Genomic DNA, 53,125 nt, shown 5'->3' with positions numbered 1-53,125 from the left:
AAGTGCAATGCTCAGAATAGAATGTTGATGAGATGGAAGTTGATAAAACTTCCAAGAGACAAACAGGTACAAATAAAGTCCTTAAAAAATAGATTTCCTAGGGCTTCCCTGGTGGCGCAGTGGTTGAGAGTCTGCCTGCCGATGCAGGGGACGCGGGTTCGTGCCCCGGTCCGGGAGGGTCCCACGTGCCGCGGAGCGGCTGGGCCCGTGAGCCATGGCCGCTGAGCCTGCGCGTCCGGAGCCTGTGCTCCGCAACGGGAGAGGCCACAACAGTGAGAGGCCCGCATACCACAAAAAAAAAAAAAAAAAAAAAGATTTCCTAGATTGAAAGATTCAAAATTTATATAGTAATTGGATCACATTTTATTATAGATAATAATAAAAACATATTGGGGAAAAGTATTTCAAAGCATGTGGTTCTAACTCCAATTTAATAATTATGCCCCAAAATAAAGTCAGAAAAGTATGCTCAGTCCTCCACTGTTATTGCCTAGAAAATACATTTAGATAATTAAAAATAATGGAAAAGTGAAAATTATATTTTATGTAGATGAAATGGTTATATAGCTAGAAATCTCAAGAAGATCATCTGGAAAGCTCTTACAAACAACAGGAGAATTCAGTAAAGTGACGGGTTAAAAATTTTATATACAAAAGTCATTGCTTCTCTATATACACTTGACAATGATTTTGAAAGTATAGTGGAAATAAAGATCTATTTTATTTTTTCAGCAAAATGATTAAATATCTAGGAATAATATTACAAAAACTGTGTAAGAGCTGTTGAAGGAAAGTTGAGGATGCAAAATAAGACGAATAAATCTACACACATGCTCATAAAGAGAAAGACAATATTTTAAGATACAAAGTTGTTCTAAATTGATTAATAAATGTAATATAATCCCAAGGGGAAAAAATCATGAGTATTGAGGGGAAATAGACATGCAAACTCTCAAGTGCACATGGGGGCAGGGGGTATATTCTAGGGGTTATGAGAAAATTAGATAAAGAGAGACAGTGAGGAAGGTGTGGCCTTGCCAGATAACCACTATATATAACATAGTAATTAAAGCCACTGGATACTTGTATTAAAAAAAAGTTCAGGGCTTCCCTGGTGGCGCAGTGGTTGAGAGTCCGCCTGCTGATGCAGGGGACACGGGTTCGTGCCCCGGTCTGGGAAGATCCCACATGCCGCGGAGCAGCTGGGCCCGTGAGCCATGGCCGCTGAGCCTGCGCGTCCGGAGCCTGTGCTCTGCAACGGGAGAGGCCACGGCAGTGAGAAGCCCGCGTACCGCAAAAAAAAAAAAAAAAAAAAAAAAAAAAAGTTCAGTGGAACATATATGTATATATATAAATGTTAATGTATGATAAAGAGGGTATTATTTCAGGTCAGTAAGGGAAAGCTGGATTGATAAAGGAGGTATTTCAGGTTAGTGAGGAAAGCTTGCTTTTTTAATAATGTTGGACATTTGGTCAGTAACCTAGGAAGAAAAAGTTAGATCTCTTAGAACAAGTTCAAGGTTGATCCAAGTTTTAAATATAAGTTCATAAAAGAAAAGCCATAAAAGAAAAAAAAACATAAATTTCACCATATAAAATTAAGTGTGTGCACAAAACCCAAAATACTCTAAACAAAGGTAAAGTCAAATGGGAATAATGTGTAACGAGGGTTAGTAACCACTATTCCAGTAAAGGGGACTTAAGTTGTCTTAGTTCAACCATCCTCCCACCTATGTAGATGTTGTGAGGAGGGCTCTCCTATGTGATTGGCCTTCAGAACTCCACGCTGTTTTCTTGGGCTTACAGGTGTTTTGAGAGGGAGATGTACCCAGCTAGGGACCAAGCAAAGCCTTGGGGTCAGTACTAGCATCATCACCCTTGCTTGACCATCACTCTTTCACTGTGGGATATGATGCTGTGAGTCAGGTGCCACAGGAAGCACAGGGCACCTGGTAGAGAGGATGTGAGGTGCTGGGTAGTGAGTCTGCAGGCACTGACAGGGAGTTCAGGCAGCTTCTGAGCACTGATACATTATTCCTTAATGTGGTACTTAAGGAACCACAGGCCCAACTTGACTCTTTCCTTCCCAGGAAGCAGGTCCTCTCCCTTCTTTGGAAACTTCTGGGGATCAATTCTCAGCTCCTGTGGCCCACGTGCAGCTCATACTGTCTCTTCCCCACTTCCCCCAATGCCCAAAACCTTTTAAGTTTTCTGAAAAACCTCTTTCCCTCTTGCTCTTTTGATATAACACGACATTAGACCAAAAGTAATGGAGAAATGAGGTCCACTTTCCTAAAGGCACCCTTATTGGAGGTAGGGAAAATATTTGCTCTTTATCTTTCCAGTGCAGGAAAAAGGGGCAGAAAGAATAATAATTTATTCTTTCTTTTTAATCTGTAAACTATTATTATGCATAATAATAGTTTACAGATTAAAGCAATCTGAATCCTAGTATCCTGCCACAAATATTTACATACATTTGATATACCAAGGGAGATTTTCCCTAACCTACAAATCAGAAAATAGATTTCCTTAACCTATTAAATATAGGAAAAGATATGCAACACATTCAAAATTAGGTAAATGCATGTGAAAACAAGAAGATACCTTTTTTCACCTATCATTAACAAAAACAAAAAAATGATAATATCTTGTGTTGTTGAGAGTGTAAAGGAAATGTCACTATCGTACATATGCTTTTTGTAGAAGTGTAAACTTGTACAAGCTATTTGGAAAGCAATTTGGCCATTCCTACCCAAATTTAGAATTCACACACCCTTGGATGAGCAATGTCATTTCTAGGAATGTAGCCTACACTTATTTTCATATTTGTGCAAAAGCACAAGTCTGGACACTGCCAAAATATCCATCAGTGAAATACTAGTTAAGTGATTTATGGAACGTGTACAGGATGATAAACCATGGAGCCATTAAAAGGAATACATGCTATGATATCGTATGCTATTGCTTATATGTGGAATCTAAAAAAAAATGATACAAATGAACTTATTTACAGAGCAGAAATAGACTCACAGATATAGAAAACAAACTTATGGTACCAAAGGGGAAGTGGGGGAGGGATAAATTAGGAGTTTGGGATTAACAATAGATATTAACACACTACAATATAAAATAAAGAACAAGGACTTACTGTTTGGCACAGGGAACTATATTCAGTATCTTGTAATAACCTATAATGGAAAAGAATCTGAATATATATATATATATGTATAACTGAATCTCTTTGCTGTACACCTGAAACTAATACAACATTGTAAATCAACTATATTTCAATAAAAAAATTTTTTTAATTTTTTTAATTAAAAAAGAAGCAGAATACCTGAGCTCAACATGTACTGAAGAGGAAGGACCTCCCAGATAAGTTCTAAATGAAAGTATGCTCCCATCATGCGTGTGTAGAATATTTCTGGGAGGAATGCTTCCCTCTTATGAAAGGAAGACAAGTGATTGAAAGTATGGTGTAGAAGGAAGACTTCATTTTCTCTGATACCTTTCTTAGTGTCTAAATGTGTTAATATGGGTAGTTACTACTTTTTCAATGAAATAAAAAATTTTTAATTTTTATAATTTTAAAATTTATATCAAGATTTCTGATTGCAAGAGGGAAAATCAGATTTCATGAGTTTCCTGTTGTGATACAGAATGAGAAACACTATATCAGCAATGATGTACCAGCCAAAGGTGCCTGAGTGGAATCTGATCAAGCCTTTGGATTTCACTTCCAATTTAGAGGAAATACAGGTGATCTAGGAACAAGGTAAATAATTCCACAAGGAAACAATCAGGTGAATCATATATGCTATAGGATAGCTGGCCTGGTCCATTCCACAGATCCGTGTATTGGGAGTGCTCACGTGTATAAAACAAACCAATGCAACTCATGGTCTCGTATTGGATCCTAGTTTTGACAAACCTACTATAAAAGGCCTCTTGGGTACAAATTATGAAAAATTTAATATGGACTTGGTATTAATGAATCAGAATTAATTTTTTCCTTACTTTTTAGAGATAAGAATTTCTAATGCATACTAAAATGTTAAATTACTATTTATAATTCACTTTAACTATTTTAACATATAAAAATGAGGGTTTTCTTAAAAAGCAAATTCCTATAGGTTCTGATTTGGTATAGAGAAATTAAGAAAAAGGTCATTGTAAAAAGTCAAAAATGATCAGTGAAACTAAGAAAAGCTGGTTTGAACTAGCTCTTTCCAGTTCCATAGCAGATGTTTACTGTACCAGGGAGTTACCGGGAACAGTAGATGGCCCTCTGATAAACCCTGTAGTGCTGTGTGTAGAAACAGCAATGCAGACCGGCAAATTGCTGGCATGGAAACCATCACAAGGGATCGAAGAGATGTGCTGAAACTAAGAGGTGAAGTTCAGTTGGAAAAACAATTCCTGCTTCACAATGGACACAGCCACGATTTGACACCCTTAAGCAAAATTGTAAGCAAAGTTAAGCAACCCGTTTTGGCTGTACAACCAGCTGCCTTGAAGTCGAGCAGATATTTTGTCTAATCAATAATGAAAATGCTGAAGAGTTTCAGAAGGGTGCAATTTTGCCTGACATCAGAGTTATTTTCTTAGAGTGTTGAGCAAAGTAGATGGGGCATGCTGACTATGGCACTGCTGGCCCTCACATTTCATTTCATTCCTGCTATTTGGTCAGAAGAGAAAGGAGAAGAGGAGAAAGGAGGAAGTAAAAGTTATATTTTTCATCACAGGGATTCATATGAGCTGGGCTCTTCAAAACAGTGAAGCTGGAGAAACATCTTTCCATGTGATGGTGACTACATACCATGAAGATGCTGTGCTCTCATACCAATTATATTCACTCATTCATTCATTTATTCACTCAGCCACTCACTCGTCCATTTGTTATTCAAATAACATTTTCCTAGTGCTTGACCTCTGGTAGTTACTGCACCCCTCCCATGTGCTTCCAAAATACCCTACATTTATCATGAATAAGTACAATGCAGTTTTAATACTCCCTTTATCATTCCTGTTTATTTGCCTGTCCCCTACTAGAGGGGTCAGAGAAAATATCTGGTTAATTGATGTATTCCCATTACCTGGCACATTACAGAACTCAAAAAAGATGTGTTGGTTGAGTGAATGAATGTACCAACCAAGCTAGGGTCAAGGGAATGCAAAGACGAATAAGCCACTGACTTATGCTGCTTTGTTGAATTCTCTTGCCAAAGATATTTTGAAGAACAAGTACCTGACATATGACAGACCGGCATCAGATTGTGTTCGTTTGAAAAAGCTGAAGTTGGGGAGACTGGTGTGAGAAAATAGGGGGCATCAGGAATTGGAAGGGCATGCTATGCAAGCAGAATGGCTCGGGGCAACCCCAGGAAGGTCCTGGCTGGAGTAGATGGAGGAAGCGTTAAGGTAGAGGAGGGAGTTGGCACTCAGAATCATTAGCAATGGAAAAAAACACACCTTTAAAAATGCATCATTGCCGTTTAAAATATGGAAACCACTTTGAAGTCTAAGAAAATGTAAAGCCAACATGGCCATTCTAACTGTTTCTTGAGAAGATGAGTGTGGGACACACTATTCCAAACTACTTTTAGCAACAGCAAAATGATAAATCATACTTTTCTGATTAGGAGATTAAGAAATATTGGTTCCCTATTCATGAAAGTTGGGCTTTATTCCATGCTGAAGAAGCCTTACAAGTTGCTATGATGAACAGATATACCTATATGTTCTGATTGCAGGGGCAATAAACACCCGCCTACACTCCCCTCTAAGAGTGCTTATTTCTCTTACCTATTTGTTCGTTCATTCATGCGTTCTCTTCCAGAAATATTTATTAAGGCTGTTATGAGCCAGGCACTGTTCTGGGACTACACAGGGTGATCAAGTGGACTGATTGGTCCGGGACAAACCCAGTTTTAGCACTGAAAGTCCTGTGTCCTGGGAAATCCCTCTCTCCTAGGCCAAAGTTGGTCATCCTAGAACCTACTTCAGTGAGGTGAAGTTGAAATATTAGGTAGAGAGGGCCCCTACTAAAAAGGTTATTTTCAAGAAAAAACTTGGAGGAGGTAAGGACAGTAACACATGGATATCTTGGAGAAGAGAAGTCCAGAAAGGTCAAAGCCTGAGGTAGCCAGCTTGCCCCACGTTTTCGAGGAACAGCCAAGGAGTCAGGGTTGCTGGGGACACAGTGAGAGAGGAGAGAGTGACAGGAGCTGAGATCTGGAAAGTAGGGAAGTCACATTATGTCAGGACTTGGCAACCTTAACAAGGATTTTGGCTTTGATTCATATGAGAGGACACTGGAGGGTTTTGAACCAAGAGAGGACAGGATTACTTTGGCTGTTGTGTTGAGAATAAGCCACAAAGAGGTCAGAGCAAGGAAAGAGAGGTGTAGGATTTAAATTGTCTTTTTGAAAGTTCTGGTCTCTCTCAGCTGTGCCCAGGGAAACTGAGGGAAATGTTATGGTCCATTTGGGGGCTCAGTTTTATCTTAAAAAAAAAAAAAGGCCAGAGGGAGGAATCTTTACTCTTTCCTTATCCAATTGTGACTGCTGATTCTCAATTTTATAATGAGAGGGAAACAGTTTCAAACATGATGTTATCTAAATTGAAACTCAGAGCAGTGCAAACTTACTGCCATGGAGTGGTGTTAAGAATGTGTGGTCTGGGGCCAGACCACCTGAGTCTGAATCTCAGCTCTGCTGCTTACTAGCTATGTGGCCTTGAACAAGTGGCTTAGCATGGGGAAGCTCCTTGTTTTCCTCATCTGTAGGAATAAGGACTATACCTACTCTTAGAGTTGTTGGGACAATTCAATGAGTTAACACATGTGCCTGGAGCAGGGTAAGTACTCATTCATGTTAAACGTTATTATAATTATTAAGTCATCCAGCAATAGATGCTCAGCTTTGAAACAGATGTGAGCTTTCAGAGACAGGGCTGGTGACTTACTAATCACTGTATCCTTTTCAGCCCTGAGCACAAGATTTGCTGAATAAATAAATAACTGTTACTAAAGCATCTGTCATATTATTTTATGGACTAACAAAAATTGAGTTTAAGAACAGATAACTTGAAGATTATTTTTTGTCTTGGAAAGTAAATACTTAGGTCCTGGACACATAAGAGATCACTTTGAAAATAAATTCTATCAGTCAATGTTCTTGTTTGCCAGCAACAGAAACCACTCTACCAAGTTTAAGCAGGAAAGGGTTTACTAAAGATTATGCAGAAGTTCAAAGAAACTCCAGGAGGGCCAGAGTCAGCCTGATCTGGTTAAACAACGTTCAAAGTAGTCCATGGTGACACCACTGCTGACACCAGATACAAAGACCGCCCCTTCCATCACTGCTGCCGTGGCCACACCCATTCCAGAATAGGGGTCCACTTGATGCCTGCTTCATCATACCCACTGCGTCTCACTCAGACTCTCAAGTTGCTGTATGTGATTAGGAGGGCCTCAGTCACAGGCCTGCTGCATCCTAGCTGTCAGGAAAGCTGGGAAAGTGAATTTTGGGAATTCTACCTTGGGAAGGCAAGACTCCTAAAATGGGAAAATCCCCCTGAACATAGGAAGGATATTCAAAGATTGGTAGGCAGCCAAACAACAGGACCACATTAACCAAGAGAAATCAAATATTCAGTTGACTAGAAATATTCTTATGATACTCTCACATTAGAATCTAATCATATGTATGAGATATATATCATATTGAATATGTAATTGAGGTTATAAACTGAAATTACAAGTTAGAGATAATGACTGAAATAAAAACCAGAACGAGGGGGAAATTCTGTTTAAGTTTTCCATAAACTTTAACGACTGTGAGGACCTGATTTAAAATAGAGTATTTACATATAACTCTTGGACTTGCTCAGTTTATTTTTCCAGATTTTCTTTCACATGGAATACTAAAATAGAAATATAGCATTTTAGAGCCCAAGGAGAATAGCCCTTCTGGTTCGACTCTATTGTTGTTTGATGAGAGGAAGCTGAGGCCCAGGAAAGTTCAGTGATTTACTCAAGCGTCATTGTTGAAATGATATTAGGTTGAAAAGCCAAATAGTTTTATTGTTTCTTGAAGGACCCTTTTTCATAGCCTCCCATAATACAGTGAGGAAGCAAGTTGCTTTGATCAAAAGGGCCCAAATCTTGGCTCTCTTCAACATCCAGAGAGAAAGGCTGCTAGCGCTTGCTGTGTTCTTCTGAAGAGATTTATTCCTGCTTCCTCCCAAGGATGCTGTGTCCCAAAGCCTCAGACATGAAGAATGAGACCAATAAAATCAATTTCCACAGAGGCTATAATGTGGAAAATACTGCTCCTCTTTCCCTGCTAAATCAAACAATTGAACCGGCTTTCCCTACAAATCCTCTCCTTTCGCTGTAGCACTGCAACATTTATTTGACAAATATTTATTGGAGGCCTACTTTGTATCAAGCACCATACTAGACGGTGGCCTGAATCTATTAGCATCAGTGCTTTGGGATTAATTTGGAGAGCATGGGAGCCTGCTCCATATAATTAGTCTCTTCTTTAAAATGCGGTAGAAAAACCCACCAGTTGTCAGTTGTTAAAGTAAGTAAATAGCCTTTGGAAAACGTTCTGATTCTTAAAAACATTTTAAGGAACAGAAAAGAACATTTTAAGCAGGATATGATGGTGAAAATAAATTTAATTAATTAATTAGCTAATGAATGTAACTAAAGGCACCCAGGTATGTTCTGTATCTCTATAAGCATCCCCGCTGGATAGTGGGAGAGGAGGACTGACAGGGGATGGCAGCAAGAGGCTGGGTCATCCAAAGAACCAGTTAACATTTTGTTGCTTGGTTCTTTGCCTACACAGTATCAATTGCCATAGGACAAAATACTGTTTACGTTGATGTGACCAAATGTTAGAGAATGGGGTGAGATAGTGAAACAAGGAGATTAGGTAAAGAGTAGAGACACATGTTCAAGTCCAATAAAGGCTCCAGTAAAGATATGTATGATCTTCACAGGTCACCAAATCCCTCTCAGCCCCAATATCTTAAAAACAAACAAACAAAAAGAGTCAGGAAAAAAGACAAACTAAGGAATGAGAAAAAAACATTCTGCAAATCATATACCTCAGTAGGGTTAATATCCAGAATATATAAAGAACTCCTACAACTCAACAGTTTTTAAAAACCTAATTAAAAAATGGGCAAACACTTGAACAGACATTTCTCCAAAGAAGATAGAAAAATGGCCAAAAAGCATATGAAAAGATGCTCAACATCACTAACCTTTAAGGAAAAGCAAATCAAAGCTACGATGAGGTATCAACTCATTAGAAATAGCAAGTGTCAGTGAGGATGTGGTGAAAATGGAACCCTTGTGCACTCTTGGCAGGAATGTAAAATGGTATAGCCACTATGGAAAAGAGTATGGTGGCTCCTTACAAAATTAAAAATAGAATTGATGGAATCAAATTTATGTTTTAAGGCAGGACAAGAAAATTTAGCATAACATACTCCCTGCCTGTACTGGGTCCTCCCTTACGTGCGATGTGCACCTGCATTATACATTAACCAGACCTCCTCAAAGGCAGGAATGCCTGTTGACCATAAAGATCAATGGCTTTTTTTTTTCTTCTTCTGATGACAGCAATGTAACTCCTTAGAAGATTAATTTTTCCTTTCCTAATCCTGTAAAGGGTTATGGTGGCCTGTTGCTTGCTTAGTACAAGCTTATCTGGATTATGCATCTTTGGTAAACTTTATGTAAAAATGTCAGTGTGCCATTTTGATGTATAATCCTTTTTCTCCAAAATGTGTAAGACTGTGCCTTCAACTTCTAACAAAAGGAACAGTCCTCAGAGTTTTCTGAAGACTGTCTCCTGGGTTACAATCCTCAGAATGGCTTAAATAAAATTCTCTAATTCGCCTTTAGATTGACTATTAATTTTTTTGTTAACAGAATTATCATATGATTCCACTTCTGGGTGTATGCCCCAAAATTGAAAGCAGAACCCAAACAGATTTTTGTATACTTATGTTCATAGCAGCATTATACACAATAGCCAAAAAGTAGAAGTAACCCAGGTGTAAATCAACAGATGGATGGATGAACAAAATGTAGTATATACATACAATGGAATATTATTTAGCCTTAAAAAGGAAAAAAATCAGACATATGCTACAATGTGAATGAACCTTGAAGACATTATGCTAAGTGAAATAAGCCAGTCATAAAAGGAAAAATGTTATATGATCCCACTTATATGGGGTTCCCAGAGTAGCCAGATTCATAGAGGCAGAAAATAGAATGGTGGTCGCCAGGAAATGAGGGAAGGTCAAAATGGGGAGTCATTGTTTAATGGGTACTGAGTTTCAGTTTGGGAAGATTTTTTAAAAGTTCTAGAAATGGATGGAGATGGTGGTTACACAATACTGGGAATGTGTTTAATGCCACTGAACTGTACACATGGCAATAGTTAAAATGGCAAATTTTGTGGTATCTATGTCTTACCATAATTTTTTTTAAAAAAGAGTCAAGAGAATAATATCTGCCTGGAGTAACTCACAGAGTGTCATGCAATCAAATTTGGGGCCTTGTACAAATAAGCAATAAGCACCCAGAACTAGTTCTCCTAATTTGACACCGTGGAGAGCTCCAGACCAGAATTTCAAGCCACTGCAGTGTCTACCATTTCGTATCCTCAATCCATCAGGTAACTCTAGCAGATGGCTCTGATGCCCTGGCTCCCATTCCCTCCACACCTCTGACTGAAATTCACCTGTGGCTGCCGAGGCCAGTTACCTGTGGCTCAGGCTCACCTGGCCAGGACAGCGTCCTCCTTTAGCACCGCTCGAGTCATCCTGCTTTGCTGGCCCAAAGCCCTCTCCCATGCAGGCTGCAGACCTCTCTTCCCACAGGCAAACCAAAAGGGTGAGGGTGTTAACAGCCTCAGGGCAGCCCTCAATCAAGGGGAAAAAAATCCTGTGGGTTAATGCTCCAGCATCCTGTCCTTCCAAGTAGACAATGCACATAGACATTCTGGTTAATTCTCAGGAGGTTCCACAGCAGAGGCAATGCAACCCCATTGCCTATAGCCAGCAACCTCCTTAGGGCACCACACCTGGGCTTTACCCCATCCCTGTCTTACTCCCCTCCTCTTCACTCTGACTTCCCAGAGTCACATCCCAGATAAACTACCTGAAGCCAAATCCAGATCTCAGGAAACCCAGTTAAAAACCTTATGAGGGCTTCCCTGGTGGCGCAATGGTTGAGAGTCCGCCTGCCGATGCAGGGGACACGGGTTCGTGCCCCGGTCCGGGAAGATCCCATATGCTGTGGAGTGGCTGGGCCTGTGAGCCATGGCCGCTGAGCCTGCGCGTCCAGAGCCTGTGCTCTGCAACGGGAGAGGCCACAACAGTGAGAGGCCCGCGTACCACAAAAAAAACAAAAACAAAAACCTTATGATCCTTAATATTTTTTTATGATCCTTAATTTTATATTAATTTCTTTAACATTTTATAGCTTAACTTTTTTAGCAGTTCTTTGTTCTAGAGTATGTTAACAAATTTATAAATGTTTTGAGACTTGAAACACGTCTTCCTACTTTGGAAGGTGATTGGGTTCCCAAGCCAGCACGAAGTTCCTACTCTAAAGTTAAATAGGAAGGCGTGGTCAGGGAAGGATTTTCCAGGCAAAACTTTGACTTGAATCTTACAGAATAACCAAGAACACAAGGACAAGCACTGTACATGGAAGAGCTGAAGAAGAGAATACAGTCTCAGCTTCTCACCCAACTGTATAGGCACATGGTTCCTTATGACTTTATGGGGATTTCTAAAAGCAGGCTGGCTGGGATCAAAAGACCAACTCTTCTGTCACCCCCAGGGGTGCTAAAGGCAGATTGTTGGACACTCAAAGCAGAAAAGCAAGAGAGGTAGTATTCATTTTATTTCAGAAGAAAATAAGACTGGATGGGTGAAGCTCTTGGAGATGGAACTTCTCTAGGGCCTTTTGCTTTCCGTGGTCTGACAGACTAACTCCAGAGCAAGCTGACCCGGTGTGAGATGAAGGTAAAGGGAAGGGATGGTCCTGGAAAGCAACTATCTGAAGGAGAAAGAGAAGGAAGAGGGGAAATTCCAAGGGATGGTCACGAGAGAGATCAAAGAGGAGCTCTTGTGAGCTGGCTGTGGTCACTGGGTGGGACCCATTCCTTTGTCAATCACTTGCTACCTAATTGCTTCTGGCTAATTCAATAAGTATTTATGAGAGCCAGGCACTATGCTATGTTTTCATCTAACAATTATTATTTACTTAATAATAGAAAATAGACTCTCACCTATTATTAGGTAATAGATAATAGACTCTTAATTTGTTGAACAGCAATGAAAAATCATAATACAAAAAGTAACATGTATTTAGAACTTCTATATCTCTACACTTTATACAGAATATCTAATTTGGTGAGTAAACCAAACTTCTTCCACCTACAGCAAAAACTGTCCTCAGGTAACTTACAAAGAGAAGGAAATAAAACCCCAAGCCCAGCCCTGAGGGGCAAGAATGAAGTGATTTCAGGGTGGTCTATTGCTACATTCATATTTATCCTCACAGAATTGGCTCTGGGCTCCCTAGTTCTGAAGTTTTGAAGTGGAAGCCAGGCATTTCTTTTCGCCACCTATGTGGCTACAGTGGTTTCAGCCTCCATCAACTCTACCTGGAATACAGCTTTTGCCCTTGTGCTTCTACAACTTCTCACCCTAGCATCCAGAACAGGGTTTCTAAAATGTAAGTCAGTTGAGTGTGGGCTGGCCTTAGTGACTGGCTTCCAAAGAATAGAAACTGGAAAGGGGAAAATATTAACTTTATAGCGGAGAAAACTGGCAGATCCACTTGAAACAAGTGATCAGGTTAATATCACCTTATCAGGTAGATATCATGTGGCCCAGATATGATGGAATGAAAAGGGAACATCACGCCTATAGTATTCTTTCCAAAATCCATCACTCCATTCTAATCATAAGGAAAACATCAAACAAATCTGGACTGATAGATATTCTACAAAATACCTGATCAGTAATCCTCAAGACGGTCAAGGTCATGAAAAACAAGGAAATCATGAGAAACCGTCCAGACTAGAGGAGGCCAGGAGTCATGACAACTAAATGCCATGTAGTAGCCCCGACTGGATTCTGGAACAGAAAAAGGACATTAATGGAAAATCTGGTAAAAACTTTTTAAAGTCTGGAGTTAACGTAATAGGAGGAAACCAATGTTGGTTTCTTAGTTTTGAGAAATATACCACAGTCGTGTAAGATGATAACATCAAGGGAACAAAGTGGGCGAGCCAGCCTACCTGCAGAAATCCTCAGAACTGGGCTATAAACAGCTGTGGGCTGATACTGGAGCCTATACTGGGGTAAGAAGCTGAACTACCCGTGCTATCTTTGCAACTTTTTTAAACCTAAAACTAGTTTAAAATAAAAATGTTACTTAGGGCTTCCCTGGTGGCGCAGTGGTTGAGAGTCCGCCTGCCGATGCGGGGGACACGGGTTCGTGCCCCGGTCTGGGAGGATCCCACATGCCGCGGAGCAACTGGGCCCGCGAGCCACAACTACTGAGCCTGCGCATCTGGAGCCTGTGCTCCACAACAAGAGAGGCCGCAATAGTGAGAGGCCCGCGCACCGCGATGAAGAGTGGCCCCCACTTGCCACAACTAGAGAAAGCCCACACCCAGAAATGAAGACCCAACGCAGACAAGAATAAATAAATAAATTTAAAAAAAAAAAAAAAAGAAGGAAAGAAACATAATGGAGGGAAAACCCTCCAAGGGTCCCTAGCTCTTACTGATGCCAAGTCCTTACAGGGGCCTGCCACCCCTGTTTAAAGTTGCAACACCCTTCCTGGAATGATCTATCCCCCATCCCTGTTTTATTTTTCTGCAGAGCATTTAACGTTTCCTAACATATATATCATTTACTTATTTATTTGCATATTGTCTGTCTTCTCTCCCCACCTTACCCACAACATACCAGAATGTAAACACCAAGACATCAGGAAATTTTGTCTCTTTTGTTCACTGGGGAGAATAAAATAGGGCTCAATACTTATTGAAGGAATAAATGAAAGCATGCATCAGTGAATCCATTCTACCTGAAAACCCTTATGACTGTAACTCTAAAACTCACCTTCAATAGTTCTAGTTTCAAAACTAAAATGATCAAGTGGAGAAAGCAAGTAAATGTCTGATAATACAAAGTTAACTATCTTCCAGACTTGCCACAAACATGGATACCTTGGAGATACTGTGGATTTGGTTCCAGACCACTACAATAAGCAAATATCACTATAAAGCAAGTCATATGAGTTTTCTGGTTTCTCAGGGCATATGAAAGTTATGTTCACACTATACTGTAGCTTCTTAAATGTGTAATAGTATTATGTCTAAAAAAACAATGAACATACTTTAATTAAAAAATATTTTATTACTAAAAAAATGCTAACCATCATCTAAGCCTTCAATCTTTTCGCTGGTGGAGGGTCTTGCCTCAGTGTTGATGGCTGCTGACTGATCAGGCTGGTGGCTGCTGAAGGTGGGGTGGCAGTGGCCATTTCTTAAAATAAGCCAACAGTGAAGTTTGCCACACTGATTGACTCTTCCATCTACAAATGATTTCTCTGAAGCACGCAACACTGTTTGATAGCATTTTAACCACAGTAGAACTTTTTTCAGAACTGGAGTCGATCATCTCAAACCCTGGGGTTGCTTTATCAAGCAAGTTGGTAAATCCTAAATCCTAAACCCTAAATCCTTTGTCATCATTTCAACAATCTCCACATCATCTTCACCAGGAGTAGATTCCATCTCAAGAAACCACTTTCTTTGCCCATCCATAAGAAGCAACTCCTTATCAATTAAAGTTTTATCTTGAGATTGCAGCAATTCAGTCACATCTTCAGGCTCCACATCTAATTCCAGTCTCTTGCTATTCCCACCACATCTGCAGTGACTTTCTTCACTGAAGTCTTGAACCCCTCTAAGTCATCCCTGAGGGGTGGAATCAACTTCTTCCAAACTCCTGTTATGTTGACATTTTGACCTCTTCCCATGAATCACAAATATTCTTAATGGCATCTAGAATGGTGAGTCCTGGGCTTCCCTGGTGGCGCAGTGGTTGAGAGTCCGCCTGTCGATGCAGGGGACACGGGTTTGTGCCCCGGTCCGGGAAGATCCCACATACCGTGCAGCGGCTGGGCCCGTGAGCCATGGCCACTGAGCCTGTACGTCCAGAGCCTGTGCTCTGCAACGGGAGAGGCCACAACAGTGAGAGGCCCCCATACCGCCAAAAAAAAAAAAAAAAAAAATAGAATGGTGAGTCCTTTGCAGAAGGTTTTCAATTGACTTTGCCCAGATCCATCAGAGGAATCACTATCTATGACAGCTATAGCCTTACAAAATGTATTTCTTAAATAACAAGACTTGAAAGTCAAAGTGATTCCTTGATCCATGGGCTGCAGAATGGATGCTGTATTAGTAGGCAGGAAAAAAAAAAACAACATGAATCTCATTGTACATCTCCATCAGAGCTCTTCGGTGACCAGGTGCATTATCAATGAGCACTCATATTTTGAAAAAATCTTTTTTTCTGAGCACTAGATCTCAGCAGTGGGCTTAAAATATTCAATAAACCTGTTGTCATCAAATGTGCTGTCATCCAGACTTTGTTGTTCCATTTATAGAGCACAGGCAGAGCAGGTTTAGCATAATTCTTAAGCACCCTAGGATTTTCAGAATGGTAAATAAGCATTGGCTTCAACTTAAAGTCACCAGCTGCATTAGTCCCTAACAAAAGAGGCAGCCTGTCCTTTGAAGCTTTGAAGCTAAGTCATTGACCTCTTCCTCTCCAGCTATGAAAGTCCTAGATGGCATCTTCTTCCAATAGAAGGCTGTTTTGCCTACACTGAAAATTTGTTGTTTAGTGTAGCCACCTTCATTAATAACCTTAGCTAGATCTTCTGGATAACCTGCCGCAGCTTGCAGCTTCTACATTTGTGCTTGCTGCTTCATCTTGCATTTTGATGTTATGGAGACAGTTTATTTCTTTCAATTTCATGAACAAACAACTGTTATTGCAGACTTTTCTTCTGCAGCTACTTCACCTCTCTCAGCCTTCATAGACTTCAAAAGAGTTAAGGCCTTGCTCTGGATCAGACCTTGGCGTAAGGAAATGTTGTGACTGGTTTGATCTTCTAACCAGACCACCAAAACTTTCTCCATATCATAAATAAGGCTGTTTTGCTTTCTTATAATGTGTTCACTGGAGTAACAATTTTAATTTCCTTCAAGAACTTTTCCTTTGCGTTCACAACTTGGCTAACTGTTTAACGCAAGAGGTCTAGTTTTCAGCCTCTCTCTGCTTAAACTGATACCTCATTTAAACCGAGAGACGTGTGGCTCTTCCTTTCACTTGAACACTTAGAGGCTATTGTAGGATTAACTGGCCTAATTTCAATACTGCTGTGTCTTGGGGAATAGGGAGGCCCAAGGAGAGGGGGAGAGATGGGGGAATGGCCAGTCAGAACACACAACAGTTATCAAGTTTGTCATCTTATGTGGGTGAAGTTCATGGTGCCCCAAAACAATTACAATAACATCAAAGATCACTAATCACAGATCACCACAACAAATAAAGAAAATTTTGAAATATTGCAAGAATTACCAAAATGTGACACAGAGACATGAAGTGAACAAATGCTATTGGAAAAATGGTGCTGATAGACTTGTTTGACGCAGGGTTGCCACAAACCTTCAATTTGTAAAAAATGCAATATCTGTGAATCGCAATAAAGTGAAGCACAATAAAACAAGGTATGCCTGTATTTATTCAAATGTATAAAATAATGGATGTGGGATGCTATTCATTTCGGCTTTATGTGAAGTGGCAAAGCATGGAAATAATATTACTGTCCGTAAGTACAGACATGCTAAATAAATTCTGGTATATTATACAATAAAATATTATTCAGCCACTAAAAAAAGAGGAACTTCCTCATCTTAATATGAAATGATTGTGAATATATATCGTTAAGTAAAAAAAGCAAGGTGGAGATAGTGTCTATGGGGCACTACTGCTTAGTTAAATGGGGGGGCAAAGAATGTTTATACATATTTGTTGTATATGCGTAAAATATTTCTGAATGGATACAAAAGGACTGAAACATTGGTTGACTGGGGAAACTGAGTGCCTGAGGAACAGGATACCCTTTTTTTTTGAATTTTGAACTAAGTGAATGTCTTAACTGATTAATTTAAATTAACTTTCTTCTATACATTATATAGTGCTGATCTAACAGTCATTTAAAACTAAAACGAAACTGACACCCTGAAATAGTGTTTTAATTTTTCCTTTTTATAGTTTATTCTAGATCATGAGTGTATAGTTAATCTCATTAACAATTAGTGAACTTTTGAATTTAGGGTACCTTATGTATATATTAAGGACTGAATTTATTTTTCAAAATGGATTACTTTTTTTAAAAAAATTGATTAATTTTTGGCTGCTTTGGGTCATTGCTGCGCATGGGCTTTCTCTAGTTGTGGCAAGCAGGGGCTACTCTTCCCTGCGGTGCACAGGCTTCTCATTGCAGTGGCTTCTCTTGTTGTGGAGCACGGCTCTAGGCGCATGGGCTTCAGTAGTTGTGGCACGTGGGTTCAGTAGTTGTGGCTCACTGGCTTAGTTGCTCTGCGGCATGTGGGATCTTCCCGGACCAGGGCTCGAACCCGTGTCCCCTGCATTGGCAGGATTCTTAAGCACTGAGCCACCAGGGAAGCCCAAAATGGATTACTTTTATAGCAAGGAAACTATTAGAGTTAATACTGTCTGCCTAAATCATTTCCTACCAGCAGTGAAATGACTGTATTCAAAATCTAGACAGGCTTATTTTCATTTTTTTAGTTTATTTAGTTTACTGAGCATTTTGTGGAATGCACAAAAGGCCAAGAAAATGTTTTATGTCATTTTAATTCTCGTTTTTAATTTTTTCATTGGAGTATAAGATCTATAAAAAAAAACGTATTTGCTGTAAACGCACAGCTTGGTGAGTATTCATAAACCAAACATACTCCATGTACACAGCACTAAGATTAAAGAACTAGGACATTACCAGCAACTCAAAAGCACTCCATGCCTTTCTTGTCACTACCCCTTCCCCTAGGGTAATCAATATTGTGACTCCTAAGAGCATAACTTAGTTTTGCCTGTTTCTGTACATTATATAAATGTAAACTTAAGGTATTGCCCTTTTGTGTCTGGCTTCTTTTACTCAACAGTGTAGGATTCATTAATATTGTTGCATGTAATTATAAGTGAATCATTCACATTACATATAGAATTCCATATAGTATAAGTGTATCACAATTCATTTTCCCATTCTGTTGTCAATAGGCAGTTTCCAGTTTGGGCCATTTATGAATAGGCTGCTATGAACATTCTCGTACATTTCTTTTGAGGAACAGTTATACACGTTTCCACCCAGGAGTGAAACTGCTTGATACAGATATGTGCAGCTCTAAAAGATACCACCAAACATTTTTTTTCCTAAAGAGTTGTACCAATTTATACTCCTACCAGCAGCAACGAGAGTTCCAGTTGTTCCCCATCTTCCCTGATATATATATATATATATATTTTTTTGTGTGTGTGTGGTACGCGGGCCTCTCACTTTTGTGGCCTCTCCCATTGCAGAGCACAGGCTCCGGACGCGCAGGCCCAGCGGCCATGGCTCACGGGCCCAGCCGCTCCGTGGCATGTGGGATCTTCCTGGACCGGGGCACGAACCCGTGTCCCCTGCATCAGCAGGCGGACCCTCAACCACTGCGCCACCAGGGAAGCCCTATTTTGTATTTTTCATTTTAGTTATTCTGGCTGATTTGTAGTGGTATCACTGGAAGCTGGTTTCTGAAAGTGCCAACTTCTTTTAGAAATTCTTTCTAAATTATTTATAACCTGGGTAGGTTATAAATATCAAAAAAGCCAAAACTAGGGAAGTGGAAGTTAGAGAGAACCTCATTTTTTATGTACCCCTCATTTTACTCTTTGGGGTTCCTATTATATGCACATACTAACTTGAAAAACATATATGTTCCTATATTCCTGAGCTTCAGAAGCTGGTGGGTGATGACACTTTTACTACTCAGTTATTACTTGTGTTATCACTTTTCTAAGTTAACTGAGGGCTGTGCACTGGTAATGATCTTAAAGTAGACCAAAATCATGGGTCTTCCTTGGTGGTGCAGTGGTTAAGAATCCGCCTTCTAATGAAGGGGATGCGCGTTCGATCCCTGGTCAGGGAACTAGATCCCACATGCGTGCCACAACTAAGAGTTCGCATACCACAACTAAGACCCGGTACAACCAAAATAAACTAATTAATTAAATTAAATTAATTAATTAATTATTTTTAAAAGTAGACTAAAATCATGTACCAGCCCACCCCAAAGAAATGCTTTCTTTACATGGACAAAGATTTCTACTATCATCACCAAACGAAAAGTCCTCACCAAATTCTCTTTGGATGCAGCTCACTAGTGAAATGGTGATGTGCAGACCAATAGGAAACAGCACTTTTTTTGTGAGAAGAAAAGGGTGGGGGCATCTTTGGTTCCAGCCCAGCAGAGAGTTTCCCATCAAACGTAAGCTCCTCAGCAGGGTCCTCGTGTCTGACACTTCCTGGGCTGGACACCACATCTCACCCCACCATGACCAGATTTTCTCTGAGCCACTGGTGATAATTTCTTTATTTCTCCACCTCTTCCTTCTCACACTGCACACTCACCAACCTGGTGTGTACTTCCCCTGCAGGTTCTGGACCAAGACATGGGGTTGTCCCTGGGGTTTAACTCCTCAAATCAGGAGCTGCGTGTGGGAGCTGATGGACCACACAGACATCATGTGCCAGACCCACGGGAAAAGGGGATCTTTAGCCCCTACTCCACCTTCTCCCATTCAAAGAAGCAAACGATGTCTTATTCATCTTTCAAAGATGTACGGGCTTCCCTGGTGGCGCAGTGGTTGAGAGTCCGCCTGCCGATGCAGGGGACACGGGTTCGTGCCCCGGTCTGGGAAGACCCCACATGCCGCGGAGCGGCTAGGCCCGTGAGCCATGGCCACTGGGCCTGCGCATCCGGGAGAGGCCACAACAGTGAGAGGCCCGCGTACCGCACAAAAAAAAAAAAAAAAAAAAGAGTGGAACAACTGGGTGTTGGACAGACTGGCAAACGGGAAGGCTCCACATAAAGGAATTCACATTCAATCTTTTCAAAATACTGGACTTGCCAAAGTAAACACAGAAGTTGGCCCCATTTCCATGCTACCAGTTTGCAAACGCTGTTCTACATGACGTTAAAACATAAAACATGTTCAACAGTTTAGAGGCTAAATAAAACATTTTTAGTCTAAAAAGATCTATGAAAAGCCACTTTCATTTTAAAGATGATCCCAGTTGAAATGGAAAATGAAAAGTCCTGACATTTTTTTTCATCTGCATATTGATAATGGGGACATTTTTTTTTTTTCCCCAGCACACGGGCCTCTCACTGTTGTGGCCTCTCCCGTTGCGGAGCACAGGCTCCGGATGCACAGGCCCAGCGGCCATGGCTCACGGGTCCAGCCGCTCCGCGGCATGTGGGATCCTCCTGGACCAGGGCACGAACCTGTGTCCCCTGCATCGGCAGGTGGACTCTCAACCACTGCGCCACCAGGGAAGCCCAAAGGGGACATTTTAACTCTTACATGAGATGGAATCTATTTCCCCCTTTTGGGAAAATGGAGGAAATATCCTTTATCTCCAGCAACAAGCATGGTGCTTGAATCATTGTATGCATGGGCCTTAAATGTCTGTTGAATTAATATATAGGGCTATAAGTGGAGCAAAGCACTAGCTGGAGATGGAACCATAACCTCTCTTTTTGAGGTTATAAAACTGAGGGAGTGGACCTCCAGCTCTAACCCTCCTCTTTCCCTTCAGGATATATTTTTGACCCCAAATGTCTACATAGGAGGTCAAAGACTTCCGTGCTATATGACCTTCCTCACCTCATTGCTCTAGCAGAGAACAGAGAACATGGACAGCCTCCCAAGAACAGTTACTACAGAACTCACTCCCCAGGTGGCATCCAAGCCACCTTAGTACTTTGTACTTTGGAAATGGGGCACAGGGCCTTCAGAGATCACTCTGATAACTCTTCTATATCTCCCTGAGTTCATGGTTCTTGAGGACAAAGAGGGGGTGTCTACCTCACAGAACTGTGAGGAGTAAATAATATTGCATATGTAAAAGGCTTAATGTAGTGCCTGGCACATAGTAAGCACTCAGTGAGCTGTGGATATTATTAGCTATTACGGAAATAGTAGGTGCATGAATTTTTTAAATGGACCCCATTGGCGTGGGGAGTGGAGGTAGAACAAACTGAGAAGCTGAAGAAAAACAAAATTATTTCAACAGCTGCCTATTAACCATTTCAGAAAAGGTGGAGGTGGATAAGCGACTAAGTAAATTCCCTACATTTAAATACAAATCCTTATCTATACATGTATACACTTACACAGGCACAGAGTTCTGGAAGAATAGTTAACAGGTAACAGTGGCTATCTCCAGGGAGAACTTGACCTGGGAATAGCAGCTGGGAAAAGGCTTTAACATTTTTGCCATGTGTCTATATTATCTACTAAAAATTCGCAATTCATTTTTAAATTAAATGTTGCTAGTTTAAAATCTCTCCTGAGTTTTGCTGAAAGTGGACGAACTGTGAAATTGAGAACAGCTGCTTTCAGTTTTTACTGTCAAGCCCTGATACTGCCCCCTAGCGACTGGTACCCACCACCACAACTGCTCTCTGCAGCCCTAGCTATACTCAGCCTGAACCTGCTCGTCTCACCCATACTCACCTCGTTAATATCAATAATATATGTAGTTGACTCATTAAATAACTGAACTGTTACCTACTCATATAATCCAATGCTTTCATGGTCGAAAATCTAGGCACTGTGAAGGATGCCTACATTACCTCATGCCTCATTCTTGCCAGACAGGTGAAATAATAGATCATTTGCATTACAATATATGCATCCATCATCCTTCCCTTTTTTCCATTTAAACTTGACAATTACCTGAAGCAAAAGGACTTTTCTACTTTCTCAGTTTTATCTCAAGTGCACCTAATTTTAGCAACTAAATTTGTATTAATTCATCACTTGCTACAGTAATTTCCTTCTTTGCACTTGTTGAAATAGAGGTTATTGTTCTACATACAAAATTTCCTTGTGTGCTTTTACGTATTTGGGTAAAAGCTTCTGAACTCTACTTAAGACTTTTTAGTTGTTCTCTAGGCTATTTACTCTCACGTTGTACATTTTTCTAAAGTAATGTTTTCATTATTTTAAAGTCAATGTGTCCTGGGGGTGGTGGTGGGATGAATTGGGAGACTGGGATTGACATATATACACTAATATGTATAAAATGGATAACTAATAAGAACCTGCTGTATAAAAAATAAATATATTAAATTTAAAAAATTTAAAAAGTCAATGTGTTCTCACTGTAAAGAAAGTTTGGAAAATACAGTAAAGCATAATGAATAAAATAAAAGCAAGACCTAACTTTACCATCAACAGATAACTACTATTAACATTTCTATTTTCTCTAATGCCTATTCGTTTTTATACACAGTTTTCACGCTGAATTTTGAAGTCTCTAAAGTACATTTCCACTGTCATATATAAACGTTAAGTGTTTGTCCTTGTTAAATATTGCAAAGATATTATTAGAAACTGTAAGGCATGTTTGGATATAAGGGCAAAGTTCACTTTGAACACACACACACACACACACACACACACTAATGCAGGGTCAGTATCGGACCCTTCTGTAAATGTCATATTTTGTTTGGATACATATCCACTGGGTGTATATCACACAAGAGGTCACACTTTAGGCTGAAGTTCTTCCAAGAACTGCAAGCCTCCTCATTCAATAATCTTGTATCCTCGGCCTTTGACAAATATTTGGGCATTGGATGGAATTCTTAGGGGTCTGGCCTAGCGACTTAAGGAAGTAATGATACACGATCCCAGGCAAGGGAGAAATCAGGGTCGGGGACCCGCGAGGGGAAAAGAAGGGCCGGGCACAGGTAGGTCTGAAAACTGAGCGAGTGGCAGCATTATTATTATTATTATTATTATTATTATTTTACTTCTGGATGGTTTCACCCATTTGGGCAGAACAATCTCAATCACCTCCTCCGCACGCAGGTTCCCAAGCAGCGACAGGCCGGGACCAAGGGCTGGTGGGCGTGTTCCCCGCCCGAGGCCCGCGTTGGATCGCACCGGGGGTGGGGAAACCCACCCCGCGGGAGCAGCGGGTATAAAGAGCCCGGCTGCTGCCGCCGTGCAGCTCCGGGCTTCGCAGGGGGAAACGCTCGCCTCGCCGGTCCTTATCCGTGTTAAGTACCGTCCGTCCGGAACACCACGAAGATGACACCAGTTGGGGGCAAAAACGCCAAAAAGGTGAGTCTGCAGGGGACCCAAGGGCGCTGTCCATCCCGGCCAAAGCTCTGAGTTTCGATCCACAAACCAGCCCCGCATCGCATCTCAGCCGCGGGGAGCGCAGAGGAGCCCTTAGAGCCTGACTGTGACCAGAAGGCCCCCCAGGGCTTCTGCTGCAGGACCCCAAGGCGCCTGAGTCCCCACTCCTGCCCCCCTGACCAGAGCGCCCTCTAGAACTACGTGACCCCCAACTCCAGAGCGCCCCCAAAGCGCTGAGACTCCCAATGTCTTCTGAGTCCCGCACCCCAAGACCAGAGCACTCCCCCAAGATGCGGCTCCTAGACCCACAGGTGCGACTTCCCTCTGCCACGGCGGTGGGGCTCGGGGTCGCCCTGCTGCGTCCCCCGGGCTCCTCTGGGGTCTGTGCCCGTGCCACCGCGCTCGCCCCTTGACGCCCCGCGCATGCAGGGCAGGGAGGCGCGCGCCCGGGCTCCCACCGTTTCCCGCCCGCGCCCTCACAGGCGCCTAGGGTCTCAGCGCCCCTACCTTGCAGGGTTCCCGCCGCAGCCCTAAGGCTCTGGCGTTGTTTGGATGATGTAAGTTTTCATCCCGCAGTTTGGTTTCAGCGATCACAGAACAGGGCACCGTGCGGGCCTGGAAAAGACAGTTTCAGAAAAATTAAGCACAATGGCCGTAAGATATTGAGGAAGGACTGTTAATAAGTTTAAAAAATAAAAACCCAGTAACAAGCCCGCCCTTCCCTGGGGACGAGTGTTTCAGTCCAGAATGTGGGCCTTCGTCTAGTTACTGGGGCGGGGGGGGGGCGGTACGGGGGGCAGAGATGGATAGATGGATGGATGGATGGATGGATGGATGCACTGAGAGTAGGACTATGGTTAGGAGTGGGAAGAGAAGGACGGAGGGAGTAGGGAATATGCTTGCCCCTTGGGTGTCAAAGCACCCAACTCCATGCCTGGCAGACAGAGGCCCAGGGAATGGCAGCGAAGGAGACAGGGCCAGGCCAACTGTACTCCTGCAGCTGTAAGGACTGTGGGGGGCAGGTCCACCTCCCAAATTCATTGCCAGCCATCCCTTTAGAAATGGGCTGTACCTAGTTTCTAAAGGGATGACCCCGCCTCAAATTAAAAAGACCTCCACACAAGGAAAAACATTAATTCAATTAAATTTTTTAAATGCCATGCAGTCCCAGGATTTAAGATGCTGAGATGGCAATCGATTATAGGCTGTCACCTGTTCAGTTAGGTGGAGAATTTTGCCAATCCATATATCTACTAAAGGAATAGCTGATGTAGGCTGGAAAGGATGATTCCCATAGAGATTAAAATTTTTTTTTTGGTTTGGCCCGATTTACGTTGCCATAAATCCTAATCCACTCCCCCAGACTCAAACTCACAAAATGAAACATTTTAAAGGATTATTTTAGCAACAGATGGACATAAGATGGGAAGAAAAAAAAAAGTTTCTTTGGTAACCTTGTTTCCATGCCTATGTCACTGTTAAAATATGGACAATAATACTTCTATACTTCTGATTAAAATTAAAACATGTTACAAAACTAACACATGTTCATTGTAAACAACTAGGAAAAACACTAAGAACAGTGTCTACTACATTTTGATGTATATTCTGCTAGTTTATTGTCTAGGCAAATATGTACTTTTTAAACAAAAAGTCTGATATTACACATACTGCTTTGCAACACTTTTTCACAAACAATATCTTGAGCATTTTCTCATAGCACATTCCATTAAAAAAAAAAGCCACTTAGCTTAGGAACAAGAAAGTCTGAAGTTCAGGTAATTTAAAAATGCAGTAGGGCCTCCCTGGTGGCGCAGTGGTTGAGAGTCCGCCTGCCGATGCAGGGGATACGGGTTCGTGCCCCGGTCTGGGAGGATCCCATATGCCGCGGAGCGGCTGGGCCCGTGAGCCATGGCCGCTGGGCCTGCGCATCCGGAGCCTGTGCTCCGCAACGGGAGAGGCCACAACAGTGAGAGGCCCGCATACCGCAAAAAGAAAAAAAAAAAAAATGCAGTAGAATCTAAGAGAGTGTTCTTCCTGATGTAATTGTTCAATAAACTAATGTACAGCATGGTAACTGAATCACCACTAGCCACTGCCACCAAATATCAGATTCTTAGCTATGCTGTGCATTTAAGTGTTGTGCTATTAAAGTTTGAAAACACACACAAGAGTCCAATGAGAGTTGCTAGGTGACTGAACAAAATATCATGAATTATTTCACCCAAATGAAAATTAGTAGCCAGTCATATCTCATTTATTTGACTGTTGTTCATGGTTTTTTTTTTTTTTGCGGTATGCGGGCCTCTCACTTTTGTGGCCTCTCCCATTGCGGAGCACAGGCTCCGGACGCTTAGTCAGCGGCCATGGCTCACGGGCCTAGTCGCTCCGCGGCATGTGGGATCTTCCCGGACCGGGGCACGAACCCGTGTCCCCTGCATCGGCAGGCGGACTCTCAACCACTGTGCCACCAGGGAAGCACTAGTACTAGCACTTTCTCTAGTACTCCTATTCTTCAATCTCATCATGACTGGCTCTACCATTTTAGTGTGTTTTAGCCATTCTCCCCCACAAGTCCACCTTCCCTCCTTAACCCACTGTAAGTTGCATGATACAGCATCAATCACCATCTTGCAGATAAGCCCTCTTCCATTATGTATCTGCCAACTAGTCAAATTCATTGTATACTAGCGCCACCCTGTTCAACTACCTACCTAACCTGCACCTGCACCCACAAACCTTATTCTCACTTTACTTTTTTTACCACAAATCTTTTATGGATAGGAGGGGAGGTAGGGTGCACCTGGAAGACCGTGTATAAATTACTCAGAGACTCTGGACCTTAATTCTTCATTTGTAAAATCAGAGTGACCTAACTTGAATTAGGGTACCTTTTATTTTTAAAGGCTATGAGTTTTTGAAATTAAAAAAAAAAGTTACACTAGAAAATTACTTTCTAAGTCACAAAGCCCTTTAAAAATATTAAGTTCAAAATTTCTCTATTAACACCAGGGTAATTATTGCATAGTACTGTAAATGGAATAGGTATGGAGGTTGGGTTAGAAATTAGTTTACAAATATTTTATTTACCTGTGTCTTTCCTGTTCTCTCACTTGTAGAGAGCGGGCTGTGCATACTCATAACTTCCTGGACAGCATAATGCAGCCACTATTATGGAAACTGAATTTTAATGCCAGAGACAGAAGTCTTTAATTGATTTGGCCATCTTTGTGGTAGTATCTCCTTCCTTCTGTCTTCACCAAACAACTTTTGAATTTTCAGTCTCAAAATGCCTTAATAGCATTGTATGCCACTTCAACTTCTTTATAAAATATAATCCTCTCTTTAGTTTATTGATAGAATAAGAAGAAAGACTAACAATCACCATTTTAAGAAGGTGTGCTTAGGTATTTATTTGAGGCTTTACAACAAAACCTTTTCATTTAATCCCCCTGAAGATATTTATTCAAACATGACGTCCTCCCACAATATTCTTCAAATACTCTTTAATGTGTTTGGAAAGACCCCATCCCTGTCACATACACATGGACACACAAACTTTCAATATATTAGCATTCTGGTGATTCTCATTGTAGTCACAAATTTCTGTATAAAATAGATATTTTCCGAGAATTCTAAAGAAATCATACTTCTCAAGAATATGATAGCAAAAGTTCTAAAGGTAGAAAATTGTCTTAAAAATTCAAGTAACAACTTTTCTTCCTCCTCTTCTGTAATTTTAGGGCATCCTAGAACGGTTAAACTCTGGAGAGGTCATGATTGGAGATGGAGGTTTTGTCTTTGCACTGGAGAAGAGGGGCTATGTGAAGGCAGGGCCCTGGACCCCAGAAGCTGCTGTGGAACACCCAGAAGCAGGTTGGTGCACAGCTATATTCTAAGCTCTCATAAAAGACCACTATGTTGACCCAAGTCTAGAAGCAGGCCATCAAACAGATACATTCATGCCATGGTATCCAAATATTTATTATTGCCTGCTGGGCACTGTGCTAGGTACATAAGTACAGGTTTGCCTGTTGGGTAAGTACCAATGGCCTGTTGCTGTCATCTATATCTACTTCTTGTTCGCTGATCCTCACTCTAGATGAGTCTAGAACCTGGCTCACTGCCTTTCTCTGCCCCTCCCTTCTTCAACACTCTAGTTGACTTCAACATCCATACATGTGATCCATCCAGCACTCTTCCTGTTAATGCCTTGACCTCCTCCTCATCTCCAGCAAACTTTTCCTCCATTCCCACCTTAGCAACCCTCTCCTAGACCTCACCATCGCCAATAGCTGTCCACCTCTGAAATCTCAAGGACAAATACCACATTCTCTGACCACCCCCTCCTATCTTTTCTGCTCACTTTCTCTAGTACTCCTATTCTTCAATCTCATCATGACTGGCTCTACCATTTTAGTGTGTTTTAGCCATTCTCCCCCACAAGTCCACCTTCCCTCCTTAACCCACTGTAAGTTGCATGATACAGCATCAATCACCATCTTGCAGATAAGCCCTCTTCCATTATGTATCTGCCAACTAGTCAAATTCATTGTATACTAGCGCCACCCTGTTCAACTACCTACCTAACCTGCACCTGCACCCACAAACCTTATTCTCACTTTACTTTTTTTTACCACAAATCTTTTATGGATAGGAGGGGAGGTAGGGTGCAATCTGAAGGGGATAAATGCTGTCTCTTAAGGCCTCTGTACGATCCTTATGTAATAGCGAAGATTTAATCTTTAAGAGGGAGGAATGGGCCACTTTTGCAGGCCCATGGACTTCTGAGGGATGTAGGTTTTCAAGGCTGATGGGTTAATCCACCCACATGTCTTTATTCCAGATCTGAGGGTCCCATTTCTTCCTAACCAGACCCTAACTTTTGGCAATAAAATGCTTTCCCAGTTGAGAACTCTGCTCCCTATGTAATTTAGTCCTGGGCCAGAGCCTCAGTTTTTCTGTTCTCTAGCAACAGGAACTGAGTCTCTTTACATACCACCCAGAAGATCCTCAGACTTTCACACATTGCCTGAAATCGGTGATGACTCACCTGTAGCCTTTCATTGTCTTTCTCCAGTACTTTGGTGGTACCCAACAATAGCCATCTAGTTCTGGAGTCCCTATAGTTACTACTTCCCCTGAACCTCTCAAACATCTGAGATAGTGTACCAGCTAGTGCATTCCCCTCCAAGGGTATCTCATCCTAATTCACTACAGGTTGAAGTTTTAATAGTTGTATCCCTAGAGCATGCTGGGAGCTCCATCACATGTGATGTGTGGGTGCTCATTACTAGCTAGTCAGAAGGAGATCTGACTCTCAAATGATGCCTTCAGAGTTCTTTCCCATGACTAGTTCTGGCTTCAACTCTTGCAGGTCAGACCACTCAGAAAACACATTATGAAGTAGAGAGTTGTGCTCAAGAGTTCTACTCTTCGGAGTGAACTAAGGGAGTGAGGGAAGCAGGACTGGGGAAAGGGAGGAACTGGAACTAAGCTGTGAAGAGTTGTAACAGAGACCCCAGCCAATCTCTCAGGGAGCTCTGGAATTGCACAGGCCCCTCAGAGTTGTCCCAAATTGAGGCAAGGTGGCTAGGTCTTTGTGTTTTCCCCCTACTAACAGACCAAGCCCTGCACACAAGCTGTCAGCCCTCCCCTCCTCCAGGAGAGGGCTTAATCCTTGGCAAAGGAGTGCCCTTTGGCCTAGGGCACTTCCTAGGAAGGGTCTCAGCCAGGAGCCATCAGTAACCAACACTTTGAAATAATTTAAATCTTTCAGAGGAAACCAGAGTTCTTGTGAATATTGTATAAGATAATAAACAGATGTTTTTTATGTTAAAGAAGAGCATATTCCAATAAACTCAGTGATGAAGGATGGAAATTAACCAAGAACATAAACTGAGAGACAGTACAGCTTTGAGATCCAGTACAGACTCTGGATCCAGACAAACTGGATCCGATCCTGACACAGCCACTAGGCTGTGTGGCCTTGGGGAAATTACTTAGCTAAGAACACCGAGATAATATTGACATCTACCTCATAAAGTTGTTATGAGGATTAAGTAAATTATATGTGCAGTGTTCAAAAGAGTGCCTGGCTCATGTTAAATACTACAACTATTCGCTATTGTTATTAACTTGAGTGAGTTGCTTCCTCTCTTGGTAATGTTCTTGGTTGTATTAATCTATTACTGCTAGAGAAGTACAGAAATGTGTTCAAATCACACTGTCCCTAAAAAGTATCCAAAGTAAAAGAGCCATAGTCACACTATGAAACCTAGCAAATGTACGCAACTTTTATATTTCTAAATAAACGTAGAAATAATACTGTGTTCTACCCTTAAAAAAAATGCAATTAGTAAGCTTTGGAAGCTAAACCAACAAGAGTTCTCAAATTTTAGTTTCACCAGCGGAGTTTGTTAAAAATAATAAATTCCGGGGCCTCCCTGGTGGCGCAGTGGTTGAGAGTCCGCCTGCCGATGCAGGGGATACGGGTTCGTGCCCCGGTCTGGGAGGATCCCATATGCCGCGGAGCGGCTGGGCCCGTGAGCCATGGCCGCTGGGCCTGCGCATCCGGAGCCTGTGCTCCGCAACGGGAGAGGCCACAACAGTGAGAGGCCCGCATACAGCAAAAAGAAAAAAAAAATAAATAAATAAAAATAAAAAAAAAATAAATTCCCAGGCCCCACTTATAGATTTGGTTTCATTAGGTTTGTGATGGGTCCAGGAACCTGCATATTTATAATACTTGTCTCCAAATGATGGCAAGGTAAACCCCACTTTCAGAAGCATTGTGTTGAAGGGATGTAACGAACACAATGGCATAATTAAGACCTGAGAGTGAGGATTTCTAATATATCTATGGTTTGTTTCTTAAGGTCTGCTTGCTGGGTTAAACTCAGAATGAAATATTTCTTGGGCCAAACTGACATTAACGATAAACTACCTTTGCCCAAACTCTGCCATGGAAACAAAATAAGACTGTTGTTTAAACTGCAAATTTCAATTTTGTTAGTCACGTTTACTTTTTTAAAGTCACACATTAGAGGAGCTCAAGAGAAACTGCTCTGATACCAATTTTCTTTGGTTTTATTAATGCAGAAACAGTACATTTGATCTCTTGGCCATTTGTGTCTTGAATAATTTGAGCTTATTTAAATGTATTGAGCACTTGCTCTACTTTTTCTTCTGGGAGCTCCTTGCTTTTCAAGAATTAATGAAAACTCCATGATACTGAGTCATTAGATTTAATCCTTTCTGCTACAGACTGATATCCCCTATATTCAACTCTGCCAGTGCCTAGTTCAAACTCTGTCAACCACAGTGGACTACAGGATGCATCAGAAAAGACAAATCTGCTCATAACTTATCTTCAAAGAACCATTTCATACGACCTTGGATGTATTTATAACCTTTTCTGGGGTGGGGGGCAGTGAAATGTGTTTAAAATATTCATGCTCTAAATGAGAGCGGTGGTCATTGTCATGCTACTTTATGCAAATGAATTTGTTTTTGCAGGTGCTTTTCTAATTTTGACTGGGTAATAACTAGAATTCATATAGACCCTGAAAAGTTTCCCTGTAGACTGGATGGCACCCAAAACACTTTTGTAGGACTGGTGCCTGGACTTGACTTTTTAGTGCTGGAGGCAGTAAGAAAGGGAAGGTTATGCTACAAGTTTGCAATTCCTTATCCAAGCCCTTTTGGGGCCAAATGCGTCTTAGAATCCAGAATTTGTGGGAATTTTAGAAAGTTAATATATTACATATGCTACATATTGCATAACTCTCTTATTAGGGTCTGAAGTGCTCCCCTACGCCCCACAAACACATTAATACTCTTTTTGCATCAAAATATATGACTACCCACACTAAATAGGATACAATTATAAATATCCTCACATTAGTTCAGGTGACATTTTGCTGCCAAATGATTTTACTGCAAATTTATTATCCCACTGAAGAAATACTGCAAATTTTTTTTGACCTTTTAGAGTTTGCTGTGGAATTTCAAAGACTTGCATTTCTCAAGTAAGTGTACAAGGTAGTATCTATATTCTGTACATATATGTCTGGGTCATATGTTTTATACATATATACACACACACACACATAAGTTGGTAATATTTAGTTTCTATGATGCTAAAATAAAACTAGTATAATGCAGAGTGTAAAGCCATAAAATGAATATAATTAATTAGCATAAGTTGTATCATTGTCATGGGAACTAGTCATACCCTGTTGTTGGTTAGAGGATGAAGACTCATAGTTTTATGATGAGAGGAAACAGAAAATAGAAATTGAAAGGATATTCAGAAATTACCAGACTAACTCTCCTACTAAAATTTATGCCAAAAGTTGTGGTTCTTGCACTCAGTGGAATCAGCTTTGAATCTGGAGATGAATTCAGTTTCTCTGGGTCTGGAGGGGTTTGAGGAATCTGAATTTTTAATTGTCCCCAAGCGAGTCTAGTAGGGTCACACTTTGAGAAGCATGGCATTTTTAAGAAGCATGATGGAATAATCAAATCTATTAAGAGTGAAAAGTTGTCTTCACCTTTCTGATTCACTGCCCTCTGAAAAAATCTGATAAAAGATTATAGACCCTCTGAGCACTATACAATGTACATACATGTAAACAATTTGCACACCATGCCAAGGTTTTTGCTTTTTTTTTACAGTCTCTGGAAATCCATCAAAGGGCCAGCTGGGTGGACTTCTTATTCATAAACCATTCTGTCCCAGATACCAAGTCTGTAGTCCCTTCTCCCTTGCTCCAACCTCGGCACTCTGTGTTTATCTGATTGACTGTATATAAGGTTTTTCAGTTGATTCTGCTGCTAATTAAAACAACTTCGAAACCCCCTAATTTAGGCATGCTTTTAAGTTCCCACTGAGAACGAAAGGTTCCATGATTTTAAAAGCAGAGATTTGGCTTCAAGCTTAGAAATCCATTCTCTGAAATTCAAAAGCTTTTTTGGCCTCACCTTTTTGTCCATTTATAAACAAAAACTGAGCTTCTTATGTTCTTGGCACTCTACTAGGCATCTGGGTTGCAAAGATGCCAGACTAATCTCCAGTCTTAGCCTCTGAAGGGCTAAGAACACCAGTGTCCTAATAATTTCCTAGTGTCTAATGTAGTTGTTCCCAGACCTGCAGATTTTATAGGTCTCTGAAATTTCAAAATAAATTTTAGGGTTCGATATACGACTGTTGATTTCTTACTCTGTCCAGTCATTTCTCCTGACAAAAACGAAACACCATCCAAGTCTCAATATCATTTTATAAAAGAAACATTCTCCTGCTCTCTTAGAATGGTAATTCTCAACAAAACTGAAAATAAGAATCAGAAAACTTTTTAAAAAATTGCTTGTGCCTTACCCCAAACCAATTAAATTAGAATATATGTGGATTTGACACTAACATTTATAATTTTTGAAAAGCTTGCAGGATACCTAATGGGCAACCAAGGTTTAGGACCACTATTTTAGAGCAAAGGATAACTCTTTAAATTGTATACATTTGATTATATGGGAAAAAAAAAAGAAACCTCCCACCATATTTCCTCCAGCCAATGAAAGCTTCGCCACGTGGTATTCACCCATGAACCTAGATTGCGAACATTTCTCCAACACTTATTCCACTCTACTACCAGAATTATCTTTCAAAAACACTGAGTTGGGCTTCCCTGGTGACGCAGTGGTTGAGAATCCACCTGCCAATGCAGGGGACACGGGTTTGATCCCTGATCCGGGAGGATCCCACGTGCCGTGGAGCAACTAAGCCCGTGCACCACAACTACTGAGCCTGTGCTCTAGAGCCTGTGAGCCATAACTACTGAGCCCACATGCCACAACTACTGAAGCCTGCGCGCCTAGAGCCCGTGCTCTGCAACAAGAGAAGCCACTGCAGTGAGAAGCCTGTGCACCACGGCGAAGAGCTGCCTGATTGCCGCAACTAGAGAAAGCCCGCGCGTGCCGCAACAAAGACCCAATGCAGCCAAAAATACATAAATAAAATAAATTAAAAAAACAAAGACACTGATACCTGTGGTCTGGCGCCTAGACTCCTTGGGATGATGTGCTAAGCTGTTTTACACTCTGACAGCCCACCTTTCCAAGTGCATCTCCCACCACTTCTCCAGCATATCCTCAACTCCGGCCACTCAGACTGCTTGTCACTCCCCCAAATGCCAAGACTTTTCTTGCCTCCTTGTCTTTGCTTGGGCTGTCCCCTCTATAGGGAATGCCCTTCCCCATCTTCTCTGCCTGGCAAAAGCACTGAGATGATTCCTCCTCTGTGGGACCTCCCTCTTCCCTTCACCCCACATCCATGGCAGAGATAATCTCTTCCTCCTGGCAAGAGACTCCAGATCCACCTCTCTTTTGCCCCCAGGATGAGCAAATGCCAGGCAACCAGGAATTTAAATAGATATTTTCATAGTTGTTTATCTGAGAGCCTTTTGAAAGCATCACAGACTAATAAACTGTTAACAATGAATACATTTCCCTCATTCAATCTCCCAGTTCGCCAACTTCATCGAGAATTCCTCAGAGCTGGATCAAATGTCATGCAGACCTTCACCTTCTACGCCAGTGAAGACAAGCTGGAGAACAGGGGAAACTATGTTGCAGAGAAAATATCCGTGAGTAACACCATACGTGGCACTCTTAGAAGGACACAGTAGACACGCGTGTCATTACCAAAGCTCTCATAGAGAAAAGTGTTGAGCCTCTTTAGAGTTCTGTTTTGTTTTAAACAATACAGAAACAAGATATGTATAAATAATATTCTTAGGTTTTAGCTAGCATCCCTCAAATTAACAGAAAGGCATTTAATGAAGCAGATCAAAGAAGTATTTAACTATTAATGATTCTCTCAGTCTCTTGATTAAGTTGCTGAATGAGTATCCTTACAAACTCTTACATCTTTTTAAAAAATAAATTTTATTTATTTATTTATTTATTTATTTAATTTTTGGCCGTGTTGGGTTTTCGTTGCTGTCCGCGGGCTTTCTCTAGTGGCGGCGAGCCTGGGCTACTCTTTGTTGCAGTGCGCGGGCTTCTCATTGCGGTGGCTTCTCTTTGTTGAGGAGCGCGGGCTCTAGGCGTGCGGACTTCAGTAGTTGTGACACGCAGGCTCAGTAGTCGTGGGTCGTGGGCTTAGTTGCTCCACGGCATGTGGTATCTTCCCGGACCAGGGCTCGAACCCGTGTCCCCTGCATTGGCAGGCAGATTCTTAACCACTGACCACCAGGGAAGTCCGAAACTCTTACATCTTTACAATTTTTTAATGTGACACAGTATAGGAGAAAGGTCATATGTGCCAGGAGTCAGTGAACCTAGAATCTTCCAGGCTCAGCTACAATCAACTGTGTGATGTTGGGCAAACCATTTACTTATCCCATCAAATCAGCAATTTCTTCATCTCTAAAATGAAAAAGGAAGTCTAAAATTACATGAGTCTGTTTGATCTATAGTACTGGGGTTTTTTGAGGACAAGCATCAATTTATGTTGTCTAAATAATTAGAAAAGACCTTACTTGTGATACATGTATCTGTTGAGAAAATATATAATGACAAAAAGTTATGAATTCTGTAGTAATTTAAATTGAATTTTATTCTTATTAATCATAAAAGCAAACCATTATCATCATCACTACTATTTGCTAGGTATTCTTCTAAGTGCAGCTTAAGCACTGGAAGATACCAGATCCTTTTATGTAAAGACTTTTACCCTCTCACAGATCTTTGATATAATGTAATATCCTAAATACTATCATTAGATTTTTTTTTTTAATCACTGTTATTGGCAGTGTTGTTACTGCAAATTGCTCAACTCCATAAAGCGTTGAACTACTCCATCACGGTCGTTTTCTGGAGTAACATCACTATTGTAACATACAACTGAGATTTGGACATTTGAATAACAATTTTGCTTCAATTTCACATGAAAATGTAGATGTATCATAAATTCATCCATTTTAGGGGCAGAAAGTCAATGAAGCTGCTTGTGATATTGCCCGGCAAGTGGCTGATGAGGGAGACGCCTTGGTGGCAGGAGGCGTAAGCCAGACACCTTCGTACCTTAGCTGCAAGAGGGAAACTGAAGTCAAAAAAGTCTTCCAGCAACAGTTAGAGGTCTTCATGAAGAAGAACGTGGACTTTTTGATCGCAGAGGTAAACATATACGATCTAAGATGAGACGAGTACACTTAGGACATTTTCTCTGCCTTTTACTCTCATGAGGACCATGTGGAGTTAGGTACCAGTCATGACAAGTAGCTGTAATATTTAGTTTTGAAATGTTTTTCCAATGTAGGGCTTCAACTAAATGTGATTCAGTTAATGTAACATAGTGTTCTTCAAACCTGTGGACTGTAAGTTGCTGAAATCACCATTCTATTCTGTTTTAAAAATGTTAATGGGTCACAACTCAGAGTCTGAAAAACACCCATCTGAGGATAATTAAGTTAATACACAGTAGGATAAGTTTTCAAATTATTTGGGAAGAAACAAGATTAAAAGTATCTTGACTTTAACTTATTTCAGTATTTTGAACACGTTGAAGAGGCTGTATGGGCAGTTGAAGCCTTGAAAGCATCTGGGAAACCAGTGGCAGCAACTATGTGCATCGGCCCAGAGGGAGATTTGCACGGCGTGGCCCCTGGCGAGTGTGCAGTGCGCCTGGTTAAAGCAGGTGATGATGCGTTCTGACCAGTTTGCAATTAGTGTGTCTTTTTTAAAATATTTATTTATTTATTTTTATATTTACTTTTGGCTGTGTTGGGTCTTCGTTTCTGTGCAAGGACTTTCTCTAGTTGCGGCGAGCAGGGGCCACTCTTCATCGCAGTGCGCGGGTCTCTCACTATTGCGGCCTCTCTTGTTGTGGAGCACAGGCTCCAGACGCACAGGCTCAGTAGTTGCGGCCCACGGGCCTAGTTGCTCCGCGGCATGTGGGATCTTCCCGGACCAGGGCTCGAACCCGTGTCCCCTGCATTGGCAGGCAGATCCTCAACCACTGCGTCACCAGGGAAGCCCCTAGTGTGTCTTTTAAATGACATACAAATGCAGGTCCATCTATGAATCACTATATACTACTTTTGTTACAGGAAAACCATTAATTTACTTTCTTAGGAATATCTATAATATCATTATTGAGTCCCAAAGAGAAAAAAATGTTAAAAAAATACGTACACACACATACCAGCCTTTTGAAATGGGCAATTAGACCTACGCTGAAGGTTTAACACCTGGAAATGAGAAGAATTTTAGTAAATCGAAAGGAACATTAGGAAAAATTATGTTTTATTTTAAATTATCTAAAGTTGAGGTCTTTAGACATTAATAAGTTTTAAGTCAGTTGCCCTCTTTGCCAAAGTTTTTCCATTCTCATAAATTACTGGTATGCTTTACTTTTTGTAATTGGTATAATAAATTTAAAAATCCTTTGATACGAGACACTGAGCACCTAATTTATCTTTTTATATAATTTCCATTCCTAATATTGGGTCTCATTTCAATTAGGGAAAATTCACAGACTGTTTTCAAAGCTGCCTCATTTTCAACCTGAGAAATAACACAGTGTCCGTGGAAGAGTCTGACTCACTCTGTGGAACAGAGATTTTGATTGGCTAATTGTTTAATTTCTTATCTTTTTTTTTTTTTCTTTGGCGGTACGCAGGCCTCTCACTGTTGTGGCCTCTCCCGTTGCGGAGCACAGGCTCCGGACGCACAGGCTCAGCGGCCATGGCTCACGGGCCCAGCCGCTCCGCGGCATGTGGGATCTTCCCGGACTGGGGCACGAACCCGTGTCCCCTGCATCAGCAGGCGGACTCTCAACCACTGTACCACCAGGGAAGCCCTAATTTCTCATCTTTATCCAACTCTTAATATTTCATGAAAGTCACTTCATACTTGTCACTAATAATAATTATTTAGGTTTAGGAATGACATTGTAGAATCCTAATTTTTTATTATACATATTAAAACTGGGGGGAGAAACCAAATTAATATGTTTCAAAAAGATCAGAGGAGGCCCTCATCATCCCAACTGTTACTTGGCAGGGATTCTTCGCCTGCATCTACTCTTTCCCCTGCCAGTCTGTTCAGAGTGAGTGGCCACAGTGCTTGACCTCACTGTACCCTGTTTATATCCTTCACAGAACTCCCCAGTTATCTCATTAGTTTATGTCTTGAATGTGTGGCTCTCTCACTTAATTGTAAAATCCCAGAGGGCAGAGACTACGTCTGCTTGGCTGAGCACTGAGTACCGTGTGCCCAGCACAGCACCCAGCACATGATAGGTCCTTAGTCAATATCCATCTCACAAATCTAGTCCATCTTCCAATGTTAGTTCAACTTCCATGTGCCCTTACATAGTCATCCCTACCCCAAATAATCACTTCCTCCTCTCAGCAGCTGTGTCGCACATTTAGCGTATCCTCAGATGACATTTTCTAATCTGTGAGACTGTTAATAGGGTTCTGGAGTTACACACAGATAGAAAATGCTGTGTTAAGCCAAGTTAAGCAGGCTCTTGGCTGCAGAACTTCTCAGAGGCCTTGACGTGTTCGTGTATACTGGCAGTCTCCAAGAAGGGACTACAGTAAATAACGACTGCCCAGTTTAATTGATCATAAAACCTTGTTTTCATAGAGCAAACCTTGGGAAGCCCTGTGCTAAATTAAAAAATCTTTGGTGTCCTTCATTTATATTTCTCTAAAACCCCTTACAAGGACCTTTATACCTAATAGACATCCAATAAATAGCCAAAATATGATTACTTCATTAATGTAATGATATCTAGCAAGGAAAGAGAAACTGTGGCTCCAGAACACCAGGAAGGACGGAAAGAAGGAAGGAAGGAAGGAAGGAAGGAAGGAAGGAAGGGAGGAAGGGAGGGAGGGAGAGAGGAAAAGAAAGGGAAAGAAAGAAAGAGAAAAAGGTAGTCAAGATCCAAGTGACCCTGTTCAGTAAGCTGTTGAATATACCAGTCTGGAACCCAGTGGAAAGGTCAGGGTTAGAGAGAGAAGCTTGGGAGAGGTCTGGATATAGATGGTATTGAGAGCCTGGGGCTGAAAAGGAAGTGTAGATGCAGAAGAGAAGATGGCTCAGTGGGATCCTGGGACACTGCAGGACTCAAAGGTTTAGCCTTGAGGAGGGGTCAGCACATAACACTCAAAAAAAAAAGCAGCCAGGGAGGTAGGGGCTACACTCAGAGAGTGGGAGAAGTTCTCAGAAGCCAAGAGAAGGGGAGTATTGATGAAGGAGAGAGTGCCACAAGGTTGAATGCGGCCGAGACGTTGAGTAAGATGAGAAGAGAGAAGCGACTACTAGATTTGGCAAGATTGAGGTCATCGGTGCCCTTAACAAAACCTGATTCAGAGGAATGACGGGGAGTGAGGCCAGACTGGAACAAAAATGAAGAGTGAACTGCAGGCCCAGGCCAGTGAGGACCGCTAAGCTGCCTGCCACTGAACACTGGGGGTCACAGCGCATAGCGTCAGCTCTGCTGCTCCTGGAATCTGGATGTTGGTGCTGCTCTCATTGCGGCCAGAGTGAATCTTTCCTTTCCTTGTTCTTGGCATCTCTATATCCCAGCTACAAAATCCTAGGCCATGTGTTCATCAAAAAAGTCCTTTTTGGAGGACAACCCAAGTGTCCAACTAATGAATGGACAAGCAAAATGTGGTACGTACATGCAATGGAATATAATTCAACCATAAAAAGGAATGAAATTCTGACACATGCTTCAACAAGGATGAACCTTGAAAACATTGTACTAAGTGAAATAAGCCAGTCAGGAAAGGACACATATTATATGATTTCACTTGTTTGAAAGTTTCGGAAAAACCGTTTCCTAAATTACACCCTGCTGTTATGTCCAAGAAACTTAATAATATTATTAAATTGGCCTGATAAAAGGAAACACTGATTTATTCCTCAGATGAGTCGTAACCATAGGTGCCATGGGGCAGCTGGGAGTCGTGAAAAAGTATCATGCTTTGCAAATATAATGTCAAAGATTGAAAAAATGGCTACTAAAATTTGAAGTTAAAGAACACTCCAATAATGATTTTTTTAAATGACTACTAAAATTTGTAGTTAAAAAAAACTCTAATAATGATTATATTTTTCAAAAAATGATGGACAGCCAAGTGTGCATAAACGACACTTCAATTATATCTGACTCTTCAAAGCACTGTTTGCAGAAAGCGCTTGCTGCCTGTTACTAATCATTCTTGCCCAAGGGTAGGATAAGTTTGCAGGGACCCAGTGCCTTATTTCCAATTCACCATTCCAAATAAAGGCTCCCCGAGTGAGAGGAGAGTTGGGCCTACTGGTACCTGGTGAATCCCTAAAGCTCAAATGTTCTTCCCACTTGCAGGAGCTTCCATCGTGGGCGTGAACTGCCATTTTGACTTCACAACTAGCTTACAAACAGTGAAGCTCATGAAAGAAGGCTTGGAGGCCGCGGGACTGAAAGCCCACCTGATGAGTCAGCCCTTAGCCTTCCACACTCCCGACTGCGGCAAACAGGGATTTATCGACCTGCCAGAATTCCCCTTCGGTAAGACAGACGTTTTATAAATCATCTCAGGGTCTTTATGTTTGACAAATTCTAAAGAAATCTCTAGCCATAGAGCTTTATCATGTAAAGTAATGGCTGCATATCTCCTCATATCTTGCCCCCAGCTTCTCTCCTTGCAACCCAACAACTTTTAAATTAGACATTAGGAAAAGACAGGACCGGCAAGCAAAAAAGACCTCTGAACTTAAATGTAAAATCACAGGTGAGTCAACACCTAGGTAGACAACCAATTCGTCATACCTGAAGTTGGCAAAAAGGACACCCTCCTGGGTAGGATCAGCAAAGATGCCATTTCTGGTTCCAGCTCTGTTGCTAAGTTGCAGAACCTTAGCAAAATTTCTTAGTTCTCCCAGATCTTAATTTTCTCATCAGAAAAAATAAGTAGTTTAGACCAGGTTATCGCCGAGATACTTTTCTCCTATTCTGAATGTTGCTCAGACATTCTAGCAATATCTGAGTTTGGGGGGCAGAGGGAAGTTACCATCATTGGCTTACTGTGTAACAGATTTGAATGAAGAGACCAAGCAGATGAAGTGGAGGGAATACTTGCAGTCTGGGAAGAGGGATAAAGCATGTGTGGGAAGTGGGGGTGAGTCTACCTGGAGAATCAAGTCACGGGTGAGCAGGGCCAGAGCCTGGCCAGCCTCCTATTTCATTCTAAGGTCCTTACCCCATATTCTAGAGGGACCCTGGAAAATAATCAGTCTAGAAGAACCACGGAAGAAGAATGGCAAAGCATTTGTGGTATTTATTGCTGTAGAACAAATTATTACAAAATTTAGTGGCTTTAAACAACAACTATTTATTATATCTCAGGTTGCTGTGGGTCATGAATTTGGGAGCAGCTTAGCTCAGAGTCTCTTAATACGTTGCAGTCCAGACTCTAGCGAGGGTTATAGTCATCTGAAGGCCTGATGAGAGCTGGGGGATCTACTTGCAGGCTCTCTCAGTTGGCTGTTGGGAGTCAGGGTCAGTTTTTTTCTGTCTGTTGACTGGAGGCCTCAGCTCCTTGGCTCATGGGCCTTTCCACTGTGGTATCTGAGTGTTCTCACAACACGGCAGCTGGGCTGAACGTTCCAGGAGAGAACAAGGCAGAAAACATAATGTCTCTTAGGACCTAGCCTCAGAAGTCACAAACCATCCCTTCTGCCATATTCTATTGGTCTCACAGACCAACCTGATATGATACAGGAGGGTCCACACAAGGGTGAGAACATCAGAGGGCAGAGATCATTGGGAATCATCTTGAAGTCCGGCTGTCACAGTATTTAAAATTGGATACATCAATGCAAAATAGCTAATAGTTTTTAAGAGTTAGGAACTAAATATTGACAACTTATCTAACTCATTTATTGAAAATTACACATTTATTATAGCTGTTTGTTTTGAATATTTTTTAAAAATTTAAGCAGAGTGTCATTTATTACAGGACTGGAGCCCAGAGTTGCAACCAGATGGGATATTCAAAAATACGCCAGAGAGGCCTACAACCTTGGGGTCAGGTACATAGGCGGGTGCTGTGGATTTGAGCCCTACCACATCAGGGCGATTGCAGAGGAGCTGGCCCCGGAAAGGGGATTTTTGCCACCAGCTTCAGAAAAACATGGCAGCTGGGGAAGTGGTTTGGACATGCACACCAAACCCTGGATTAGAGCAAGGTAAGAACCTTAAACTGTATTTGCCAAACCAAACTCATTTAGATTATGAATATGTCCAAATGAGGTCATTACAAAAAGTGCAGCCTATTTGCTGTGTAATGATAAAGAATCAGTTATCCTCTTTAAATTCTCTCATAGAGATGTTTATAACGTAGCTTTATGGAGTGATTTTTGGGGAAAGCTTTAAGAATATAGAATATAAATAGGGTAAGTTGCAACGAAATGTGATTTCACACTCTAGGAAAGCACCATCCATGTGGTGGACACTAACAGTGAATCAGTTGTTAGGATTTAAGTACAGCAAATATTTATTGCCTGTTCTGTGCCAAGCACGAACCTTAGAGCTGGGAAGACAGTGGTGAATGAGATAAAAAATGTCTTTACCCACAAAGTTTACATTCCAGTGGGGAAGAGGAACAATAAACAAACAGAGTTCACATCAGGCTATGTGCAGGGCACTAGGAATATAGAAATGAAAGGCTGTGGTCCCTGGCTAAGAGAATCTCACGGTCTACTGGGGAAAATGGAGAAGAAAGCTGATGTATTATACGGTAGTTAACAGCCTGAGTAGAGGCATGGATAAAAAAGTAATAATGAAGAGAAGAGAATAACTATCTCTACCTAATAGATAATTTAGAAGAAGGGACTTTGGGGCTGGATTTTGAAGAGCTGAGTAGGCTTCCACGGGATAAAGAAGGGGGTGGAGGATGCACCCCAAGCAGAGGGAGCAGTTTCCCTCTGTTTAGTGAACATTAGTTGAGCACAACTATGTCAGACACCATTGTGGTTGCTGAGGGAGCATGCTGGACAAGGCACAGGCCTGTCCCCAAGGAGGTAACAGTCTAGTAGGCAGAGAAATAAACAGCTAAGTTCAAACTGGTATGGTAAGTTAAGGATGAAGATGTGCACAGGTGCTGTGGAGTCTGTACTAATGGCCCACAGGGGGAAAGGTGGGAAGGTTGGTGAAGAATTTCTTATAGAGCTAACACCAGAGCTGAACTTTGAAGGACGAATTAGGTTGCCAGACGGGAGAACAGCCTAGAGGGAAGCACTGAGAGTGGCAAGAGAACAAGGCGCTGAGAAACTAGAAGTTTGACAATATTGGATTCAGAATTTGGTAAAGACACAGGTCAGGAACAGGAGGTGGCCTCTGTTCATGCTCACGAGGTTGAGATGACCTCATCCCAGGGCAATGAGGAGCCTGGCGGGTCTCAAGTGGTCCAAGACAAAGTTAGATTTGCAAGTTTTAGTAGCCTCGAGACAGAGGGAAACCTGTGAGGAAATCTCTGCTGGAAGATACCAAACATGGCGAGGCCTGAACTAGGAGACAAGGGAAATAGAAAGGAGGCTGGGGCGGGATCCTCAGGGTGAGAGGTGCAGAAGCAACACTGGCTTTGGGGAGAACAGCAAATGTGGGCTCAGCTGGCTCAGGAAGTAGAGTGCCAGAAAGTGAGGATGGAGAGGTAGGGTAATTTGGATAGAAAATGTCCCTATTCTAAACTCTTAGCTTTTGAACCTATGTGTATGTAAAAAGAAGAAATTCAAAGTAACTTTAGACCTACAGATTCTGAAAAAAAAGACAAATGTGTTTCAATGGACACACCCTCAAGAGCCCAAAGACAGCTCTACAGAGGTGTCTTAGCTCTGCAACCTAGAGACGGAAGCTCAGGGAGAAGTCTCCTGCTGTGTGTTTTGTTCCCCCAGGGCCAGGAAGGAATACTGGGAGAATCTTCGGATAGCCTCAGGCAGGCCGTACAACCCTTCTATGTCAAAGCCAGATGCCTGGGGAGTGACCAAAGGAACAGCCGAGCTTATGCAGCAGAAAGAAGCCACTTCGGAGCAGCAGCTGAGAGAGCTCTTTGAAAAACAGAAGTTCAGATCTGCATAATAGCCTCAGCAGAACCCATTTTCAGTGACTTCCTCTGTGTTTGGAAGTCTACGTTTGGGCCTCAGTTCCTCTATGTTTGGGCCACAGTTCCAAAAATAAGGAAAAGATGGTAAAAAGGCAATGCTTGTATGAACCCCAGCCTACATGTAAAGATTGATATTAGCTGAACAAAACAATTACAAATAGTACTTGACAATTTTGAAAAGTATATATTTATAACTTGAAAGCAAAATAAATAAGAAGCGAATATTAAACAGGTTTACTAAGCACCCACCGTGTACACGGTATTAAGGAAATCACTGTGGCCAAGGAAAAGTAATTTGGACATTAGTCCCACTTCAAGAAGTTTGCAGGGCCTCCCTGGTGGCGCAGTGGTTGAGAGTCCGCCTGCCGATGCAGGGGATACGGGTTCGTGCCCCGGTCTGGGAGGATCCCACATGCCGCGGAGCGGCTGGGCCCGTGAGCCATGGCCGCTGGGCCTGCGCATCCGGAGCCTGTGCTCCGCAACGGGAGAGGCCACAACAGTGAGAGGCCCGCATACCGCAAAAAAAAAGAAAAAAAAAAAAAAAAAAAGTTTGCAGGCTAGTAAGGAGGATGAGGCATGAGCTGTCATAAGTGGCTCAGCAACCAGACGGGGACAGACAAAGTGCTATAAGAAAGTGACTTCCAAGCTCTTCTGAAGATGACCCTTCATAAGAAACACAATTTATATTGATATAATGACCCAGTAAAGTACACGTACAACCATTGAAATAACATGTGATCCATTCTGGTATTTTTTATTCCACTCCTTTCTGTCCTATTTCATTAATAAAATACCATGCTGGTTAAGACCCCTCAAATTGATTTTATGACCCATTAATGAGTTTTGACCCACAGATTGAAAAACACTGCTATGGGACACCAGCTATGGGAACTTTGCTATTCCTTTAAGTTTTTTCTTAGAAAATCAGTCCTATGGGACCTGATCAGTAAATATTCAAAGCTCAGAGTTCTAGAGCTGTTCCCTCTCTTTTCTGACCCATTTCTACCACTAAGAAGCATTCAGACCAATGGGGAGGCTGAGAAGGGATTGTACCCAGGCTCTCTCCATCTTTTTCTAGGCTGGATCCACCTAAATACCTCCCGTCAGTAAGGCTGGGGAGCAATGGTCTTGTGTTACTTTGGTAGCTTTAAAAAATATATAATAAAGAAAAAGAGATTCTCCAAACTCTATCTGGGGTTCCTAGATTGAGAACTATATTTTTACCTGGTAGTATCTACTCTGAAAGCTCAAGCCTGAAGATGTAAGAGCATTAGAATAAACATGGCTACTCAGTGTATTAGGAACGAGTTCATGCTTCTTTCTAAACATTCATGGATTGGTATAGCTGCTTGGAAATTCTAATCTCTTCAGCTATTAAAATAAAAGGAGCAATGAGACTTATCTTGGATGTATTTGAATCTTATTTCTGTTCTATAATTTGTTAAGTCTTGTATAAACTCAGTTTCTATTTAAAAAGACACAAGCATGCTAGAGTTTTAAAGGAGAAGGCAGCAGTATTTAAAGGGAAAAGAAATTTCCAGAATTTCTTTTCAAAGCAGCACAACTCTCAGAGGTTGCATATGGCTGAGGTGAAATAAAAAAAGAGTGAAAGTCACTTTTTTTTTTTTTGGCGGTACGCAGGCCTCTCACTGTTGTGGCCTCTCCCGTTGCGGAGCACAGGCTCCGGACGCGCAGGCTCAGTGGCCATGGCTCACGGGCCCAGCCGCTCAGCGGCATGTGGGATCTTCCCGGACCGGGGCATGAACCCGCGTCCCCTGCATCGGCAGGCGGACTCTCAGTCACTGCACCACCAGGGAAGCCCCTGAAAGTCACTTTTTTTTTTTTTTTTTTTTACCAATTGCTATCTACCATTTTTCACTCTCAAATCATGTTCAATATTTAATACTTTCTCATTCATTCATAGGTAATAGATACCTTTATTCATCCTACTACTGTGTAAGATGGATGCCCCTTTAATATTCTTTTCAGAACTTGTATTGACATACAAAACACTGTACCCCCTAATTTTTCTTATATCTTTTGATTTAAAAAATGTTTCCCTCAAGGGAAAATATACATACTGAAGGTACACTGGAATGAAACTGTATGTCAACAGTGACTCCTAGTGGCATATTTCATATTTTGAAAAAATTTTTTTGAAATTCATCCCTCCACCAAGTGCATTCATTTTACTTCCAGAAATCTTGTTCATTAAAAGGGAAATTTCATTCAATACCTATAGGCTTCCTTGTGTTAAACAGACATTTCTCACTGGTAAAGATATTTTTATGGAATCAGAGCCAGAGAGCTTAGAGATCCAGAGTCTATAAACTCTCCCTTTTAAAGGTAAGATTTCAAAGGCAGGATGTCAAGTCAGGAAGGATTTCTTATTAGTCCAAGGGTGCCAGGAAAGATGGCTTTAGCTTGGATTCTTGGGAGAAGGAGAATGGAACCAGGACAGATGGTTCACAAAACTAAGGAGTTCATCCTCCTGCCAGGAAAGAGAGATCCCTGCGTTCCTCAGAGTCGATGTAAACTCACTGAGTAAACTGCTTGCAGTTTATGACCTGATACTTATTCACACTGTAGCAAAGCGCCTTTGAGTAAGGGAGCCAAGCCAACGCAGACCTATAACGGAGGTAGAACTGGACAGGAAGGGATCAAAAGCTTCAGTTCCCAATTTCTCCAGAGGGGGGCAGCAAGGCACCAGCTGGGAATGCCGGAGGAGCTCTATTTTTCTTTGAACTCAAGCTATTTCATCAGAACAAACTGTAACATTAAACGGCAGAAACAGCTGTAGCTCCCTTTATTTGTTTTGATCAGTTTTTCCCTAAGATACATGGATCTTTGAATCGCATCCTGGACAACCCACCCAGCAAGGAAAGCCTTATCTCTCTCCAACCGGATCCTCTTTTTTTCTTCCCCCAGAGATCATTTTCCCCAGTTCTGAGCACAATGGCTGGCGGAGAACATTATACAGACTGTTTTCCCAAACAGCCTCCCTGTTAGTCAGTAACATCACACTCAGCCAGTCTGGAACCTTCCGTGTGTTACGTGGCAGGTAGACAATTCTGATTCTTACACAATCGAGGAGGAAGGAGTCCATTTGAAGAGAGAAAAATGGAGGAGCCCTGGGAAGTGCTTCAGGAAGAGTCTGAGGGTGTGTTAAACCACAGAGTTGGGGATAACCAGGCCCAGTGTTTCTAAACATCTTCAGGAACAAATGAATGTTTAGTGTTTGAACAGAAAACGACAGAAAGGCAGCCAAATACAAAGACTTCTCACAGATGGTGACAGAAAGGGCAGGGCCATTCGGCCAAAATTGGTGGGAGTGTGGTGACGGAAAGGAAGAACCAGAAAATGCTTCCAGTTTTCAAGCAGCTGGAGGCTCTGTTGGCCTTGGATAGATGAAAAATTAAGGAGACGGAAAGTGAGAGAGACAGATGCCATCATTTGTGCTGCTGTGAGCTACAGAAATAATGCCAAACCATTCGAGTACAGCCAAACAGAAGAGGTTAATTTATATGCCACTATATCAAACGCACCATCGTTTTATCCCATGGTTTGAGCGACCGATTTGTGAACGTTCCCTATGTAAATTTTTACATGAAGTACATTTTCAAGGGAAATATTTAGAGTACTTTTAACAAAAATTTATTTCCCCAAATGCCTAACATATTTTTAGCAGTCATCACTTATTTGCAAGCTGCTCATGTACCATTTGAAAATGATTCCTGTTTGTTCCTTCAAGCAGGTTCAGTGAGACCTCTATTTGGCCCCATTTTGCGGTTATTTGTTCCAGTTTACTACATGGCCTTGAAAGGAAAAGGCTGAATAGCTTTGAAAATAGTTCAAACTTTTCCCCCAATTCAGCCTGGCCATCCTTCCAATTATTTTGACTTAATGAGATTTTACTGTTCTCTGGAAAGGTTAATGTCTCAACACATGAATTGTGCAGAACACTACATTGCAAAACACTCATGTGATGTAGTAGAAAAAGCAATTAATAAATTCAGAATCAGGTATTCGGGGTGCGAGTCCTAGCTTTGCCTCTACCTCACTATGCAACATTGGATATATTACCCTGCTTCTCTGAGCTTCAATTTTCTCATCTGTAAGGTGACAAATCTCTAATACCGTGCCTAAAGAGCTCCACAATGTTATGTTTCTAATTTGATGCAACAGCCTTATCACTGTCAACAAATATTTACTGGGTGCCACTTGTGGTGTGTTTACAGCAGGCTTCGTTGTTAATTAATTATTCCCCTGACTAAACAGACGGCAGACTAAAACAAATAACACCGTTCAGAGAGCAGGGAAAGTTTTATTAGCCTGCGCTCAGCCTTGCACTGGGAATGAAAATGTCGTTCTTCCCCACAGGTACTGCTTCCTAGGGAGGTTCGGGCCTGTGGTTTTTCATATTATGAACTGTTTCTGTTTTCAGGACTCAGAGGTCTTTGTAGGTTTGCATAAGCGTAAGCTACGGAAGTTCTAGAAACCACCATGTGGGTAATTCTTGTTTAGAGTTCTTCATCTCCCTAGGAAGGAGAGGACTGTCTTCTTACATTTTATGAGAAGATGATGGAGTTTGGGAGTTAGAGGCCTCAGAACTTTTTCCTTCCATAAAGCCATTCCCAGAGGCTTGATGATCCCCAGATTTGTATCTCCAGCCTGGACCACCCCCAGGAACATGCACTTGACATCAGCCTGACCTTTAGACCCAAGCCAGTCGCTGCCCTGGACCCTGGGGTTCAGGCCCTGTGCCCCTTCCCGTGGTTGTCCAGGCAGGGTTCCCCAAATCTGGACCCGGTCTGCGTGGGTTCTGGTCACCAGAGACGCCTTCCTCAAAATTGTCTAAGTCCCTCTGTAGTGACTAGGACTGCTCAGAGCCAGCTATGCCATCTGGGAGGGGTGCCCCCAGCCTGGACAGGTCAGCATGAGACCCAGTCCCGGTTTCTTCCCTTCTAGGGGCTCAGTGACAACATATACCTCTTTCCCATGTCTCCCACTTCCACCCCAGTCTGGCATTGACCAAGGGCCCCAAGGAGCCCTGGGCCTCTTGCTGGCCCCGGTTCCAGAAGGGGCAAATGGTGACAGGAATGCTCCTGCTGCTGGGTACAGTATCTCTGTCCCGGAATCAGGTGAGATTGGGCTGCCCAGTACAGTGCAGACTGTGTGTGACTCTTCTCAGACACAGGACAAGTTCCAGGCTCTGGGCCGCCAAACGTCCACCATCAGCCCTTGCTTTGAGCAGCCTATGGAGGCCCATGTTAGTTCTCACCTATGCGGGTTCCGGCCTCAGCACAGGGCAGGGGCGTGGTGGTGGTGGTGGTGGTGAGGGGACACAGCCCAGGGGGACAGCAGGGGTAGCGACAGGTGCTCTTTACCCTGAGCATTCTTCCTCAAACATGGCTACTCCCTCCCCACCCCATATACCCCAGCGCCCAGCTCCTTCAAGGTCAAAGCTGCAGAGGACCTCTTTGTTCAAGGTCACACCTTCCCTAGGCTAGCCTGTACCTGGTGCCCGAGCAATGCAAGGGTATATGGTGGCCACCACTGCCACCCAGTGGTCACCTCACCCCTCCACAGGCTCCTCCAGGGGTAGCCATGCCTCAGACTCTGAGGAATTTCCAGACACTGCTCCACAAGGCCAGCAGGCTATGCCTGTCCATGTCCCCTGGCCTCTGATGGATATGACCCCATCCTGGCCTCCCGGGTTGGTATGAAATAGTGCCAGACGAGGGATGGACATCCCTGAGTGAATGACCCCTCTCTTCCAGCACTGCCTCCTGTGGAGTTGTGTGGAAAGTGGCTGCAGAGTCAACACTGAGACATCATGTCCTAGGAAGGCACTGTGTTGGAAGATGCACTCCTCTACATTCACACTGTAAGATTCCCAACAGTAAATTTGCCACAAAAGGAACAGTTATTCAATGTTCCCACATAAGACGTGCACTGTAGTCACCGTCCACGAAGCACAACAGTCACCTCTGAGAGTCGCAGAAGCCAGTGTTCACAGGCCACACTGTGGATGATATGGTATCAGGAGTACTGATATAACCAGCACTAAATAAATGGGATGAGGGAGCTGCAGAAACAAGATCTTATCGTTTCAGTACAAACAGTTTCCAAAAAACCATGGCATTGAGAGTAAGAATAGATAGCATCGCTATCTTTTTGTCTCAGTGGAAGATATGAAAGTAGTTCATTTGCCAAGAAAGAACAAGAAGAGATGCTTCCTCTTCCTCAGTCGGGAGAGATGAGCATCTTCACAGAAGTCCCACTTTCCAATGCACTGTTCTAAACCACATGGCAGATCACCACACCTCACATGAGCCCATGAATTTTTAAATACATTTTAGATTGAATACCTTTTTAAGATAAAATTGCTTATATAGACAGATATCCCATAAAAACATTCCCCAGAGCCCTCCATGACCTAGGAGCAGCCATTGTCTGAAGACAAGGTCCTGAGCTTCTCTTGTCCCCCTAAACATGCTCCTCCCACAGCATCTGTCATCTTAGAACATGGCGGCTCCAGATTCTAAGATTTTGCTCAAGCCCAAATCCTTGACTCCTCTCTTCCTCTCACGCCCACTTTCAGTCCATCAACAAGGCCTGTCAGACCTACCTTCAAAATATATCGGCTTTTCGGGCCTCCCTGGTGGCGCAGTGGTTGAGAGTCCGCCTGCCGATGCAGGGGATACGGGTTCGTGCCCCGGTCTGGGAGGATCCCATATGCCGCGGAGCGGCTGGGCCCGTGAGCCATGGCCGCTGGGCCTGCGCATCCGGAGCCTGTGCTCCGCAACGGGAGAGGCCACAACAGTGAGAGGCCCGCATACCGCAAAAAGAAAAAAAAATATATATATATCGGCTTTTCACAACCTTCCTACCATCACCTCCCTGGACCAAGCCACCCATCATCTCTCACCTGGATTATCACACAGTAAGTTTCTTAAGCAGTCTCTGTGCTTCCTCCTTAGGCCCCCTCCGATCTAATCTCCATAGACTATCATGAATGATTCTTTGAAAAACTAAGTAGATCATGTCACTCCTCGATTCAAAAACTTCCAATTGCTTCCTGTCACAGACTCTGAGTTTCGCCTCTCAGATGCCCTTTCATGGAAGGACAGGCTGCCCAGCTGTGGGTTATATGACCCCAGCGCCCAGCTCCTTCAAGGTCAAAGCTGCAGAGGACTTCTTTGTTCAAGGTCACACCTTCCCTAGGCCAGCCTGTACCTGGTGCCCGAGCAATGCAAGGGTATACAAGCCTGACATGTTGACCTGACAAAGGACAACTGTGCCTGAAGGACCACAGAGGACAATATTCTCTCCAGAACTCACCACCAGGTGGACCAAGGCATTTCTGGATCTTCATCACAACTCAGTTTCAACCTCTACCCAGTCCTATCTCCTCCTCCCCTTTCACAGGTGCCAGACTTGCACTGCAGCCTGAAGGTTCTACCTGTTCTACCTGTCATTCCTGGTCCCTCTCCCCTTTAACATTCATGAGCATTTCCACCCCATCCCACCCTCCAGTCTTGCAATTCTATGTCCTTATTGGCATCTGATTCCCAGAGGACCCAAAACGGACTCATTTTCCCTCACCACCCCGTGTAAAATATCAGTGCACCCTCCTCTACACTCTCTATCCCCCTTACTCTGCTTATTTTTCTCGATAGCAATTGTCACCACTTGCCATACATTTTTTGTCAAAAAATATTTGTTTTTCACTTCCTCCCCACAAACTAGAATACAAGCTCCACAAAGGCAGAGACTTGGCTTTATTCACTTTCATACCCACGTGCCCAGAATAATGCCTTGGATGTAGTAAGAGCTCAATAAATATCTGATGAATGAGAAAACAAATACACATTTGGGAGACCCCTGATAGAAAGAAGGAAACTTGAATAGTTGCAAAAAATACTTCATTGTACTCTTTCAGACATGCAGGGAAAATTTTAGGAGCTGAAAATTTTTGTGATTTGCTTGTTACTTCCAAATTTGAGTCTTGAACTCAGGGGCCCAGATTCCCATCTTCTTCTTTCCTCCAAAAAGCACACATTTATGCTGCTTCATATATTTATTGAGCACCGTCTGTGAGCCAGACACAGCTAAGCTCTGGGAAATAAGAAGATGAAAATGATACCACCCTGCCTTCGGTCAGCCCCTGGACCAGTGAGGGAGACAGACAAATCCTCACTAAAGGAATTAAGTGCTATAATAGATGTCACAGAGGGCACTGTAGAGGCACAGAGAAAAGCCACTTAACCCAACATTAGGGAGGGCTAAGGTGCCCCAAGGAAGCCCTGAGAAACATCTCCATCCTGCTCACCTCTTTCTGTCCTTCGAACAGCCCTTAAGCTCGTTCCTACGTCAGGACCTTTGCACTGGCCATCCCCTTTGCCTGGAGTGTGGTACCTTTCAGATTCTCACATGTTGGTACCTTCTTGTCATTCATGTCTTAGATCAAATGCCACCCTTTCAGGGATGCCCTCCTGAATACCTTAAGTGCTCCACCCACCCCAGTCCTGCCATCCCCTACACCTTGACTAGATGCTCTGTCAAATGGCCTTGCTTTTGTCCTTCATAGCACTTCACAGGACCCATTGATTGATTGACTGACTGTACTGTCTTTCTCCTCCACCCTGTGCTGTAAGTCCTCTGAGGACAGGGACCTTGTTTGTTTTGCTCTCTGCTCTAGCTCCAGTGCCTACAAAGGGGCCTGGCACACATAAGTGGCTCAACAAGTATGTATGAATAATTATGTGGAAATGCTTCAGTAGAAATACAGATAACAAGTAGTAAGTCAGGATGGGGTGAAAGTGAAGCAGCACCAGAGGGAAAGCTTTTGCAAAGAAGTGGATTGTCCTGCTCTTCTTATCTCCCCAGGGGTCCCAACATCAAAAATCTTCAGGTCTGGGTGATAGTATATGGGGATTCATTATACCATTCTCTTTACTTTTATATTCTGGAATTTTTCATAATAAAAGAAATTAAGGAAACAAAAGTCTTGGGGCCGAGTAGGTAGTGTAAATGTAGGAAGCAGCTCCATTTTGGGGCCAAAGGTGGGACCTGGGGTAAACTGAAGAGAGCAGGCTCCACACAAACACATTCAGGTTCCTTTTTTCCCCCAAACTCTGGTGTGGTCTGAACAAAATGAGCTGGAATTCACCAATTTGTGACCCCTGAACAGCACAAGCTAAGTCATGGATCCTAAACAATCTATTCATTCAATTCTGAAAAATTTTACAAGAAATGCCCAACCATCTGGAGACCAAACCTCAGTAATACTGAGGAATCAGGCTCTTTTCCAAGACCTCACTTGTGCTACAGCTCTGTCTAGGGCACTCTGCTCATTCCCCTATGGGGAGATAATAGAAAAT

General features: G+C 42.3%; 1 protein-coding gene across 1 annotated transcript; it reads left to right on the top strand.

Moving 5' to 3' along the window:
- Positions 1-23,458: 23,458 nt before the first annotated feature.
- On the top strand, positions 23,459-44,087 carry LOC309803766 (betaine--homocysteine S-methyltransferase 1). The gene is made up of 8 exons (XM_082620461.1): positions 23,459-23,559; positions 27,321-27,453; positions 34,102-34,220; positions 35,563-35,754; positions 36,127-36,274; positions 39,965-40,147; positions 41,598-41,826; positions 43,531-44,087. Exons 1-8 carry the CDS (start codon positions 23,527-23,529, stop codon positions 43,712-43,714), a joined length of 1,221 nt encoding a protein of 406 aa, XP_082476587.1. The 5' UTR covers positions 23,459-23,526; the 3' UTR covers positions 43,715-44,087.
- Positions 44,088-53,125: the final 9,038 nt, after the last annotated feature.

This window comes from Mesoplodon mirus (assembly GCF_964341445.2).
Source record: "Mesoplodon mirus genome assembly, chromosome: 5".
NCBI lineage: Eukaryota > Metazoa > Chordata > Mammalia > Artiodactyla > Ziphiidae > Mesoplodon > Mesoplodon mirus.
The sequence above is the reverse complement of the archived record's forward strand: the minus strand, read 5'-3'. Positions and strand labels throughout refer to the sequence as shown.

Bases quoted from the DNA above. Each gene is read 5' to 3' on its own strand.
- LOC309803766 (XM_082620461.1), top strand. From the start codon at position 23,527: ATGACACCAGTTGGGGGCAAAAACGCCAAAAAG. The intron at 35,755-36,126 runs GTAAACATATAC...AACTTATTTCAG, and splicing joins TGGACTTTTTGATCGCAGAG to TATTTTGAACACGTTGAAGA. The intron at 41,827-43,530 runs GTAAGAACCTTA...TTGTTCCCCCAG, and splicing joins AAACCCTGGATTAGAGCAAG to GGCCAGGAAGGAATACTGGG.